Source organism: Rhinolophus sinicus, chromosome 13 (genome assembly GCF_057876585.1).
Source record: "Rhinolophus sinicus isolate RSI-liver-muscle chromosome 13, RSI-T2T, whole genome shotgun sequence".
Classification (NCBI taxonomy): Eukaryota; Metazoa; Chordata; class Mammalia; order Chiroptera; family Rhinolophidae; genus Rhinolophus; species Rhinolophus sinicus.
Window position 1 is genome coordinate 23,081,932 of NC_142513.1, and position 60,948 is coordinate 23,142,879.

The 60,948-nt window shown below is 42.8% G+C and overlaps 2 protein-coding genes and 1 long non-coding RNA gene across 7 annotated transcripts; 2 read left to right on the top strand and 1 right to left on the bottom strand.

The window, feature by feature from the left end:
- Nucleotides 1–14,636: 14,636 nt before the first annotated feature.
- Nucleotides 14,637–31,924, bottom strand: C13H20orf96 (chromosome 13 C20orf96 homolog). 5 transcript variants are annotated; one of them, XM_074318247.2, is made up of 11 exons: nt 31,117–31,924; nt 30,794–30,842; nt 30,103–30,220; nt 23,578–23,687; nt 19,543–19,701; nt 17,815–17,914; nt 16,700–16,857; nt 16,518–16,619; nt 16,272–16,358; nt 15,514–15,632; nt 14,637–14,912 (listed from the first exon to the last, which is right to left on the bottom strand). In XM_074318247.2, exons 1-11 carry the CDS (start codon nt 31,134–31,136, stop codon nt 14,852–14,854), a joined length of 1,083 nt encoding a protein of 360 aa, XP_074174348.2. In that variant the 5' UTR covers nt 31,137–31,924; the 3' UTR covers nt 14,637–14,851. The 5 variants fall into 5 exon arrangements, with proteins under 5 accessions (XP_074174348.2, XP_074174349.2, XP_074174347.2 ...); XM_074318248.2 differs by lacking the exon at nt 30,794–30,842; XM_074318246.2 differs by lacking the exon at nt 31,117–31,924 and having other exon boundaries at nt 30,794–31,023.
- On the top strand, nt 31,760–37,431 carry ZCCHC3 (zinc finger CCHC-type containing 3). Its single transcript, XM_019718699.3, has one exon. The coding sequence runs from the start codon at nt 34,784–34,786 to the stop codon at nt 35,996–35,998; it is 1,215 nt and encodes a 404-aa protein (XP_019574258.1). The 5' UTR covers nt 31,760–34,783; the 3' UTR covers nt 35,999–37,431.
- A 12,840-nt stretch (nt 37,432–50,271) lies between these two features.
- LOC148756034 (uncharacterized) lies at nt 50,272–58,243 on the top strand. Its single transcript, XR_016018199.1, has 2 exons — nt 50,272–53,371; nt 57,097–58,243. It is a non-coding gene; the product is annotated as an uncharacterized LOC148756034 (long non-coding RNA).
- Nucleotides 58,244–60,948: the final 2,705 nt, after the last annotated feature.

The following is a 60,948-nucleotide window of genomic DNA, read 5'->3' on the forward strand; positions in this document are numbered from 1 at the left end:
GCTGTGCCCATGACTGAACCCCATTAAGGCCTCGGCTGCAGAGATCTCCTCGTCTTGTGGCCCCTCAAGACAAGCCTTATCTGTAAGTTCCCTTGCTTATTAAACTGCCTCCTACAAATCTGGAGAGGTCTGCGTCTTTCTTCCATCTCTCCTTGCCCGCCATGTTCAGAGGACCAGTTTCAGATTTCACCCAAGAACTCCTCTAAGTTCTCAAACCAACATGTATGAATTTGGGGGTGGCGGGGACAGAAACATTCAGTCCATAACACTCAGTTTGGGGCATTTCAATACTTAATTTCACCAATTAGCAAAAAGAAACACACTTATTGATGATACATAGTTATAAATGTAATTGTTTTGAGACAATGAATGTAGATGTGCTTCAATTCTTTTATAATGGTGCACCGCTTACATAAAATAGAAATTTTTGAAAATACGGACATAGCATACTTTATTCTGGGTTTTTTATTTGCTTTTTACACTAAAACAAAACTCTTTATAAACATTTTAATTTCCTGTACCTTTCCAGTAGATCTTCCATTATCTAAACCGACACTTGAGGACATGTAAATGTAATGTAAATGTGGGGTTTGTAGTAGACAAAATTCTAGTGCTACCCACCCACCCCCCAAAGATTCCTATGCGTTGGTTATTCAAACACTGACCAAAGTACTGCTATGAAGGGATTGTGCAGATATAAAGTCTCAAGTCAGCCGGTCTTAATATACAGAGATTATCATAAGGGCCTGACCCAATCAGGTGAATCCTTTAGGAGAGTTTTCTCTGGCTGGTAGCAAGAGTCAGAGAGATTTTAATTAAAGCATGACAAGGGTCTGATGCATCCTTGATGGAGGAGACTCATGACAAACAATGTGGGTGGCCTCTAGAAGCTAAAAGCAGTCTTCAGGTAGCAGACAGATGAGAACCAGAGGCTTAAGTTTTATGTAAGGAAATGAATTCTGTCCATAACCTGAATGAGCTGGAAGCTGACTCTTCCCCAAAGCCCCCAGATAAGAGGCCAGCCCAGCTAACACTTCGATTTCAGACTTATGACACCCTAAGCATAGAACTCAGCTGATCCCGCATGAACTTCTGACCCACAGAACTGTTGAGTTAATAAATATGTGGTGTTTTAAGTTGCTAAGTTTGGGGTCATTTATTATGCAACAATGGCAAATTAATACAGATTTCCAACTAAAATGTGTTCTGATTTAATGAACTAAAAACTAAAAATTGCTTCACATACAAAAATACCCAGATTACACTATAAAAATATATGAACACTAAAATTTTCTGAGTGCATTTAACAGGATAAAATTTCTCTAATAATTCTTAACATTAATATTGTTTGTATTGATATGTTTTCTTTCCTATTTTAAAATGCCTTTTGAGACTCCAATACAATGCAAAGTACCCATTATATCTAAATGCTTTTTTAAATTGGAATTTAATTCTAAAGCTATCAAATTATAAAAAGGTAAAAGAAAAGGATATACTGTCACTCCACAGTTTCTGTGTAAGCTTTATCAATACTTATAGTCTAAATGTAAACACCTTGACTTTTCTAAAGTCCAAAATGAAATAGTGCATTGTAGATATTATCTTAATAATATGCTTAAATTAGATTTAATTGTGTTTTTAAGATTATTTGCAAATTTTAAATAATGTTACAAATTAAACATATCTTTGATATAACAAAATAGATAAGATTAAGATGGTAATAAGACAGTAACTAAGATTCAAGATCATCATAGTAGTTATGAGAAGAAGAATGAGAAAAATCAGAAAAGAGAAAAAAGTCATTGAAAAGCTTTATACTGGGATAATTTTTTTTTATTGTAACTAGTAGTTTGGGTACACATTTTTTTTCAAGGAAAAAATGACAAGCCTTTTACATGGGACAACTACAGCCACTTGCAGCTTCTAACCACATGAAATGCCATCATCTCCATATCTCAGTTTCTCCAGTTACACCCTTGGTTACAAGGCAGCTGAATATGAGATTGTAGCTCCTAGGGCAGAAAGAGCACACTGCCCCCTTTTCCTGCTAAAGAAATGCAATGAACAGACTACCTGTTCATCAACACTAACTTCTTTCCCTCATGGGTATACCTCTAGACTACGTCTCATGGACTTCTTTGCCATTAAGGGGTCATGTGACTGAATTCTGGCCAACAGAGTGTAGGTGGAAGTGCTTGTGTCACTTCTTGGGGACCTGTAAAACTCGTCTGTATAATATCCCACTCTCTTTCATCAAATACCCTTCAGGAGCATGATGATACCCCAGGTGACCCTGGTAGTCACCTGTTGAAGGTAACAGGGCCTCCATCAGCTTGGATCCCTGACTGACTACACAGAGGAGCAAACCACGCCTCACACTATGGATTGGAGTATATGTGAAAAGTAAGCTATTAGGTAAAACTGCTGAATTGGGTTTGTTTTTTGTTTGTTTGTTTTTTATATGAGCTAATGTTATCACAACTAATAACAAAAAATAAGACAAGAAATAAAGACAAAATATTTTATGGTACTAACCTCTCTTCTGTTGAAGAAGAGAGTCTTCAAATAACAGGCACTAAGATAATCTAGAGATAAAAGAAAAGAGTTACCCTGATAATCATCAATGGCCACATTCATCTCCTAGGTTACGACCTAGGTAGATTCTAGGAGTCTAAATTTTAAAGTAAAACAGCATTTGACACAAAATTAAAAAAAAAAAAATGTTTTGATCACTATAAGAGTAAGATATTTTTATTTCATTATGTACTTATGTGTAAGAATTTTAAAGATTTAAGTCAGAACCCCTTACTCTGCTCTTTTTCCTTGGCATTTATCACCTTTTTAAAATCACTCTAGTGAGGTATAGTTGACATACAAAAAGCTGTAGATATTTAATGTACATAAATTGATGAGCTTGGAGATGGGTATACACACATGAAAGCATCACCATAGTCAAGGCCATAAATTTCTCCATCATATTACCTTCTAATATAGCATATAATTTATTTATTTATTTATTTATGATGTTTATTGTTTATTTTCTACCTCCCCTTACTTAATAACCGAGCTTCCCAAGGGCAGAAATCTTCGTGTGTTTATAGATATCTCACAATAGCCTAGAACAGGGCCTTGCAAATAGTAAATATTTGTTGCATGAATGAATAAATGAAGGAATGAACACCTTCTTCCAGTTGTAATATATGTATACATACTTCAATATTTCTAAATGTTGGAGCTGCTCTCATTTGCCTCAAAAAAACTAAGGGATCATTCCTCCTAAGAACAGTCCCTGCTGTCTGAGGTAATAGGAGTAATAATTAAATAGCCAGAGATAAACATTATAGGTCACATTCTGAAGATGATACCAACCAAAAGTCTCCAGTGAAACTTACATCCACCTAATTACACCGAGAAAAAAATTAGGATACATACCTAGGACCAGTAGATTATTAAGAAGACAAGGGAAAATTACATAAAGTGTATTATTAATACTGGTAATTAACTATGCTATAATGCTGATTGCCGTCCACCAATCCAGCTGCCCTGGTCTCCTGGATAGTTCTTGAACGTACCTCAGACACACCCCTACACAGGGCCTCTGTATAGTAACAGTTGCTTGTTACTGAAGTGATCTTTCCTAGAGCATCCACGTGGCTCCCTTCCTGGCTTTGTTTAGGTCTTTGATCAAATGTCACCCTGGTGAGGGCTTCCCTGACGGCCCTATTTAAAATTGAACACCTTTACCCTAGGCATTCCTTATTCCCTTCTCCTGTTATATTATTCTTCAGAGATGTAACGCCATCTAACATGTTAGATATGCTAGATGTTTATTTTGATTATTTTCCCCCCGGCACACTAGAATGTACACTCCATAAAGGTGAACAGTCGTGTGTCTTTAATTCACTGCTGGAATCCCAGGGCCTAGAATAATTGGCATGTAGTAATGCTCAATGAATGTTTGTTGAATGACTATATTAATAACCAAATAAAACCACGCCAAAGAAAGTTCTTGTACTCTGTTATGTTAAAATGCAGTGGTTGTTTTGTTCTTTAAATGGATCTTGATTTGGACCATGAATATTTAAACAATATAACTAAAAATTGTAATTGTATCAGTCAGGATAAGTTAGAGCAGCAAGTCTCAAATATTTTTGGTCTCTGGACCCCTTTATACTCTTAAAAATTATTGAGGACCTAAAAGAGCTTTTCTTTATGTGGGTTTTCACTGTTAATAATTACTACTTTTGAAGTTAAAACTAAGAAATTTTTAATATTTGTTAATTGATTTTAAAATAGTAATAATAAACTCATTACATGCTAACAAATATATTTTTTACAAAAAGGAAGCATATGTTGAAAAAAATTGAGAAAAATGGCTTTATTTTAATTTCTACAAATCTCTTTCATACTTGTAGATTTAATGGAAGACAGCTGTGTTCTCATACTTGTTTCTGTATTATTCTACTGCCATGTGTTGTTCTTGTTGAAATATGTACAGTTGGAAGAGGAAGGAGTATTTTTAATAGCCTTTTCATGTATTTGTGGATAGTCTTCGTTGATATTACACCAAATCCCAAAGAAGTGGTAATTTCTTAAAGGTTAGTTGCAGCACGGAATCTGAAACCACGTCAAAGAAATTTCTTGTACTCTGTTACATTAAAATGCAGTGGTTGTTTTGTTCTTCAAATGGATCTTGATTTGGACCATGATTTGATCACTTCTTGCACTGGTCCCTTAGAAAGTATTGGTTCACAGAGTTTTACAGATTTTCTGCATTTGACATATTTCATTACACAATATCAAAGTATCATATTCATTAATATCACCACTTGTCATAAAAGTCTTTAAGACCTGCGAAGTTTCAAACTCATAGTGGTGGATACACATTGAATTTTATCATTGCCAAAAATAGCATTCGTTGTTTTCCTTGAAGGGACCGGCACACTTGGATCACTTGTAATAAATTGTCTAGCAAACACCAAAGTCTGGATAGTCATAGTTTGTCTGTAAGTCATTCATTCAGGTAAAAATGGTGTTTCATGAAAGGAGTGGCTTGTCCAGCTCACAACTCTGGTACAAGTTGTTTTTCCTTGAGACGACCAAAATTGCTTTTGATGTACTTCCCATTTCATCATACAGAATATTTAAAAGATGTGTACTCAAGGGATGAAATTTAATTTAAAAAATCGTAATTTTCATCAAAGACATTCTTAAATAAAATGAGTTTTGGGGTCTGTGTGGGTGTTTTGCTTGCTTGTTTGTTTTTACTGTGAGAGGAAGGTGATGAATCTACAAGTTGCTGTCACTACCTTGATTCCTGCTACAGTGCCAGCAGTTATATTCACTATTGCTTTTGCACTATGAGTGCGAACGTCAACACAACAAACGAGGCAAATAATGTCTTTGTGTCATTTTGACCCCTCTGAGGACCACCTTAAGGGTTTTGGGGGGACCCGTCAGAAGTCCTCTGACCACACTTTGAGGACAGCTAGGCTAGGGTATGCTGCAGGAACAACCTCAAAATCTCAATGGTCTTTAAAAAAAAAGGTTTTTTTCTCACTCGTGCTACCTGTGCATCGCATGTCAATGGGATGCTCTGCTTCTCATTGTCCCCAGGACCCAGGCTGGTTGTTACTATTGCCAGCTGCTATTCCAGAGTAAAAGCAACTCTGCGGGGCCTCACACTGACAATTTAATGCTCCTGTGCTCAAGTGACAGCATGCACTTCTCACAATTCATTGGTCAGAACTAGTCACATGGTTCCATCCAATCACAAGGGGACAGAAAAGTAAAAACCTACCATGTACCCAGAAGCAACAATTACTACCACAAGGTTTATACACCAAAATCTTGGACATTTTAGAAAAAATTAAAATGACGTTTTAAACCTTAGATTTTTTTAAATACGGAATTTGTTACAGATTTGTGTTTGAAAAAAAATAGAGGCTGTCAAAAAGATAAATATAGACAAAATGTGGGAAATCTCCTTTGTTAGTCTTAAATCCAGCTTCATGTAATAGAAAAATCCAAAATCAAAAGGGTTTAAGTAATATAGAAGTTTATTTCTCTCTTATGCAAAAGACTTCTGTAGAAAGCAGTCAAGGGAATGATTTGCCAAGCCCACCATGTCATCAACAACCCAGGTTGCTATTTTGCTGCTGCACCATCCCTAGTGAATAGCCTCCAAATTCAAGGTCACCTCATGGCACAAAATGGGTGCTCGCTCTCCAGCAACCATACTTTTGTTCCAGAGAACAGAAGGAATGACAGAAGACAAAATGGCCCTCAGTCCCACCCTCTTTAAGAGGCCTTCTCAAAATTCCCACACAACAATTCTGCTTACACACCACTGGCCAGAACATAGTCACATAGCCACACCAGCTTCAAGGGAAGCTAGAAAATATTCTCTTTATTCCTAGAGTCAAGTGTCCAGCTAAAATTTTGGGTTCTGTTGCTAAGGAAAGAGAGCCTGTCTTTGCCATGGTCCTTCTAGATAGAGTGATGGATATATGAAGGAAATAGAAACAGTACTTTAATATACTTTTAATATATACAATTATATTTGTCAATTATTCTTCAATAAAGTTGGGGGAAAGAAATGAGCAGGATCTTGAAAAGATATCCACACACTGATTTTCATAGTAGCACTATTCACAAGCAACCCGCATGTCCATCAGTGGATGGATAGATAACCAAAATGTGGTAGATACATACAATGGAATGTCACTCCTCTTTTAAAAGGAAGGACATTCTGGCACATGCTACGACATGGATGAACTTTGAGGACATTATGCTAAGTAAAAAAAAAAGTCAGTTGTAGAAAAGACAACTACTGTGTGATTCCACTTAACTGGGATACCTAGAGTAGTCAAATTCATAGAAACAGTAAATAGAATAATGGTTGCCAGGGGCTGGAGGAAGGGGGAAATGGAAAGTTTTGACTTAATGGGCATAAAGTTTCAGTTTTACAAGTTTGAAAAAGTTTTGGATATTAGTTGCATAGTAATATGTATATACTTAAAACTACTAAACTATCCACCTGGAAATGATTAAGATGGTAAAATTTATGTCATGTGTTTTTACCACAATTTAAGAAAATAAAATTCATAATTCATAAAAGGAAATACATCGTGAAAATAAGATGGATGGATGGGATGATGGACAGATGGACAGATACTTGATAAAGCAAGTATAGTAAATTGTTAAGAGTAGAATGCAGGTGGTGGTGAAAACGTGTTCACTGTAAAATTCTTTCAACTTTTGCTGTATGTTTGATATTTTCATAAGAAAATGTTGGGGGAAAACAAGTCTGGTATTAAATAAAGGCTTTGAATGGGCTGATCACTCAGGTTTTTTTCTCACTCAAGAGTATCTTTTCCTTTCAAATCAAAGAGGATTTGAAAGTCTCATAAGGCACTTCCAGTGCTTTCCTTCTGCCTCCTGGGCAGATGCCTTTGATCGCATTGCTCCCTATAAAACCTTGTTTAAGCTGAAGCTATCATGGCTGCCAAAAACAACTCCGTAAAGAGGAGTTGCTTGGGGAGTCCCTCCCATGTACCTTACAGACAGGAAGACCCTTTCTCCCATGTGGCATTCAACCTCTCCCAGGTCTCATTCTTGGTGCGATTCCTACTCAGACAAAGAGTCCCTCTAAGACGCGTCCAGCTTGTGACCTGTGAACAAAGTATGCCCTTCTTGATATTTTTAGAAAAAACTTTATGCCTCCTTTTAGCACCCATAACTCTTTGGGCTTGCCAGTAAATGATTTTTAAATTTGGCATGAACATGAAAAAGCCGAGTTCACTAGAGCAATGCAAACCAGCAGAGAATGTTCCAGCAGTTATTCAAGCTCTTCTCCCATAGCACCATTTATCAGTCAAACATGATGAAAGACATAAAAGATGTGACATTTCTCCATGCTTGTGCCTTTAATCATCATCCACTGTGTTCTGAGGTTATGACACACCACATAGAAATTCATTCATTCTCATAGAATCAGACAGTAGAAATGCAAGCTGGTGTCATAAATCTGATGAAGAATGCATGAAGCCACTTCTGCAAATCAAAAAATTGGGGGACTTAAGGGATATGAGATTCAACTTGTTATATTCCAGTCAGTATGAAATACATAATTTGCAGGGCCCAGTACAAATTTAAAACAGGTCCCTTGTTCTAAAATTATTTAGAATTTCAAGATGGCTACAGTAGAATATTAAACCCAACAGAATATGAAACCCAACTCTTTTGAGTATGGGGACTTGTGTGACTTCACAGGTCACACATCCATGAAGCCAGCCCTGGCTCCCATAGTTAACAAGGTAGTTATTTTTACCTCTGGGACAAAACTTTAGGATAATCTGAACTCAAAGCTGTTGAAGTGGTGAGAATTGCTCATCTCTTCATGGGAGTGTTGACATTTGATGGAGTTAGGTAGGCATGCCAACTGACCAAATGGAAATATTTAGGGACTGCATTTATTTCCCTGCTGCCTGACCTTGCTAGAACACCTAGCACTGTCACAGAGTAGGCATGCCACATTGAATTAATCACAGAATTAAATCGCCATGAAGCTACATTTCCTGAATTCATTCATGCATTTTGATAAGAACGATGCTTTAAACTTATGCATCTTCCTTTCTTAAGAATGCAGCCCTTAGGGCCGGCCCGGTGGCTCAGGCGGTTAGAGCTCCGTGCTCCTAACTCCAAAGGCTGCCGGTTTGATTCCCACATGGGCCAGTGGGCTCTCAACCACAAGGTTGCCAGTTCAATTCCTCGAGTCCCACAAGGGATGGTGGGTTCTGCCCCCTGCAACTAAGATTGAACATGGCACCTTGAGCTGAGCTGCCTCCCGGATGGCTCAGTTGTTGGTTGGAGCGTGGGCTCTCAAACACAAGGTTGCCAGGCAGTTCAATTCCTCGACTCCCGCAAGGGATGGTGGGCAGCGCCCCCTGCAACTAAGATTGAACACGGCACCTTGAGCTGAGCTGCCGCTGAGCTCCCGGATGGCTCAGTTGGTTGGAGCGCATCCTCTCAACCACAAGGTTGCCGGTTTGACTCCCGCAAGGGATGGTGGGCTGTGCCCCCTGCAACTAGCAACGGCAACTGGACCTGGAGCTGAGCTGCGCCCTCCACAACTAAGACTGAAAGAACAACAACTTGAAGCCGAACAGAACCCTCCACAACTAAGATTGAAAGAATGCAGCCCTTAGAAAGTCCTATGTTATAAAGCCACTTTATTTTCTTGACGTATTTCTGAGTATGAATACATTGCAGGCTTAGTTACAAAAGGAAGTGATTTACACACCAGTAAAGGCTCTTCAGGTAATTTATTGGCTCCACAACTGAAAGGCCAGGGACAGTGTTCAAAGGCTACTGGTCTGGGCTCATGTATCATTAGAACCCATCTTCATTTCTCCTCCAATGGTAATATGCTACCTCCTGCTGTATTGGGCTCATTGTCAGGCTCTACATGATGCTTTAAGCAACTATAAGAACACATTAACTCCAACAGCAAATCCAGTGGGAGGGAGAGCTCACTTCCCCCGCGCCACAAACAGAGGGCTAAGACCTGAGCCTCCCCACTAGCCCTGATTGGCTGGATTTAGGTCATATGCCCATCTTTGAACTAATCAGTGACCGGAATGCTGAGATTGCCTTAATCTTGGTCATAAACCCCACCCTTAAGTCCAGGAACAGATCAGCTCTTTATGGACTGAGAATGGGGCTGGGATGGATTCCCCAAATGGAAATTTGGGATGTTATCAAAGGAGTGGAGTAGCTGCTATATAACAAAAGCAACACATGTCCATCACAAACAGAGAGCAAGCTACCCCTATCAAGGACATACTATGTCCCAAGAAACTTAGAGATGAGATATGAAGTCAAGAACCATCCTGAAATTTCTGGCTGTGTTCAACTGACTGTCTGAAAGCACTTTTTTAAAAATTTCTTTCACGAAACAATTGAAATCAAAGCCGAGAGCCAGCCTTAGGGACATGAGTCGAGTTAAACTGAGATGCACCATGATGGAATACGCCCCATAGTTCCCAAGAACGATTCAGGCCCATGAGCGCTATTTGTTCAGATTTGTTTTTAATTTAGAATTGTTTTTACAGTAAACATTTAAAAAGAAAAAATTGTTTAGTTGATGTTTTACCTGTGTTCTCATTGACTTGTTCAATATGACTGCCCGTAACTATGCAAACCTACATAAAACATTTTTATAGTTACTCAAGCTTTTTAAACTTATTTTTAATCTATATTTTAATATGATGGGTTAAGCACAGCCCCAAGATGTTGACTAATAATAACCAAACCACAATCTTAAGCAGCGAGAGCTTGTATCTTTTGACCTTCCATCTTGCATTATCTCTCCTATTTTATCTCCCCTGTGCAAATCCTAATTTATCTAAGGCAGAATTCCTTTGCCTAAATTCCATGAGGGCCAACTAATAGCTAATAACAATGATGAACTTTCGCTGGAAGTGGAGGTAACTGGACCCTGCTCAGGTGGGCAGTGGGGGAGGAGATGGGGCACTAGTTTCTTCTGCATCCTCAGAAGACAATTTGCAAGTTCCATCCAAGCAAGAAAAAAGCTGAACAAAAAGATGCTGCAATGTTTAACACAGGGGCACGCCTCTGTGAAGATGAGGGACAACTTAGGGTCACAAGTGTTCTGTTTATTGCCTCAGCAGGATGGGGAGGCATGGCCCAGCACCCACGGCCTGTCATCACAGGCTCACAGGCAGGCACGAGTCTTACAATGCGGTATGTTAGCCATATGCTTCATTTTGCCCCATTATTGGATCATTTTCTTTATGTGGGGCTCCATTTCCATGGCGATGCAAGTGTCACTGCTGAAACCTAGCTTTACAGTAGATAGAACCAATTCATCCATTCAATAATTTAATAAATATTTACTGAGCACCAACTATGTGCCAGAAGCTACTGCCCACACTAGGGACTAACAGTAAACAATGACAAATTGCTTACTCTCAAGCAACTTACATTATGGTTGGGGAAATCAGGTAACAAACATAAGTGGCCAAAGTAAATGTGTAATATCAGATAGTTATCGCTGCTATAAACAAAATAAAACAGAGTGATGCGGTGGGAAATGATGGGGAAGGAAAACTACCCTAGAAATGGTGGTCAGGCAAGACCTCTCTGAGGAAAAATAATAATAATAATAACTTTAACTAAGGAGTGCATGAAGACCTGGAGAACAGTATTCAGAGCAGCGGACCAGCCAGTGCAAAGGCTGAGCAGGAAATGAGCTTGTTTGGCAAGAGGAAGGAAGGAAGGCTAGTGGGACTAGAAACAGGGACAAGAGAATGGTGAGAGATGAGGCTGGAGGCCAGCTCAGGAAGGCAGGGAGCATGGCATAGCAATCACAACAAAGGCCTTCCACTCGCACACTAACAGCCAAAATGATCGCCTCCACTTGTAGAATTCCACAACAAAACACGCCATTGGCGATTTACAAGCTGGGAATCCATTCCGTGGGAGTCAGATCTTATTGACAGGTTATTTTTATTGGCCCTTTACCGCCATCTGCTGTCGATACTCGGTATGCCCACGCTGGCTTGAGGCAGCCTATACCCGACACTGTGTGACTCCACTGTTCAGGGCCTTACCAATGTCCTCTGAATTGTTACCGGTGTCCTAAATTAGATTTAGATCAAGGCTCATGATGCACTTCACAAGATACACAGAGATGGGCCTTAGAACAGAAAACTTCCATTTATTCAATTAGCTGGACTGAATGCCAGTATGGACTTTTCAAACAGCCTCTATTAAAATTTGCAAATAATGCCTGGTCATCGAATAGTGCCTGGGTCATGCCTGCCCACAGTCCTTAGCAAAATGCTCTGGAGACACCTGTTCTTGCCATTACAGGTGCTACCACGTGCTGATTTTCCCCTCCTCCTCTGCATCTCCATATGTCTGTTCTTTGTCACTCCTGCCACCTTCCAAAGCTCCACTAAATGATAGCGGATGGACTAATGACAGATAATAGGATGGGATCCTTTCATTATCAAGTGCCCCCGTGGCCCCAAATACGAGGTGTAATCAAAAAATATAGTGAATGCTGCTGCTGCGTGCCATCCAACGGAAAGGCAGGGATCTTTAATACAGGAAGTGGAGCATCGAACCTTGGTAACAGGGTGTGACAAGTCTCAACTTTTCTGTGCCGTCAGATGTGAGCTATGATTGAGACCTATGTTTTAAAGTGTGCCATAAATCATCCTCCATCATGACAACACTCCGTGTCACACATCGCTTCTGATACGGCAATTTCTGTCAAAAAGAAACCTTTACGGTGTGTCCTCATCCACCTTATTCTCCGGATCTGGTACCATGTGACTTCTGGCTTTTCCCCAGAGTCAAAATGATTCAGGACATGGAGGCAGCCACGACAGAGCAATTAAAGACACTCACAAAAGACTTCCAAAACTGCTTCCAAAAGTGGCAAGAATGATGGAATAAATGTTCAAAGGGAGGGGGAGTATTTTGAGAGGGATTAATGGCAATGTGTCTTTTCTGTAATAAATTTTTTTTTAATTTAAATATTCACCATTTGTTTTGATCACACCTTGTATGCCAATTTGGAATCTTGATAACCCAAATTTGCCTAAGGCAGAAACTTTGTCTAAATTCCACGGACACAAGGGCCAACTCATAGCTAATAATAATGATGAATTTTCACAGGAGGTGTCCACTCGGCTCAGTGGATAATATGGTGTGGATAGTGACCAGTGGGCGGAGTAAGTTAAAACTGACATACATGAGAAATATCCTTCAATAACATGGCCTGGGCCTTAACCACAAAGAGATGTCACCCTGGAGTTACACTCCTGCTGACCCCTGGGCAACTCCCTTCATCCCCTGGCCCCGTCTCACACACCTACAATGGTGGGATTCAGCCACAATGGCCAAGACCACGAAAATGTCATTGTATGGCCTTTTTGCTACGTTTAGCTTTACTGGGGGTAATTTGGCTCCCACGGTGGATATAGGACACTCCCAACCCAACCTTCAAGGCCACTGGAACATCTTTTATCCCCATTGCCATCAGGTATTATTGGGCCAGCCACCCTCTGGAACCAAATCTACCAGGTAGATGGACGCCTCCTACCCACACTAGGATGGTTCTGTGTCTGTCCCTGAGAGGACGTATGGGAGTGACACTTCTGGAAAACAAGTTCCATCTGACAAGTCTTTCTGAATAGGGTTTCTTTGAGGTGAATTCTATGTATACCGTGTTGGGAACTTGGGTTGCTGCAGAGGAGGAAAGGAAGGAAGGGTGCCCCAGACATGGCCCAAGGTCTCGGGCACAAGCAAGCCTGGGCCCTGAGGGCCCTCAGAGGTTGCCTGAGTGCTGGGAGGGCCTTGGAAACATGAGTCCCCTGGTGTGGAGAAGAGGGTACTTCTTCACAGAAGGTATGGTGTGGAAGGGAGTGTAATGGGCAGAATGCCCTCAAAGATGCCCACATCCTAATCCCTGAAACCTGTGAATAGTTTATTTTCTATGGCAAAGGGGGACTGAGGTTGTAGATGAAATTCAGGTTATTAATCATCTGACTTTAAGACAAGGAAATTGTCCTGGACTATCTAGGTGAGCTCAATGTTACCAAAAAATGTCCTTAAATTAGAAGAGGGAGGAAGCAAAGAAAACGTAATCACCTTAGAGAAGACTCCATTTTCGTTTAAAGACCATTAGTAGAAATGCGGATATTAACAGTGCTGCTGGTGAGGAGTCAGAAGCAAATGAGAAACATGCTAGTGAAACTGGAGGAAAGGGGCCCTTGTAACCTCGTGGCTTAGGGGAACTGTGTCCTGCTAGGTGGAAAGTAGAGCTCACAAGCGATGAACTTGAGTATTCAGCTGAGCAGATTTCCAAGAAAAGTGTTGAAGGCGCAGCCTGGTTTCTTCCTGCTGCGTATAGTAAAATGTGAGAAGAGAGATAAACTGAGGGAAGAACTGTGAACCCAAAAGCAACCAGGACTTGACAGTTTTGGAAACACTCAAGCTACCAAAGGGTAAAGGATGCTAATTAAGGAAAACATGCTCTAGAGAAAATGCGAAGAGTGTGGCTGTACAAACATTTGCTGATAAATATCTCCGAAAGATCAGAAGTTCAGAGTACTCAATCACACAAAAGGCTTTGAAATAAGCCCATGAAAAGACGCTCAATATCATTAGCCATTAGGGAAATGCAACTGAAAACCCCTCCGTGATACCACTTCATACGTATTAGGATTGCTATTATTAAAAAATAAAAAATAAATAACAAGTGTAAGTGAGGATATGGAAAAATAGGACCCCTTGTGCATTGCGTGTGGGAACATAAAATGGTGGCTCTACAGCCACGCAAGCCCTGAAGGGTCTGGCGGCTGAAAGCCACCTGCCTGCAGCACCCCCGGGGAACCAGAACCACTGCTGCAGGGAGGGGGTGGCCGAGAGCCACAGAGTCAGGGAGACTCAGGTAGGGGGTTACTCTGGCATTTCTCGAGAAGATCTGAGCCCCGGAGGCAGTCAGCACAGCTGCCCCTGCATGAAGACAAAGTCCAGGGGCTCACCTACCCCATCTACAAGGCCTTGCTGGGAACGCCCAGGAACCGGCAAAGAGCAAATGCAAATCCAGCTTTATTGGTAGAAAGAAATGGTGGACTTGACTGGAATTTCCCACCTGGCCCAACCCACAGCACCACCTGGGAGGAAGGGAGGGAAGGAGGGAAGGAACTGCAGACCAGGGTCTGGCTGGGGATGTGGTCTTGAAAGGAGATGACTCAAGGCTCCAGGTGTGGGGAAGAGGGCAGGGAGGGAAGGACGGCCATAGCCCTGTCATCTAGAAGGGCAGCACGTCTTCCACAGGAATGTTGAGGATGACGTCCATGTCTGGGGTGCACCTGGTAGGGAAGAGCAGAGGGGTGTGAGAGGCCAAGCAGGGGCGCCAGAGTTACCGAGTGGGGGAGCACGTCCTCAGGGGAGCCCTGCCTTCTAGAACACCGGTACTGACTTGGGTAGCCCCATCCCAAAATACATCTGTACCCTCGCAGCCTAACTGTGTAAGCACGTGCACACACACGCACACATCAAAAAAGGAACGGTTTGCGGGACCCCTACAGAGGTCTGAGGTTGAGAGGGAGCAGGAACTCAGTTCTAAAATGCTGGGACCCCTCAGGACAAGCGCTCTTTTTGGAGCCCGGATGACTGGTTTGGACACCTGGCTCTGTGTCACCTTGAGCATCCTACTTCGCTCACAGCCTCACTCCCCCAGTTGGCACCTATGCAACAAGCACTCACTATGTGACAGAGCCCAGGCAAGCCTGTTTTCTCATCTGTCAAAGGGGGGTAATAATTCCAACCTCAGTCATTGGTAGGATTAAATGAGATCATGCTGGCATGTAATAGTGCTCAGTACATGACAGGCATTGTTCTTTCCATACAAGTAGCAAGAGCAATGGGTTCCCATCTAGTTTAAGAGGCAGGTACAAAAAGGTTACATACTTGGGTCTCCGAAGAAGAACGTCCGCAAACACAATCTCTCGGGGTTCCCGGATCTGGTTTTGGAGCTTTTTAATCTCGGCCCTTAATATGGATATTTCCTCCTCAAACTGGTTGATAAACTGAAAGAGGCACAATAGGGGCAACTAAGAAGCCAAATGTCACCCAACCAAAGGGAGAAAAGGGCAAAATGAATGAGGAGCAAAGCCATCTAGGTAAACGGCCTGGGCTTTGTCACTAGGACTTCCTGGACTCCAGAGAGGAGCCTCTCCAGGCAGGGCAGGGCTGGCTAGAAAGTCAGTGACAATGTTTGATGGTCCTGAAAAAGGTGAGGGGATCACGGAGAATAGAGACAAGTTGCAAAGTGGGGGGCAGTAGTAGATAATGAGGATTAATGAGGGCTGGTGGGGAATAACTGATAAAGGTGCAAGATAATGAAAATTAATGAGAGGGTGGTGATGCTGAAGTCATTGGCACTCACAATGAGTGACGGTCAGTGACAAGAATTAACGGGCAAAGATACGGGAAGATCCAGCAAAATGATGGTTGAGCGGCCATTCTTGATGATGTTGCTAATAGGTCATGACCAGTGACGCTGGTTTACGAGGCAAAGCCTAGGCCACCACCAATCCCCTTCTCAGATGAGTGACGAGTGACCGAACCTGGGCACCAGATCAGGACAAGCCTGACTCCCAAAGGTCCGGGACTGCCCACACTTCTGCTCCCTCACAGAGAGACCATCACCATCCTTGCCCACTCACTTCTTTGAACTTGTCCCTGTATTTCTTCATGTCCTGGCTTTCCTGGGTCTTCTTCAGAAGAGCCTCCCGATGGGGTTGCAGGGTTTTCTGTGAAGGAAGGAGAGTCTGGCCCCCACATGCCTCTTCCTGGGCGGCAGGGCACGGTAGAAGCTGGTGGGGCCACAAGGGGCCTGGAGGCAGAGGATGGGGAAGAAAGCAGGGCTAGAGGCAGGACCTGGATACCCACCGCAGCAGATGGCTACTCACCATCACCAGAGCGCTCAGAAACTTTTCCTTCTTCATCTGAATCTGATTAGACAAAGACTCCAGGACCATTTTGTGCATCTCACGGAGGTCATCCAATTCATCCTGGGGGCCAGCAGGAGGGTGTTGGCCGCCAGCCCTGCCTCCCCACTGGTCCAACAGGGCAAAGCCAGGGGCTCACCTACCTGCTGGCTGTCCTTCTCCTGCTGCAGCTGACGCACGAGGTTGGCAATCTGGACCAACTTGACAGGATATTCATGGTCCATGTAAGTGCTCAGGAAGCTCACTTCCTCATGGGTCTTCTTGATCTTGGCATTCAGCTGCTCCAACTGCTGCTCCAGGTCTGGAGGGGTCAGGAGGGACAGGAGGCAGGATCCCCCCTTAAGGACCTCTCCCAGGAGATCCAGGAGGCAAACCTCTCCTTGGCCAATGGCGTGGGGTCTGGGCTGAAGCAAGGTCACACAAGGCTGGGAGATGGTGAAAACTTAAGCCCCCAGAGAGCCCTTTACCCCCCAAAGGAGTAGAGGCAACACTGGGCACAAAAGAGAAACGAAACTGGTGCAAGATCCCAAGACTACTCCCAACTCCACTGACTTGCTGTGTGACCCTCACTAGGACAGTCCCTCTCTGGACCTCAATCTCCTCATACACACACACACACACACACACACACACACACACACACACGGCAGCCAAGCCATGGAGATGGGGTGACACTGGCTCCCAAGATACAAACACAGCAGGATTAAGACAAAGTCTATCCTGCTGTCCTCCTTGGAGGGGATCCCCAGTACCTGAGGCTGCCTGACGCACCGCCCCTCTGCTCAGAAAGCTTCTAGTCTGCTCAGGGGAAAGAAGCCACAGGCTCAGCAAGATCAATGCCAGGCGACCTGGGATCTGGCCCAGTGCTGACTCCCAGAGGGACCTTGGCAGGAAACAGAGGCAAGCTGGGGTTGGATTCTGGCTCCTAGCTATATATGCATAACCTTCGGCTGGCTACCTCACTTCCCTTAGCCTCAGTTTTCCTCATCGGTAAAATGGGAGAATAGCCCCTGCCTCACATGTGGTTGTAATGACTGAGAGTATACCCATAAAAGTGAAGACACATGGGGCATGGAGGTACTAAATGCTCCACAAGCAAGCTATTAGCTCTGGATCTTAGCAATTCCATCTGCCTAAGAAGGGAGACGATGGGCCTGATGGGTTCCAGGATAGCAGGTACAAGGTGAGTGCCCTACAGCTGACCGACCTCCCCAGACAGCCCAGTGAGGATCAAGGAGTTTGCCCCAGGGATTCTTACAGCTCATCTTGGATTCCTGCTTCTCCTCCAGTTCCTGCAGCTCACACTTCATCTGCTGCGTCTCCTTCCTGTTTGAGAACTCCAAAATGTTGACCGTGTTCTGTGGAAGTCGTGGCGTGAGCTCACCCCACCGAGAGCATGGCCTCTCAGGGGACTCGGCACTTCCTCAGAGTCCCCACTCCAACCCCATTCCCAAGCCCAGGAACCTGACCAGAGGCTGGAAAGCAGTCACCTGCCGCCCTGCCCCCTCCCAATGTTATTTAACTGCCTGTGACCACACTAGAAGGAGAGCTTCATGTGGACAAGGTGTCCCACTGATCACTATTTCCCAAAGGCCCACAAGAAGCATTCAGGATAATCAAAAAATGTATTAATGGATCAATGACAGAAAATCAAGACAATGATTTTGTCTATGTGTGGAGAATATTCTATTAAGTTTCCTTGACTGAATAACTCTGTATGTCCTTGGTCTCTGTTATAGATTCAACTGTGCCCCCGCCCCAAAAAAGAATTCCTATATTGAAGCCCTAACTCCTAATGTGATTGTATTTGGAGATAAGGCCTTTAGGAAGGTAATTAATGATAAATGAGGTCAAAAGGGTGGGGCCTTAATCCAATAGCACTAGTGTCCTTATAAGAGGAAGAGACACCAGAGATCTGTCTCACTCTGGGTGAGCACAGAGGAAAGGCCATGTGAGAACACAGCAAGAAGACAGCTGTCTGCACCCCAAGGAGAGAGGTCTCATCAGACATCATCCCTCCTGGCACCTTGATCTTGGACATCCAGCCTCCAGAACTATGACAAAATAAATTTCAGTTGTTTAAGTCACACCTGGTCTGTTGTTACGGCAGCCCAAGCAGACCAATTCAGTCCCTAAAGACTTAATTTTCTCATCTCAGACTCCGGAGAGCTCAGTCTCTCTTCTCCCTGGGCAGACTGCAGTCACAGGGCACTTCTCCATTAAGCGATTTTCTCTGACTCTTCTCAAGCCCAGACTCCTGGGTCCCCTGTGAACTTTCAACCTCTCACCACAGCTTCACCTAGCCTCTCCTAACCAAAGATATTCCCTGGGCTCTCTGCAAAGGCACTCTTCACCCACAGGCCAGAAGTGCCACCACTGAATGCGTGAGGGTGGTAATCACAGAGTAGTGTAAGAAACACAGATCCTGGCACCAGACAGCCTGGGCTCAAATCCCAACTCTGACCCTTGCTAGCTGGGTGATTTGGGGAGTGATCTTCAGCAAGTCACCTAGCCTCTCAGTGTTTCCATTTCTTCATATGTAAAATAAAGATAATAATAATGCCCACCCGACAGGGTTGTTGAAAAGATTATATGAGTATATACAAAGCACTTAGTAGTACACCATGTATTTGCTGCTGATGGTGTTGAGAGCAGCCACTTTCGCTTACACACCTACTGTGTGCCAAGTACAACTCCCCTTAGGGCGGAGTGCTATTGAGCCCTATTTTACAGAGCTCAGAGCTTAACTCAAAGTCTTTCAGCTAATAAGTGCGAGCATTGGGATAAGTCCCCCATCCAAGTCTGATTCCAAAGCCCAGGTAGGTGGCGGGAAGCGTGTAAGCGGTGTTATCTTCCACAGAAGAAGCGGCTGTGCAACCGGCCGGGAGAGGCCAGGAGAGGGCGCCAGAGAGCTCAGGAAGGCGGCGCAGTGGGCAGCACCGAGGCACAGAGAGCAGAGGCGGGGCTGAGGGACACGGGGCCTCACCCTAAGGATGTTCTGCGGCTGCAGCATCTCGCGCACTTTCAGGGCAGAGTTGTCCTCCATGTCCTGGATGGTCTTGATCAGCTCCTGATTGAGCTTGGTGATAAAATCCTCCTGGTTGCGGAGCTCCTGGAGTGAGGTCTGCCGGTTCCTGAGCATCGTCTGCCAGCAGAGGGAAGGGGATGGGAGGCGGTGCTGCGCCAGGAGGGTGGAGCCTCGGGAAGCCTGAGGACCACTTCCTTCACGACGAACACTCGCCCCCTTGTGGCCTCGACTGGTAAATGCGACCTATGCTGGGAGGCGGTTCCCCATTGTCTGTGGGTCAGAGCATCCATTCTAAAATGCCTATTTTCCTATCATTTTACATCTCTGAGGTGGGGAGGTATCTTACAATTGGTGCATGTCGCAATCTAATTGACAAATATTTTATTAGCGAGCAAATAAAATAAAGGTGTGTCTCATTATCAATGGCTTCTTAGAACCAATGAAATATAGTAGTAATAATCATTATAATAGAAAATGACCCAGGTAGGTAAGAAGGTGGCAGAGGTGATGAGCCATGTCTGGGGAGGCAGAGTGTCTAATAATCGCTACCATTTCTCAACAGGCAGCTGAATTGAATGAGTACTCTCTCATTTCATACAACGCCCCTGTGGAAAGAATGAGGGTCTGACTGATTAAGTGACTTGCCTAAAGTCATCCCCAGCAATTACACAAAATCTACAACAATAATTGGTGAGGGCCCACTATGTGCTGGGCACGGTCCCTTACTCAGCACATGATAAACGGTATCAGTTCACCCTCCAACAGCCCTAGGCTTTACTGACTCTATTTTACTGCTAGGTGGAAGCTCAGACAGGCTAAGCGACTTGCCCAAAGCCACACAGCCAGGAAGTGGTGGCACTGGAACTGGAAAGGCTGACTTCTGACCCCCAGTGTCTGTCTTTCCACTACACTAAGACAAGGAACTGAGAGCTTCAAGCTGCAAGGCATGGCTGAACTTCAAAGTCATTAAGACGTGGATGTTAGGCTAAGACACACCTTGGTTCAAATCCCAGCTCTGCCACTTACTACCGAAGGGAAACAGGGCAAGTTAGGCCCCCAGAGTCCCACTATACTCATTGTAAAGGTGAGGAAACTATTCTACTTCAGAAAGCTGCTGTAAAAATAAATGAGATCATATTCACAATCAAGCCACCTAGTGGCAATGCCTCGCACACTCAGTGTGCACTCAGTGAACAGGAGCTGATAGCCCTCTCACCGGCTCTAACCCTCCACCTCCGCCATCCCTATGCGCTCCCTTCTTTATTCCTTCTTTTTCCTCATTTCTGTCCTTTGCTAGAACCCCCCTCCCAGCCCTAAAAACCCATTTTCCTCACATTAATCATAAGAATAATAGGGCACACCTATGGAGTGCTTATTATGTGCCTGAAACTACTAAGCACATCACCTGCACTACCTCACTTGACACTTTTATTAGCCCCACTTTAAAGAAGCAGAAACCGAGGGTCAGAAAGATTCAGTAACTTACCTAAGGTCACACATAGCAGAGCTGTTGTCCTTGGAAGTCTGAGCTCCTAGCCACTCCACTACCTTGCCTCCACATCTCCAGACCAAAATATCTCCAAAAATGGCCCACGGGGACCAGAAGGACCTTGTGAAAAATGCCGGTCTCCAAGTCTCAGACCCACTGAGCCAGCACCGCTGGAGCTGGCGCCAGGAATCTGTACTCTTACCACACCCCACTCCCGGTGCTTCTGACAAACTATAGGATTAATGACCACTGCTCTAGAAATGGATCTTCCCTAACCACGAGATCTAGTATAGAAACCCTTCTTTGCTTCCTTCCTGACCCTTACCCCAATTTGCAATTACATAATTCCACTCTGTAATTATGTCTCTCCCTTTCCCAATTTATTTTTCTCCTAGGGCTTATCACCACCCAACATAACAGGTATTTTTCTTATTATCCTGTTTCCTATCTGTCTCCCCCACTAGAAGGTCACAGCCAACATGGCGGGGCATTGGTCTGTCACAGCTCCATCTCCAGCACAGAGGACAGTACCTAAAGCTTCTAAGTATGGGTTGAAGAAGCTGATGCCTACCTATTCTTTGGGTTTTAAAAATTCATTTATTGTGTGTCTTCCCGCTAATGTATAAGCTCCATAATAGCACAAATTCTGACACATGTTCATGGCTGTGTCCCCAACACCCAGCATGGTGCCTGGCACATAGTAGGCACTCTCTCAACAGTTATAGATTGAATAAATAATCATACTGAGGCTGAGAGGCAGCGTCGAGATCCTACTCCATCTCCAAAAATGAACCAACTGGGTAGTTTCTGCTCCCTTCCTGTGCTTCCCCCGTGCCTCCACAAGCCCATTCTCCACACAGTAGCAGCCCAAGGACTGCTGAAAAAACCTGAGTCAAATCACATCCCTTCTCTAGTCAGAATCCTCCAGGGTCTTTCTGTCTTACTCATCATAACAACACAAAGCTTAATCACGGACTGCAAGGCCATATACAAACTATTCCCCTTAACCTTACACCCCACCATCTTTCCTCCTCATCACCTGCTCCAGCCACACCAACTTCGCACCAACCTCAGGGACTTTGCACTTGTGATTCCTCTGCCTGGAACATTTCTCCCTCAGATGCCACCACCGTCGCAGCCTTCCCTGATCACCCCGTCTAAAACAGTCACAGCCACTCCTTCCTCTGTGCCTCTCTAGTCCCCTAACCTTAGCTTCATGCTTCTTTATAGCTCTTAACATCACACGTATTTGTCTTGTATATTGTCTGCCTCCACCAGTAGAATGTGAGCTACTTAATGTCAGAGTCCACACCACTGGTGAATCCCCACATTTAGAACAGGGCCTGGTACATAGCAGCTGCTCAATAAATATTTGTTGACTAAACGAATGAATGATTACAAGATTGTACACCTGAAGCTGAAGCTGAATAATACTGAATGTCAACTATAATTTAATATATATATAGTCACAGGATGTGGAGTACAGCATAAGGAATAGTCAATAGAATTATAACAGCGATATACGATGTCAGAGGGGTAGTAGATTGGGGAGGAAGGTTATCACTTTGTGAGAGGTATAAATGTCTAAATATTACATTGTTTTATACACCTGAAACTAATTAAAAAAAAAAACAAAACAAGAGACAGTATTAGGAACTGGTTAGGAGCACAGGTTTCAGAGCCAAATTGTCCAAGTTCATGTTTTGTATCGAATGAAACCACAGGAACCCTTCTAAAGTCAGGATAAAAATCACATCAGAAATATGAGTTCCTCCTTTAAGAATGCTACACTGCCTCCAAGCCATTTTGCAAAACTGAAGGTTAAAGGCAAAAAAAGGTTTCAAAGCAAATACCTGTTTCCCTATTTCTTCATTCCTCGTTGAGCCATTAAACACTTTTTTGGAGAAGTTGGAATTATTCTATAGTATTTTGTAGTACTTACAGTGTTTAGTATTTTACTTTCTGCTGTAGATATGAAAGCCCCCTCTTCTTTTAGTCATTTGAAATACTCTGTCACATTGTTCAGAAGCCATAAAAAACAATGGATGGTGAGAAAATTAATTATCCAAATTGTATCAGTTGATGTGAAAAATTTAACAGTAAACTTCTAAGCCTTGTTCCAAGGTACACTGTATTCCTTGAAAGGAATTTACTGGAAATTTTAAAATGAACAAACCACTAGATTGCATTCCTAATGCAGTGAAATAAAAGGGGATTCTGATTGTTTTCCTGAGTCTTAAACACAAGGGCACTTTGCTTAAGTGGCTTTGACCCCTGGTACTGCCATTTTCTAGCCGTATAACATGGTGCAAGTCATTTATCTCCCTGCACCTCAGTTTCCCCATATAGAATGGGGATGATGATAAGCATGCCCACAGGGTTGCTTTCAGGAGGAAATGAGTCAAGTCAGACACCCATAAAACACTCGGTGCATGTTTGCTACCACTACCCTCCTGCCCCCTGCCCCTGCCCTGGGCCCCGGTGCCTGTGGATGCTCTTCTTACCCTCATTAGCCGGACTCTGGCCTGTGTCTTCCCAGAATCCAAATTCCTTCTGCGCAGTTCTCGTGGATTCCTCAGCTGGCTTGTCATCAACATGGTGGGCTTGGAATACCCTAGGGCATGAGAAACGGCAAAGAGTAAGGGTACAGGCGGGCCTGGGGTCAGGTCCTAGGGAGTGCACCGTCCATGAGAGATGGCCCAGGCCCCAGCCCCACCCACTCAGAGCCTTCTAATGTGTGACAGTGAGACAGAGGATGAAACGCACATCCATCAATAAGCTCCTGGGCTCCACTCTGGGCCTTGATATAAGGGATGGAGAGGCCCAGGAGAATTTCACATATCACAGTGACTGTAGGTATGGACAGGAAATAGCCAGGCGCCCCCAATCTCTCCCACCAACCTGGCCAGTGGCAAGCTCAAATAGGGCAGGGGTTAAGAGCAAGAACTAATGAGCCAGACAGCCTGGGTTTGAATCCGGGCTCTGCCTTCTACCAGCTGTGTGACCTTGTGCAGGCCACATGACCTCTCTGTCCCTCAGATTCCCCATCTGTAAAATAAGAATAATGATCATGTCTACCTCATAGGGTTGTCTTGAAGATTAAGTAAGAAGTTACTATACTTTACAGTGTTTGGAATAGTACTTAACACATATTCAATGCTGAATATACACTACTAGTTGTCACTGTTATTACTAATGACCTGAGAATTGGGACCAGGACCACGCCACCAGACAAAGGCACAGGAGCTATGCAAAACTCCAATGGGCTGTCCAGGAAGTACCTATAAAAGCTGTGGTCCAGCCAGATAAGGAGGAGAGGAAAATAATTCAGATCAGAGTAAGGAATTTGGAGGGCATATTCTTAGAATCCCTGCTTCCTCTCAGGGTGTCCTGCACCAGCATGAAGCAAGTCATCACAAATGCTACAGCTGTACTCTCAGCCCCCACCAAAATCCCTGCTCCACGTGCAAGCCAGTTCACTTCAGAGAAATATTATTTCTTTAATGGATCAATATCCTTAACCCTGGAAAATTTTAGTATTAAGTATTGAAGTAATTGAGTAAATTAAGATAATTTTGTGTGAAAGTTATGAATTATTTCTACAGTAGTCCCCCCTGAACCGCAGTTTCTCTTTCTGCGGTTTCAGTTACCCACGGTCAACTGCGGTCTGAAAATATATAATGGAAAATTCCAAAAATAAACAATTCTAAGTTTTAAATTGTACACTGTTCTGAGTGGTATAATAAAATCTCACACCATGCCGTTCCACTCTGTCCCGGGAGGGACGTGAATCATCCCTTTGTTCAGCATCTCTATGCTGTATATGCTCCCCGCCTGTTAGTCACTTAGTCGCTCTCTGGGTTATCAGATCCACTGTGGCAGTATAGCAGTGCTTGTGTTCAAGTAACCCTTGTTTTACTTAACAATGGCCTCAAAGCACAAGAGTAGTGATGCTGGCAATTCGGACATGCCAACAAGAAACTGTAAAGTGCTTCCTTTAAGTGAAAAGGTGGAACGTCTCAACAAGAAAAAAAGAATCATATGCTGAGGTTGCTAAGACCTATAATAAGAACAAATCTTCTATCCATGAAATTGTGAAAGAGGAAAAAGAAATACGTGCTAGTGTTGCTGTCGCACCTCAGACAGCAAAAGTTACAGCTGCATAAGTGCTTAGTTAAGATGGAAAAAGCATTAAATTTGGGGGTGAAGACACGACATTGTCATGGCTCAATGATCCTCCTTCTGACATATCATCAGAAGATCAATGTAGTCTAATGCTATGTCACAGTGCCTATGTCATTCACCTCACTTCATCTCATCACATAGGTGCTGTATCATCTCCCATCATCACAAGAAGGGTGAGGACGGTACAAGACATTTTGAGAGCAAGAGACCACATTTACATAACTTTTATAACAGCATATTGTTATAATTGTTCTCGCTTATTATTAATTATTGTTGTTCATCCCTTACTGTGACTAATTTATAAACTTTATCATAGATGTATATGTATAGGAAAAAGCATAGTATATATGGGGTTTGGTAATATCCACAGTTTCAGGCATACACTGGGGGTCTTGAAACTTATCCCCCACAAATAAGGGAGGACTACTGTATATATCTGGTGTTTAATTGTATTGTTTAAGAGATGGAATGATTAATAGTTTAAACTTATGGTTCTAATTTAAAATGTGTAAATGCGATTTTGATTTAGATTTAAGTGGAAAGGTTTAAGACGCTCTTATTAAATTACCGAAACTTTTAAAAGAACATAAGATTACCCATATTTAGACATTTATTTATTACATGTACAAGAATTATTTCAATACCCAATGTTTTTGGTAATCAGGCAAGTAAACTATTTGGAAATGAAAATGAATATATAAAAACTTTAATTGTGGCTTGAAAGGTTTAGGGGAATTTAATTAACCAAGTTCCAAAATCCCCCTTACAAATATTCATAAAAATAATAAGATTTGTAAGTTGAACTTAAGTACTTAGTAAGATTTGTAGCTTTAATAATGGGTATATCTTCTCATTAGTGGTAGTAGCCGCAAAGCTCATCATACCAGCATAGGCCAGAGAGCTGTGTTCTACAGAACTAGACTGAGAAACAACAGCTTGAACAGGAATGGAGGGGGGAGGCAGAAGAAGAGAGAAAAATAATAATATACAGAAATTCTATGTACATTTCACTCGGCTTCTCCCAATGGTAGCATGTTGCAACACTAAGTACAATATCACAACCAAGATATTGACTTTAAGACGAACAGAACAGTTCCACGACCACAAGGATTGCTCACCTTGCCTTTTACAGCCACACCCACTTCCCTCACCTTACCATCCTCCCCCACCTCTGTCTCTAACTCCTGGCAATCACTATTCTGTTCCCCATTTCTACAGTTTTGTCATCCCCAGAGGGTCATACAAATGGAACCTTACAGTATGTAACTTCTGGGATTGACTTTTGTCACCCAGCAATTCTCTGGAGATTCATCCAAGTTATTGAGTCTATCAATAGTTCTTTCCTTTTTATTGCTGAATAGTGTCCCATGATATGGATGCACCACAGATTGTTTAACCATTCACCCTCTGAAGGACATCTGGATTGTTTCCAGTTTGCAGGTATTATGAATAAGACTATGAAACGTTCATGCACTGGTCTTTGTGTGACCGTTAAGTTTTCATTTCTATGGAATAAATGCCCAAGCGTGCACTCTGTGAGATCATTATGTTAACTGCATGTTTAGTTTCATTAGAAACCCATACTCTTTTCCAGAGAGGCTGCTCCATTTTACCTTCCCACTAGCAATGAATGCGTGATCCAGTTTCTCGTCTTTGCCGGCATTTGGTCTTACCACTATTTTTCATTCTGGCCATTCTGATAGATGTGCAGTGATATCTCATTATAGTTTAATTTGCACATCCCTAATGGACAATGATGTTGAACATCTTTCCATGTGCTTATTTACCATCTATATATCCTCTTTGGTAGAATGTCTCTTCATGTTTTTGGCCCATTTTCTGACTGAGTTGTTTTTCTGTTGAGTTTTGAGATTTCTTGATAAACTGCTATTCTACATAGCAGTCGTGTCAGATATGTGGTTTGCAAATATTTTCTCCAAGTCTGTAGCTTGTCTTTTCATCCTTTTAACAGTCTTTCACAGAAAAGCTTTTAATTTTGATGAGGTCCAACTTATCCATTTGTTTCATTTTTCTTTTATGGATCAAGTTGTCGGTGTAAAGCTTAAGAGCTCTTCACTTGGTCCCCAAAATTTTTCTCCCTTGTTTTTCTCTGAAAGTTTTACTTTTACATTTTGCACTTAACTTTTATTTCATTTTACATTCACATTTTGAGTTAATTTTTGTGTAAGTTCTGAGACTTAAACCAAGGTTCATTTTTTTGCCTATGGATGTCCAATTGCTTCAGCACCATTTGTGGAAAAGGCTTTCTTTCCTCCCCTAAATTGCTTTTGCACTTTTCTCAAAAATCAAGACCAAAAAAAAAGTTAAAAAAATCAGTTGGGCATATTTGTGTGGCTCTATTTCTGGCTTCTCTATTCTGTTCCATTGATTTATGTATCTATCTCTCTGCCAATACTATGCTGTCTCGATGATTATAGCTATATATAGTAGGCCTTAACATCACGTAAAGTGATTCTTACCACGTTCTTCTTTTTGCAAAACTGTCTTATCTAGTCTAGGGTCTTGCTTTTCTATATAAATTTTAGAATAAACCTGTCTATATCTGCAAAACATCGCTGGTATTTTGACAGGAACTGCATTAAACATATAAATCAATTTGGGGATAACTGACATCTTTACCACGTTGAGTCTTCTGCTTCATGAACACAGTATGTCTCTACGTTAAATTAGGTCTTCTTTGATTTCTTTCATCAGCATTGTGTAATTTTCAGCATATAGGTCCTGTACATGTTTTGTCGAGTTTATACCTCAATATTCCATTTTCTTTGGAGTGCTTGTAAATGTACGATTTTTAACTTTGGTTTCCACATATTCATTGTTAGTACACAGAAATGTGATTGCTTTTTGTGTGATGTGCTTGTATGAACTCCCTTAGTAATTCTAGTTTCTTTTAGATTTAGTAGATTCCTTAAGATTTTCTATGTCGCCAGTCATGTCATCTGTATACGAGGATCGCCAAATAATTCTATCTGATTCATCTGTGTTGGTATCTGTCTTTTCTCATTCATATTGTGATTTCCCTTATTCTTGGTATGGCAAGTGAATATTCTTGTACCTGGATGTTGTAGATACTACTCTGGAAACTAATCTTTTTTTAGCAGACAGTTCCCTGTTGAGATGTAGCATGAAGGCCATATGATTGTGTATGCTCACCTTGGCAGCCCACCTTCTTCTTTCCAGTTCAGAGTCTTTCTGTTTGTTGTGTTAGTTACATCCAGGGTTTTTCAGTTGTAAAAGGAAGGACTACGAAGGTACGGGGCTACTCCATCTTGGTAGAATCAGCTGATTTATCTTTTTGAATACACAAAAGGTACCCTCAAGATATGCTCCCAACCTAAGTTTCAGTTTCCTCATCTGGAAAATGGTGGTGACACCATCTCCCAGGTCATTGGAAGGAGTGAATGAGATGGTGACCTCCTTCTGTCTCAAGTGTACGTAAAGTTTTGTGTAGTTACATGTTTGAGGATGGGACCGTGAACTCCATGTTGCTATGAACCCAATCTATCTCCTTCACTGTGAGCCAACAACAGCCCAATGCAAGGCACATGGGGGTTCGGAAAGGCTGTTATTGAATGAATACGGATAGGAAAGAATGAATGAAGCCTCTAACAAAGAAATATAAACACAAAGAATATCTTGCAGGTTTTTACTGTAATGCTGAATTTTCCAAGAAAGCAGCTATAATCAAGAGAAAGATTGTGCTTTGTTTGTTTAGAACTTGACCAAGAGATGGCACCACTTTGGAAATCATGGCTGTAAAAAATAAGTCCCCCTAGTATTTCAGTCCCAGTATGTTCCCAAGTGTCAGTCTGCATTTGCAACGGCTCCATTCACCAAGACTCACACCTGTGAGTAAGCTTCTGACTCCTTTATCACGTCTTCTGGTGGAGTCCATCCTGAGCATTTACATACTGAAATATGTTATTTAACTATAAATAACTTCCCTCTTACTTTTCCTTTATTTTACAATTAGGGTATTATATTAACTTTTATTACATATATAGATGTTTATTTCAGGATAGTGAAGGAATATTCCAAAATATTTGTTATTAAAAGGAGTTGGGTCTGATAAGGTTGAGTAAACAATGCATTAACAGAGATCTTCTCATTTAATTCTCACAACAATCCTATCAGATAAGTGTTAGTGTCTTCATTTTACAAACGAGAAAATTACAGCTAAGAGAGATGAATGACTTTCCCAAAAGAGTAAATGGCAGAGCCAAAATTTGAAGACATGTCTGCCTGAGCCAAGGCCTCAGAACTCCCCTGGAATCATGGCAATGAAGTGGCAGAGATTATCCTGAGTTCATCAGCCCCTATTTTCTTTTCCTTCTGGACATACAGCTGGGCTACATTTCCCATCTGCCCCTGTGGTTAAGGGTGGTCATATGACTGAGTTATGGCCACTGGAATATGCGTGGGAGTGATATGTGTCACTTCAAATCTGGGCCCTGAAAAAAACTGCCCACAATATCCTCCATATTCTTGCTCTCTGTCTGTTCCCTCTGCCAGCTGGATGCCTTACAAAACGTCTGCACCACAAGGTTAAAAGAGCCTGGATCCCTGAATGATGATGTAGAAAAGAAAACTCCTACTCCCCACCCCCCACCCCACATAAATACCTCACATAAATACATTACATAAATACATTTGACATAGATGAGACATAAGCTTCTGTATTAATACTTGAAGTCTGGGGATTGTTCATTATAGCAGTTAGCCTACCTTAATATAAATGATGTCACCAAGGTCACAAAGGTCCAAGAGCATCCATTCCATCCTGTCTCCAGCCCCCATACCAGCCCCCAGGTACCTCTACCTACCTGGCTGGACGCTAGTCAAAGTTTTCATTTTGTTTTTCTTATGGCCACTGGTTTGTAGGACTGGAGGCAGAGCAGATGGCTTGATTTTCTGCTTGGACCGCTGCCATGGAACGTAATCCTACCAAACATGACACAATCAGTCACACAGCCTGGTGGGTTCACATCCCAGCTTACCGATATTTGTGGCCTTCAGCAAGTGACTTCACCTCTCTGAGCCTCAATTTTCTCATCGGTAAAGTGGATCTAATTAGAAAACCTCCCTCGATAGGTTGGTGCAAGGATCCTGAGAGGTATTTGTAAAGCATGTAGCAAGCGTGCTCCACAAATGTCGGCTATCACCCTTTTTATCAGCCAGCCAGAACTTACTAAGCACACCCAGGCTGTGAGAGGTGCAAACAACTGTGAGAAACAGAAAGCGCAGAAAAGACCCAACAGGGAAGCAGAGTTGCAGTCAGAGATAAATAAGAGAGCAGCATAATATACCCTGACATTCTGATAAGGTGGTGAGAAAACTGAAGTTCAGAGGCATGCCCTGGGTCCCACAGCAAACGTGTGACACAGCAAGACCTGGAATTCAGGCCTCCAGACTCTCTCATCCCGGAGGGTCACCACTGCGGGGGTGGAGGGCACATGGACTGCAGGCCCATGGTCAGGAAGCCCCCGGTCCCCGCCCAAGCCCTCCCATACTCACCGCAATCTGGGACTTGTGGATTGTGGAGCGACTCCCAGAGTGGCTGGGTCTGGAAGAGTGAGGGCAGGAAAGAACTTCCTTCATTCCCAACCCCTGGCGCTGCAAGCAGCAAACATGAAACAGTCCTGGGGTCTAGACCCCAAAACCACTGTGCACTAGAAACACCATCCAAGCCAGTACCCAGAGAGCAGGAGGGCGAGGCGGGGCTAGGGAGATGTGGGTGGAGAGAGGGCGGGGTCAAGAGACTGCGGGAGGACCGGCCAGAGAGGTTTGGGGGGGCATGCATGTGCACCCCGCCACCCCGCGATGCTCCTTTTACCTACTTCGGAAAGACGCGTGCCATTGGGGTAAACGTAAGCAGAGTCGTGAGTCCGTGGGGCCCTGATCTCTTGGGATGCCTGTTTATTCCACTTCGCCAACTTCCTTGTCTCAGAGTGGATCGCGCGGTAACCTCGGCCACTCAAACTTAACGAGGCCAGACGCTTCCTCGTGTCTCCGTCTCCAAGGAAACGGACGCAGACTACCGAGCGCCTAGAGGGACTAATCTCACAGGGCAAAATGTAGCTTTCTCCACGTTCTTCTCAACTTGGTTTCAAATACCCCTCAGCTGGCCCCGCCCAACATCCTAAAGAATTATGTCATATTTCTCCTCTCATCAAACCCACATCACTTCCTTCCCCATCCTTACTCTTGGCTAATGACTGTGCTTTCTATTTCACTAAGAAAGCTGTGGGAATCAGTAAACTCACAAGGTCACATCACCTCATTTATTTACCTACCTACTTGCCTCCCTCCTGTAACTATGTATAAACTGCCTTCTAAGACTGATTCCTACAATTGTGCACTGAATCCTATCCTCTCATCTTCTCTAAGATATTGCCCCAGCAATTCTCCCCTTTTTTCCCATCGTCCTCTCCTCTGTATTATTCCCATCAGCATAACATGTTTTAATTTCTTCTATTTTTAAAAAAGTGACTACTTCCCACCCAGCTTCCCTCCCATTTCTGCTTCACTTCACAGCAACACTCCTAGAGAGGTTTCCCTAGTCTACTCATATTTCCCATTCCTTTCTGCCTCTTCAGTTAGGCTTTCACTCTCCACAGAAACTGCCCTTGTCAATGCCACCAGTGGCCTCCACTTAGCTAAAACTCATGGTCATTTCTCAGTCCTCATCTTACTTGGCCCATCTGCAGCATTTGACACAATGGACCACTCCATCCTTGACAGACTTCCTAAACGTGACATCCAGGAAGCCACATCCCTACCTCCTGGTTCATCCTCTTCTCCCCTTGTTATCAGATTGCCCCAGGACTCAGATCTGGCCCCCTCTTTTTCTCTATCTGCTTTCACTCCATGTGCTCCCTCCTAATCTTGTGACTTCAGATGCCATCTCTACCCAGACACCTCCCAGACTTACATCTTGAGCCTCTCCCCTGAATTCTAGACACCTAAATCCAATGCCTATTAGGCATCTCCACTTGGATACCTAATAGGCAACTAAGGTGCAATCTTTCCCCAGAAACATTATTCCCCAACTCAAAATGACAACTCTTCCTGGAGTCATCCTTGATTTATCTTGTGACTCATCTCTGATCCCACATCCAAATCTGTCAGCAATACCTTCGGAGTGTATCTGGTAGCAGACCACTTACTACCACCATCCACATATACATATACCCTGCTTTCCTCTCACGCCTGGATTACAGTCTTGGCTCCCACTCTTGGCCGACTCCAGGTCTCTCTCCACACCCCATGTTGCTAGATAGAGCATACATTTAAAAGTGCATTCCAGTTTAATATAATTTGAAGGGAGCAAATAATTTGAAATCACCTAAAGTTCAATAGGAGAATGTTACTAAAGAATACTAGGTCAGAGCTCCCAACCTTTTCCCCCTCTTAAAAATCATAGGAAAATGTTTTAAAATTGCACTACACATTAAGGTAAACAGATGAGACTATAATCAGCCTGGGTACTCTGGCCAGCCAGGAGCCTCTTCTTGGCTGCTCCTAGGGCTGAGGAAATCACTATGTTGGGCACCCCCATTTACAGAGCCCACTGTACCACAGCACTCCAGCGGGGGAGCTCTATACCAGGAAACAGTTAAAAAGTAGGAGGTAGCAATCACTATAGGGAAGACCCTGGTGGTTACCTACCCAACAGCCATTTCTCCCCTCCACCCAGCTAACACCCCTGATATTGTTCAGGTATGCACTGGCTTTAGAGGAGGCAGGCCCCAGCCCCAGTCCCAGTTCCAGCTTCAGTAGTCATGATTGGTCTGAGCTAGGCTTGGTGGGCCCATTTCCCTTGCCAGTTACAGGTTTAGTCATAAGGCATGTGATCAAAGTCTGGCCAAGGAGAGAGGGTGAGAAGTCAGTCTATTCAGAGACTTTTGGGTAAGATTTTTATCACACTTAAAAAGAAAAAAAAGAGATTGAAGAAAAACATTCCCTCATCTGCAGCTAGGTACTGTCATATCTGTGTGACATTCCCGGAATTGTGGAACTGTGAGGGGAGTTAACTGGAGTAGAGGGGAAAGTGGAGGGAACCTGTTCCTTGATGGCATTGTTGAACCATTAAATTAACCAATTCTGTAACCTATCTAGAAAACCCGCCGTGGACCAAGCTCTTTAACACAGGTTATCTCTTTGAACCCCACATTAGTCCTCTGAGAGTAGATATTAATATCCCTTTGTTATAGATGAGCAAATTGAGGCTATGAAAACTGAATTCATTGGCCCCATGTGACAAGGCTGAGATTTGAAGCAGTCAGATTCAAACCAAGGTTGCCCTGACTCCACAATCCACCTTTTCTTTCACTAAAGTCAAAAAGGTCACTGAAGCACCCTGAAATGCACAGATATGCTGAAAGAAAACAAAGCTGACAAAAGGTGGTAGTAAACCCACCCAAATTTTATCACTGCTTCCAAAGCTTCAGTTAAGACAGATGAGGGAGGAATAGAGATTCTGTCCAGTACTAACTTTAGCCAGGAATCTGTGTATTAAGGAGGTTTCCTGGAGAGTCTGAGGCAACTAGTCCTTTATCCACAATGGCAGAAGCAAAGCGGTTTAATAAATATAAGCCACTTAGATGTGGGGCTGTCTATTAACTCTGCCACTTGGCCAAATGATTTAAACCCATCTCCAAACCCATGCGTCCTGTAAAATGTGTAATTACAGCATTGTTTTGGAAGATTCCACGTGACAAAACTTGCAGACCGCTTAGAACAGTACTGCGCACTTAAGCCCTCAATATATTATAATCGTCATCGTAAGTACGATGGAGATCTAAGAAAGAATGCAATGACCTTAGAAATGTATCAAAAAATAACAATAAGGACTGATGGATATAGATGTGGTGAGATAAGGTATAGTAAAATGTTAATGATAAAAAGTTGAAATAGTAAAAAATTAAAGGGAAAATGTTCACTGTAAAATTCTTTCAACTTTCTGTAGGTTTGAAAATGTTCATAATCCAACGTTGGGGAACAAATGCATTGTGGTGCACTTTAGGAGGAAGGAGAGCTAAGTTTTGTTCTTGTTTTTAACAAAAACGGTATGAAAAAGAAAAACGGGCGAGCTCTTCCCAACTCTGTCCCGCCTTTGGGCCTTTAGTAACCCTGCTTAAATGAAATCATCGAGAACCGCTTGCGAAATACCAAATCCTCGAGAGCAAGGCCCAAGGCTGCCAAACCCTCGCAAGGGACAGGGACGCGCTCCAAACTCCCCCATCCCGCGTCGGTGCCGAGGAGGTGGGGCTGGAGCGAGCCCTGGCGGAAACACGGCTCGGCCGTTACCAGGGGGTTCTCGGCCGACTCTGGCCGCCTTGCGCTGCGTGTAAATATTTTTTGGCAGGGCGGGGGAGAGAAGCATCAAATTTCTGGCGGGGTGGGGGGAAACCCACCCAAACCCCACCGCCCTGGCGGGCGGGCGCGCGCGATGGGCGCACTTTGGCTGCGGGAGTGAGTGGAGGATGCTGGGAAGGAGGTAAAATGGCCACCGGCGGCGGCGCCGAGGAGGAAAGGAAGAGGGGGCGGCCGCAGCTCCTGCCAGCCACGCGCCCAGCAGCCCGGGCCGAGGAGGCCGAGGTCGGCCGCGAGAAGATGGGCTGGGCCCAGGTGGTGAAGAACTTGGCCGAGAAGAAGGGCGAGTTCCGCGAGTCACGACCGCCGCGGCGGGAGGAGGAAAGCGGCAGCGGCGCGGGCGGCGCACTAGGCGCCCCCGCGAGCCTGGCGGCGCCGGGCCTCAATGACTTCCCCCCTGCGGGCCGCGGGGACGCGAAGGGCCGCCGGAGAGACCCGGCTGGCGAGGCGGCGGACCCCCGCAAGAAGAAGGGCGCAGCGGAGGCGGGCAAAAGAAAGAAGGCCGAGACGGCGGCCATGGCGTCCCCAGCCAGGTCCGGCGCAGCCGAGGACGAGGCAGAGCTGCCCCCCCAGGATGAACCGGTGGCGTCGGTGGGCCCAGCGGCCGGCCCGGGCAAGGGCCGCTTCCTCGTGCGCATCTGTTTCCAGGGAGACGAGGGCGCTTGCCCGACCCGGGACTTCGTGGTGGGCGCGCTCATCCTGCGCTCCATCGGCATGGACCCGAGCGACATCTACGCGGTCATCCAGATTCCCGGCAGCCGCGAGTTCGACGTGAGCTTCCGCTCGGCGGAGAAACTGGCCCTGTTCCTACGCGTCTACGAGGAGAAGCGCGAGCAGGAAGACTGCTGGGAGAACTTTGTGGTGCTGGGGCGGAGCAAGTCCAGCTTGAAGACGCTCTTCATCCTCTTCCGGAACGAGACCGTGGATGTGGAGGACATCGTGACCTGGCTCAAGCGCCACTGCGACGTGCTGGCCGTACCCGTGAAAGTGACCGACAGGTTTGGGATCTGGACCGGGGAGTACAAGTGCGAAATCGAGCTGCGCCAGGGGGAGGGCGGGGTCAGGCACCTGCCCGGAGCCTTCTTTCTGGGGGCCGAGCGGGGCTACAGCTGGTACAAGGGGCAGCCCAAGACGTGCTTTAAATGTGGTTCCCGGACCCACATGAGCGGCAGCTGCACGCAGGACAGGTGCTTCAGGTGCGGTGAGGAGGGGCACCTGAGTCCTTACTGCCGGAAAGGCATCGTGTGCAACCTCTGTGGAAAGCGAGGACACGCCTTTGCCCAGTGTCCCAAAGCCGTTCACAATTCCGTGGCAGCTCAGCTAACCGGCGTGGCCGGGCACTGAACGCCCGCCCGCCTGCCAGCGTGAACACAGAGCCAGCTTACCCCTCTTAAGTGCCAAAACTTTTTTTTAAACCTTTTTTAAAATCGCGTCTGAAGGAGATCTTTCTAAACCTACAAGAGAACTCTCTCTCTGCCTTCTTAAACCGAGTTTACTCCATTTCAGCCTTTTCTGAGTTGGTGACTCATCAGTAACGACCTCCGAGACAGTGGTGTGCAGATGTGTCACCCTTCCCTTGTTTTTTGTTTGTTTGTTTTCTGTATTGGGGGACTTTTGTGTGTGTGTTTGTTACCCCCCACGCCTTGTTTTCTCGAGTTTTCACCCTTTTAAGCTGCCTCGGGCTGCCTTGCTCGCCTTTCTGCCCCAGTACTAGGTACCGGGGCCCAACACATGATAAGCACTCCATCAGTGTTTTGTTGACTTAAGAACATTGTTGACTGTGGCTTTTTTAATTTGCTGCTTCTAATTTGTGTGGTCTGAGAATTTGTAAAACCAGTGTTGTTAGAAGTGTATGTAATCTGAATCAATAAGCTCTGAATGGTGGCCAAGGGCCTGTCTTAGGCGTTAAAACACATGGACATTGTGATGGCTCTTTCAGTGGCTCAGAAGCCATTTTTCATAGAGTCTAGAATTTTCCTATTGGAAAGGACGCAGAAATTGGTTTCGACCAGTCCCCTGGTTTTCCAAGAGTGAAACAGGCCCGGAGAGGTTAAATGACTGGGTTAAAATGACATAGCCGTCTGGTGCCAGAGCTAGCCTAAGGTAGAATTCCCTGACCCCAAGCCTGGTGCTCACTCCACTACCTCTCACACTTCACAACAATTTCCTCAATACTTGAGGGCCCAAGAAGTCTGATCTCTCCAGAATAATGAGCCCAGAGGAATGCTAAGAGATCATCTGGGGGAGGAAGCAGAAAGAGAAGATTTAGCAGGGGCTTCTGAATTCTTGGGAGATAGGGAAGGGACAAAGAAACATAATCCAGGGTGCACTCCTTGCTCCCTGGGGTACTATATCTGGATTAAGGCGTGCCTGGTCCTTTGGGGCCTTACCCTTCCTCATTCATTGCCACCAGTGAGAAATGGCAGTGCTCCTGTGTAAGGAAACCTATCAAAAGGTTTACATGTGCACCTGAGCCTCAATAGCTGAAAACCCCAGAGAAGCAGCTAATGAAGCTCATCTGCAAACCTCCTAACTCTCAGAAGACGATTTTAACCCAGAATTATAAGTGAGTTGTTAACTCTAAAATGTACTTGTCAAATAGTCCAAGCGAGAGGACATTGGGTCAACTGTTAACAAGTTAAAGTAGAAAAGAATACACTACTTTTAGTTTTTGTCTTCCCTTTGCATTATGTTTTGCTATTTCCTTGTGGCTTAGAATGTAAAATCCATTGTTAAAAATTTTGTTCTAAATAAATATTTATCTTTTGTATTGCTAACACTGCTGCACTATTTCCTTTCAAACTGTTAGGTGCATGGGTACAGAAACCTTCCTTCAATCCATACTTCCTGGACGCCATTTGTTTACCCTGCAAATCCAGTTCCAGCTCCTGCAGGCAACATTTAGCACTACTCTGTTGTGCCAGGCCCTTTGGAGTTGTTCCCTATACCCAGTGCCATTACTTAGCATACTGTTAAAACTCAAGTTTTAAGCCTTTAACTCTGATCCAAGGAATCAGAATCCCTGGAGCGCGTGAAAACACTTTTAGTAAGCATCCCCAAGCAATAATGATGGGCAGCCGGGCCTGAGTGGCACTAAGATGAGTGAGAAGGACTCTGTCCTCAGGAGATGACTAACCAGTGGGCAAGACAGAAGATGTCAGCGTCATCATCTTACACTTACTGTAAATGCCTGGAACTGGATGCAAAGTATTCATGGGCTTTTTAAAAAATGCCATCTCTCCCCACTGTGAGGAGGAGAGAAAGAGTCCAGGAAACTTCCTGGAGAGCTAAGGCTCCTTCAAGCTAGCCCTGGAGAACCACTTCTCCCACCCCACCCCCCACACACAGCCCTCTGAAGGATTTTCCAGTTCTGAGTTGTTAAGATGATCTGATCCTAAGAAAGTTACCAGCATATTGATTCTCTGAGTCAGTGATTTGAAGATATTTCCAGAGCTGATCTGGTATAGTTAGGGCCTGGTTTGCTCTTGGGAACCCTGCCTTTCAGAGCCAGCTCAGCTTCTCTCCTTCCTGTCTCCCAAAGCAAACAGACCCTTCCCTCCTCCATCCCTCCTGTCCTCTCCCTCCCCCTCATCTCTTTCCCTTCTGTGCCTTGGGTTTCCTCCCTTGCCTGGCTGGAGGCCAAGGGCGGGGAGAAAGCCTGCATTCATCATACTCCCCACCCCCTTCCTCCTAGCAGGCACTGTGCCAAGGAGCCTCCAAGGAAGGAATCTTCCTTCTCTCTACCCCTCCCCCACAACTCTCCTGGAGAGCGCTGAGGAGGAAACTGTTTCCCTACCCATCCCCCACAGAATCTGCTCCAGGGCCTCCTGCCTGGCAGTCTGGGGATAGAGCCACTGGTTGGAGCTTAACAGACCTCCCCCAGCTTCCTCTCCTGATCTTAGCAGCCCCGGAATTACAATTCCTCACTGTTCATGGGCTTCTGGGGAGTGTGCTGAGATCCCCAGACTGAGGCTGGCGGACTAGCTGACATTCATTCATTCAACTTTCAACTAATAGCAAGGGTCGTTACAGCCAGGCCCTGTGCTAGGCGCCCAGTGCACTTGCAGATGGATAAGTAACAAGTTCTAAAATAATATTAAGTATTTTAAATACTCTCAAAAAAAGACAGTACAGAATTGTCTAAAGTACAGGTCTGGAAGAGATGATGATGTCTTGACTCAACTTGCCAGATGAATAAGAGCCAGGTGAAGAGGAAAGAGATTTCCAAGCAGTAGAAACAGACTGTGCAGAGACCTGGGACACAGCATGTTCAGGCTAGCTGGAAAGTCAAAGGAAGATGTAGTTGGACAAAGGCCAACAGGAGGTGACACAGGGCTTGTCAGTGTTAAGAGGCTTGATTTTGTCCTAACACCCTCCAGTCTGACCACCTCCATTCCATTTATTCATTCACATGTGTGTTAAGCACCAACTCTTTCTAGGCAATGGAATGCAGCAAAATAGTCAAGTCCCTGGGGCTCAGTTCTAGGATCACACAAGTATGCACATAATTACACAGTGTAATCATGCATTAGAAGAAACATACAATGTTGGGGTGGCCGGTTAGCTCAGTTGGTTAGAGCGTAGCGCTGATAACACCAAGGTTGCTGGTTCAATCCCTGCATGGGCCACTGTGAGCTGCGCCCTCCTTAAAAAAAAAAAAAGAAAGAAAAACGTGCAATGATATCTTGTTTAACAAAGGAAACTGATCTGGTCTTAGGCATCAGGGATAGCATCCCAGAGAACATGTTGGAACTGAGTTAGAAAGGATATATAAGGAGTTAATTGAGCAATGGGTTTGGGGATGAGGGAGCGGCAGGGTGTTACAAGTATAACAACCCTATAGTGGGAGGCTTTCTGGCCAATTCTAGAAATCAAACGAAGTCCAGTGTATCATTCCAGGATTAAAGACTGGAAAGACTCGAGGTATTGAAAAAAGTGGTGATACTAGGAATGACTCCTGGAACACCACAGAACTGACCTGCTAGGGAAGCTTCTACATCTCTAAAAGTCAGAAAGGAGCCAGGTCATCACTGGAAAGGATGAGTTTGAGGACACATTGCTAAAGCTGCCACCCAAGGACTGGAGGCTGAGATCAGAAAGCCACCGCCAGTACTACTGCCAAGACAGTGAAATGTCATGTCCTTGAAGCAGGAGACCATATGCTAGTGACTCCACAATCTTAACAGCAAATATTGCCAAAACCATTCGATCTCTGCCTTACTTCCACCTTCCAAATCTCATTCAAGTGCATCTATTACTGGAGCCCTAACTGCAAGGGGGTCAGGAAATGTTTTAGATTTCCAGCACAGGAAGATACATACACAGAGTGGGAATGGATGCTATTTGCCAATGTGGCTACAATATCCAGTCCAGCCAGTGTGGCGACAATAGAAAGGGGGAGGGCGATGATGGTAGGAAATAAGGCTGGAGATCTGGGCATCTGGTCAGCCATGTTTAGAAATTCAATCTAAGAATGATGAGCCATTCATTGAAAGATTATTAAGCAAGGAATTGACATTTTTTTCTTATTTTTTAAAATTTTCATTAGAGTTGACATTCAATATTATATTAGTTTCAGGTGTACAGCATTTATGTAACTTACAAAGTGATCCCCCGAATTAGTATAGTACCCACCTGGTACTATACATAATTATTACAGTATTATTGACTATATTCCCTACACTATACTTTACATACCCTTGACTATTTCATAACTACCAATTTGTACTTCTTAATCCCTTCCCCTTTTTCACCCATCCCCCCAAGCCCCCTCCCATCCAGTAACCATCAGTTTGTTCTCTGTATCTATGAGTCTGTTTTGTTTGTCTGTTTATTTTGTTCTTTAGATTATACACATAAGTGAGATCATATGGTATTTGTCTTTCTGTGTTTCACCTATGTCATTTAGCATACCTTCCACATGCATCCACATTGTCACAAATAGTAAGATTTCATTCTTTTTATGGCTGAGTAATGTTCCTGTGTGTGTGTGTGTGTGTGTGTGTGTGTGTGTGTGTGTGTGTGTGTGTGTGTACCACTTCTTCTTTATTCAGTTGTCTATTGATGGGCATTTAGGTTGCTTCCATTTCTTGGCTGTTGTAAATAATTCTGCAATGAACATAGGGGTGCATATATCTTTTTGAATTAGTGTTTTGGATTTCTTCAGATAAATACCAAGAAGTGGAATTGCTAGATCATAAGATAGTTCTACTTTTAATTTGTTGAGGAATCCACTTACTGTTTTCCATAGTAGCTGCACCAATTGCAATCCCACCAACAATGCACAAGGGTTCCCTTTTCTCCACATCCTCACCAACACTTGTTTGTTGATTTATTGATGATGGCCATTCAGACAGGTGTGAAGTGATACCTCATTGTGGTTTTAATTTGCATTTCTCTGATGATTAATGACATTGAGCATCTTTTCATGTGTCTATTGGCCATCTGTATGTCCTCTTTGGAGAAATGTCTGTTCAGGGACTCTGCCCATTTTTTAATTGGATTGTTAGAGGTTTTGTTTGTTTGTTTGTTTGTTTGTTTGGTGTTGAGTTGTGTAAGTTTTAGATATTAACCCCTTATTGGATATATGATTGGTGAATATCTTCTCCCATTCAGTAGATTGTCTTTTTTTTTTTTTATGGTTTCCTTGCTGTGTAAAAACTTTTTAGTTTGATGTAGTTCCATTTATTTTTTTCTTTTTTACCCCTTGCCTGAGGAGATCTATCAGAAAAAAATATTACTAAGGGTAATGTCATAGAGTTTAGTGCCTATGTTTTCTTCTAGGAAATTTATGGTTTTAGGTCTTACATTTAAATCTTTAATCCATTTTTAGTTTATTCTTGCATATGGTGTAAGAAGGTGGTCTGGTTCCTTCCTTCCTTCCTTCCTTCCTTCCTTCCTTCCTTCCTTCCTTCCTTCCTTCTTTCCTTCCTTCCTTCCTTCCTTCCTCTCTCTTTCTTTACCATTTATTGAGTAGACTGTCTTTACCCCATCGTATATTCTTGCCTATTTCTGGACTTTCAATTTCTGTTCCATTGATTTTTGTGTCTGTTTTTATGCCTACTATAGCCTTGTAGTATAGTTTGATATCAGGTATTGTGATACCTCCAACTTTGTTCTTTTTTCTCAAGATTGCTGTGGCTACTCAGGATCTTTTGTGGTTCCATATAAATTTTAGGATTATTTGTACTAATTTTGTGTAAAGTGCCATTGGTATTTTGATTGGGATTGCAGTAAATCTATAGATTGCTTTGGGTAGTATGGACAATTTAACGATGTTAATTCTTCCTATCCATGAACGTGGTATATGCTTCCATTTATTTGTATCTTCTTCAATTTCTTCAATGTCTTATAATTTTCTGAGTACAGGTCTTTTACCTCCTTGGTTAAATTTATTCCTAGGTATTTTATTTTTTTGATACAATTGTAAATCAGATTGTTTTCTTAATTTTGCTTTCTGATATTTCATTATTGGTGTATAAAAATGCAATTAATTTCTGAATATTAATTTTGTATCCTGCTACTTTACTGAATTCATTTATCAGTTCTAATAGTTTTTTGGTGGAATCTTTTGGGTTCTCTCTATATACTAGGTTGGTGCAAAAGTAATTGTGGTTTAAAAAGTTAAAAATAATTGCAAAAACCGCAATTAATTTTGCACCAACCTAATAAAATCATATCATCTGCAAATAATAACAGTTTTACTTCTTCCTTTCCAATTTGGATGCCTTTTATTTCTTTTTCTTGTCTGATTGCTGTGGCCAGGACTTCCAATACTATGTTGAACAAAAGTGGTGAAAGTGAATGTGCCTGTCTTGTTCCTGATCTTAAGGAAAACACTGTTAGCTTTTCATCATTGAGTATAATGTCACTTGTGGGTTTGTCATATATGGCCTCTATTATGGTGAGGTATGTTCCCTCTATTCCCAGTTTGCTGAGAGTTTTTATTATAAATGGATGCTGGATTTTGTCAAATGCTTTTTCTGCATCTTATCATATGATCATATGATTTTTATTTTTCATTTTGTTTATGCGGTGTATCACGTTAATTGATTTGCAGGTATTGAACCAACCTTGCATCCCCAAAATAAATCCCACTTAACTGTGATGAATGATCTTTTTAATGTATTGCTGAATTCAGTTTGCTAATATTTTATTGAGGATTTTTGCGTCTATGTTCATCAGGGCTATCAGTCTATAATTTTCTTTTTTTGTAATGTCTTTGGCTTTGGAATCAGGATAATGGTGGCCTTGTAAAATAAAGTTGGGAGCTTTCCATCCTCTTGAATTTTTTGGAATAGCATGAGAAGGATAGGTGTTAATTCTTTGAATGTTTGGTTAAATTCACCTATGAAGCCACCTGGTCAAAGACTTTTGCTTGTTGGGAGTTTTTGATTATTGATTCAATTTCATTAGTAGTAATTGGTTTGTTCAGATTTTCTGTTTCTTCTTGATTCAGCCTTGGAAGATTGTATGTTTCTAGGAATTTATCTGTTTCTTCCAGATTGTAATTTTTTTGGCATATAATTGTTCATAATATTGTCTTATAATCCTTAGTATTGTCACTTTACCTCTTTCATTTCTGATTTTATTTATTTGAGTCTGCTCTCTTTTTTTTCTTTATGAGTCTGGTTAAAGGTTTAAGAATTTTGTTTATCTTTTCAAAGAACCAGCCCTTCGTTTCATTTTTTTTTTTTTTTTTTTTTTTTTCTGAGACTGTCTCCCTTTTGGAGAATCACAAAGCTCATTAGCATGTTAAAGACTGATTATTCTGAATTAAAAAAGCTAGAGTATTTTTGTGTGTGTATACACTTCTTAAGGCTAAAACTTTTCTTGGAACACACAATGAGAAAATATGACTAAGAAGTTTTAGAACCTTAAAGAATTTGTTGCTATATATTGGTTTAGAAGCATTTTTCAAATAAGCCATTTTAGTGAAGTATAATATATTAATATAAATTTTCACAAAAGAAAAAGAATAAAGGTTCCCCCTCCTCCAATGGGTAGTTGACTTGAGAGAATTGCCCAGTAGAAAGTTATATTGGGCAATTAATACTATGATACATATGTAAAAATTGTCCTTGCCCCCCTAACCCCAAACCTATAGACATAGGGCAGGGCTGGCTATGTAAATTGGAGGGTCCACTGAAATATGAAGAAAGCAGGGCCCTCATTCAAAAAGCGGGTGGAAAAAGTGTTATTAAAAGTACTAAAGTATAAAACTTTTTAATTTCTCCATAGTTTCTCTCTCTTGTCTTATCATGGTGGTTTTTATTTACTATTTAATATCCTTTCCTTCTGAACTGGATACTCTCCTGGAGAGTACAGACCCTCATACATGTCCCTGATCTCCAACTCCTGATCCCATGTGTGCATGTTCACACACCAAGGGAAGCAGTTTCCTCTTCCCATGGTCAGCCACCCCAATCCACAGAGGTTGGATAACCTCCACAGGACTGCCATCGCCAACCCAGGAAGCCTAGATACTATCCACAGATGGTTGGTCGTTGGTGCCAATTCAATGCCAACAGGAATCCCCAATTTGCAGTGAAGTGAAGAAGGAAACTTTAAAGCAAACAGCTCAATTGTGATACAGTATGGCTGTGAGAACAGCTCAATAGTGTTATAGCTCAATTAACAGACAGCACAGCACAGCAAGGCTTTGAGGCGGCCCCGGGGCGAGGCCCTTCTCCAACTAAAACAGCTCTGCTTTGCTCTCCTTTGCCTACTCTGCTCCACTCTAGTCTGCTCCACTCGGCCCTGCCCTGCTCTGCCTACTTTGCTCTGCTCTGTTCTAGTGAAATTTCTTCAGCATTTCCCCTCCAGCCAGAGAAAGGCAGTCCTCAGTCTTCCATGGAAATGGAAAATGCCTGGGGTTTTTTTTTTTTCTTGTTTTTTTTAGACTCTATTTCATTTATTTCTATACTGATTGTTATTATTTCCTTCCTTCTACTCACTATGGATTTTGTTTACTGTTCTTTTTCTAGTTCCTTTAGGTGTAAGGTTAGATTGTTTATTTGAAGTTTTTCTTGTTTCTTGAGGTAGACCTGTATTGCAATGAATTTCCCTCTTAGGACTGCTTTCTCGGTGTCCCATAGATTTTGGGTCATTGTGTTCTCATTTTCATTTATCTCAAGGTATCTTTTGATTTCTTCCTTGATCCCATTGTTAACCCATTCATTGTTTAGTAGTATGTTATCTAGCCTCCATGTGTGTTTTTCAGTTTTTCTCTTGTAATTGATTTCTAGTTTCATGCCATTGTGGTCGAAGAAGATGCTTGATATGATTTCCATCTTAAATTTATTGAGACTTTTTTTGTGGCCTAACACGTGGTCTATGTTGAAAAATGTTCTATGTGCACCTGAAAAGAATGTACATTCTGCTGCTTTGAGGCGAAATGCTCTTAAAATATCAATTAAATCCATCTGCTCTAATGTGTCATTTAACGATGCTGTTTCCTTGTTGATTTTGTCTGGAAGATCTATCCCTTAATGTCAATGGGGTGTTAAAGTCCCTTACTATGACTGTATTACTGTCAATCTCTCCCTTTATGTTGGTTAATATTTGCTTCATGTATTTAGGTGCTCCTATGTTGGGTGCATAAATATTTACTGGGGTTATAGTCTCTTGTTGGATTGATCCTTTTATCAATATGAAGTGTCCTTCTTTGTCTCTTATAGCCTTTGTTTTAAAGTCTATTTTGTCTGATATGAGTATTGCTATCCTAGCTTTTTTTCATTTCCATTTGCATGAAACATCTTTTTCCAACCCTTTACTTTCAGTCTGTGTATGTCTTTTGATCTGAAGTGGGTCTCTTGTAGACAGCATATGAGTGGGTCTTGTTTTCTTATTCATTCAGGTATCCTGTCTTTTGATTGGGGCAGTTAATCCATTTATATTTAAAGTGATTATTGATCGGTACATAGTTATTGTATTGCCATTTTTATTATTCCTATTTATATTTTTTCTTCCCCTCTTCTTCTTAAAGAAATCCCTTTAACATTTCTTGTATTGCTGGTATCGTGGTGATGAATTCCTTTTGCTTTTGCTTGTCTGGGAACTCTTTATCTCTCCTTCAATTTTAAATGATAGCCTTGCTGGGTGGAGTAGTCTTGGTTGTAGGCCCTCGCTTTTCATCACTTTGAATGTTTTGTGCCAGTCCCTTCTGGCCTGCAAAGTTCTTGTTGCAAAATCAGCTGTCAGTCTTATAGGAGCTCCCTTGTAAGTAACTAACTGCCTTTCTCTTGCTGCTTTTAAGATTCTCTCTTTCTCTTTAAACGTTGGCATTTTATTATGGTGTGTCTTGTGTTGGCCTGTTTGGGTTCATCTTATTTAGGACTCTCTGCACTTCCTGGACTTGTATATCTATTAATATTTCCCTCACCAGGTTAGGGAAGTTTTCAGTCATTATTTCTTCAAATAGGTTTTCAATCCCTTGCTCTCTCTTCTCCTTCTGGTACCCCTATGATGCGTATATTTGTATGCTTGCTGTTGTCCCAGAGGTCCCTTAATCTCTCCTCATTTTTTCAATTATTTTTTCTTTTTGTTGTTTTGACTGGTTGTTTTCTTCTACCTTGGCTTCTAAATTGCTGATTCAGTCATCTGTTTCATCTAATCTGCTGTTGATTCCTTCTGGTGTATTCTTTATTTCAGTTATTGTGTTCTTCATTTCTGACTGGTTCTTTATGGTTTCTATCTCCACTTTTATGCTTACTATGTCTTTGTTGAGGTTCTCACAAAGTTTCTTAAGCATCCTTATAACCATTGTTTTGAACTCTGTCTCTGGTAGGCTGCTTGCCTCCATTTCACTTAATTCTTTTTCTGGAGTTTTCTCCTGTTCTTTCATTTGGGACATGTTTCTTTGTTTCCTCATTTTAGCTGCTCTCTGTGTTTGTTTCCATGTAAAGAGGTAGATCTGCTATGTCTCCCAGTCTTGGCTGGGTGGCCTTATGTGGTAGGTGTGCTGTGGGACCCAAGAGGCGCAGTCTCCCTGGTCACCTGAGCCGTATGATCCCAGAATGTCCCTTGTCTGGGTTGTGTGTATGTGCTCTTCTGTTGTAGCTGAACCTTGCTTGCTCTTGGCATATTAGTGGGTGGGATTGACCCTCAGGCTTACTGGCTGTGAGGATTGGCCATAAGCACAGCATACGAACTACTGTGCAGGGGCTGATCCCACGGAGCGGGATTTGCCCCAGTGGGCTCTGGCGTCTGCTGAGACCACCCTTTGGGTGTACTGCTTGTGGGGCTAATTGGGTGGTGCTCTGTTGTAGTCTGAAGCAGGCCACCAGATGTGTTAGTTTGGGGGCCTCTTGGGAAGGGATCCCATGAAGGCCAACATCAGCCACTGCCTGTGGTTGGCCCTGGACTACATGGTAGGAGCTACAATGTGATCCAAGTTTGGTTGCTTCCTGTGCTAGACCTGGAAGCGCATGGGAAAGGCCATGCTACAAACCAAGGCTGGCTGCCATTAGTACCGGGCTTGGGACCACTCAGCAAAAGGCTCAGGGCACTCTGAGGCATGCCACCGCCTGTTGGCTGCCCATATGGCTGTCTCTGAAAGAACCTCAAGCGGTAAGCGAGTTGGTTGAGGTGGGGTCTCTGGGAGTCACCAGAGTGGGGTGAGTGCTGTTCACCAGATTAGTCCAGATTCAGATTTGGTGTCAGTGCCGGTCCTGGGGCCACTCAAAAGGCTCAGAGCACATTGAGGCCAGCCACTGCCTGCCTGGGGCCTGTGGATCACAAGAGTTTTTCAAGAAAGTCTGTAGCACAGGCTAACCCCCGCTGCCTGCCTGCCTCCAACCACCAAAAATGCCTCCAGCGGAGCACAAGTTGTGTGGGGCCGAGTCCCAGGGAGTCACCAGGGTGGAGCCAGCAGATTTCACCAGACCAATGCAGGTTCAGATTTGGTCATGTAGGGGGAGAGATCAACACAAGAAAGATGGCACCTGCCCACTGGCTAGATGGGAGGAGGGCTCAACACAAAGATAATGGCAGCTGTCCCTCCAGCCCTCGTACTGAAGCCACTCAACTCAATCTGTCCCTATATGTCTCTGGTACCTCCCAAGCCGTTGTCTCTCTTCCAGAGCCCAGGGTGAGTACCTGGGAGTGAGAGAGTCTGTATGGGGGCCCTTTATGAGGAATCTTTGGGTTTCCTGCAGCCTTCCAGTCTCACCCTGATGGGTGGAATACCCACTGATTTTCACAGTTAGATGTTATGGGGGCTCCTCCTCCCAGCTCTGGTACTCCAGTGGGGAGCCTGGTGTAGGGCTGGGAACTCTCACTCTTTAGGGGGGACCTCTGCACCTGATTCTCACTTGGTGTGGGACCAGCCCATTTCACGACTCTGCCCCTCCCACCAGTCTTGATGTGGTTTCTTGTTTATATTTCTTAGTCTTAGTTATAGGTCTTCTGTTTAGCTAGTTTTCAGATGGCTTTCCAGGTTGATTGTTCTGTAATTTGGTTGTAATTTAATGTGGTCAGGGGAGGAGGCAAGCACAGCGTTTCCTACTTTGTCATCTTGACCAGAAATCAGGGTTGTATTTTTAAAAGACCATTCAGGAGAGTTTGTAAAGAATGGGTCAAAGGGGAACCCAAGTGGGAAGAAGTCCACTTTACCCAGGTGAGGGATAAGTGTACCTTGGACCTGAATGATGGAGATAGACAGAGAAAAGCAGGCAGAGTAAAGATATATTTAGACATTTAAGTCAGCAAGACTTAGACGTGGTCTGGGGAGGGGTAAGTACCAATGATGACTCCCAGGTTTTCAACTTCTACAGTTGGACAGACAGTGGTGCCATCCCGGCGATGTTGAACAGTGGAGAAAATCCAAGTTTGGGGGAAGGTCTTGAGTTTGATTTTGGATGTGTTGAGTTTGCGGATGTCTAAGAGAAGGTATGGAAGAGGTGATTCAATATACCTAGGTCTTAAATTCTAAAGAGAGTTCTGGGCTTGAAAAATAAATATAGGAGCCCTATACCAATGTCTTTCACACTCTTTATCCACACTCCACAGTTGCAGTCATCAGACATGTATGCATGTGTTTATATATTTAAAAGAAAAAAGAAGTTTATATACATAAAGAAACAATGTTAACCCTGTGGGTAGTATACCTTGATACTTTTTATTATTTTGCTTCATTCTTTTATAAATGCTTATATGATGCATTAAATTGATTTTATAATCACCTAATAGGTAATGAAAGAAAGCAGAGGGGAGAAAGTTTATATTAGGTTCGTGCACAAATAATTGCAGTTTAAAAGGTTAAAAATAATTGCAAAAACCACAATTACTTTTGCACCAACCTAATAGCAACTTGGATCATATCTTAAGCACCTCTGACAGGAAAGTTTCCCCTGATTGAAAAAGATATCATGACACACTAATAAGGGACAGCCAGAAAGAGAGAAGGAAAACAAGAGGAAAAAGACATATAAATCAGGGGAGGATAGTTACAAGCAGCAGGAATTAACAACTGTATTGAGTGCTGCAAGAGGACAAGTAAAATTGACTTTGAGAAATGTCAAGTCAAGTCAGGATTGAAGAGTACCCAGTGGGGATAGAGTAATGTGGAGGTCAATGGTAAGGGCCTTTTAGATGGGGGCAGGGGTCAGACTAAGGAATAGATAATCTTCCTGAAATGCCAGTCTAGCACTCTGACCCTTTTACACCCTCTGGGTCTCCCTTGGAAGTCAGCCTAGCATCCCACTCCTTTCACAAGAAGTTCCTGGGCTCATTAGGGAACTCATGCCCAGCCAGAGTGCTCATTACATCTCTTCATGTCAACTCAGGTATGGCCAACAAAGAGCAGCCAGAGGAGTTTGGGATGGTGGAGTGTGGGGGTGGTACAAGGGGAAGCTAAGGATGAACAGGAGTCAGATCGTACCAAGTTGAAAGTGGAGTTCCATGAGCATGTACCAGACATGTGCAAAGCCAATGGATCCATATAGCACCACTAACTGGCTTGTCAATGTGACAAAGAATATATGGGGGAGGACAGGTTTCATGAAAATACACACAGATATAAAAGAAAAAGGAAACTTTGCAGAGTTTTAAAATAAAATAATGGACTAACATCTTTGGAAAGCAGTTTGGCACTGCCTATCAAAATTTAAAATCCACGTAATCTTTAACACTGAAGTCATGTATAGGCAATGAACCTATAGCTAAACTTGAAGATGTATGTACCCAGATGTTCACTGAAGCATTACTTAGGGTACCAAGGACTGAAAACAATCTGATTGTCTATCAATAGAGAACTAGTTAGATAGACTATGGCACATCCAAATAGCAGAACACCATGCAGCTGTTAAAAAGAATGGTTCTATATGTGTTAATATGGAACAATCTCTAAGACACATTTTAAAGTGAACAAAGGAAGATATAGTATGCCACTGTTTACATTTTTTTCCCAGCATTATTGAGGTACAATTGACAAATAAAATTGTAAAATATTTAAAGTGTTCAATGTGACGTATACATATTACATTTTTAAATGATGGTATACATATATATTTATATACATATATATGTACATATATATGCATATATATAAAAGCACATATATGTACAGTTATTCTGTACATAAATAAGCATATACATATATGCTTCTGTACATAAATAAGCATATATGTATATGCTTATTTATGTACAGAATAACTCTGGAAGGATATTAATGAAATTGGTAACTGTTGTAGCTTCTGTGAAGAACTAGACAGTTGAGTTTTGGGATGGAAGGAAAAGTTATTTTCCATAGTATATCCCGGGGTGGGGGGTGTATTTTCTTTTTGCTTTAACTATTTCATGTATTATCTCTGGCAAAAAAAAAAAAATTAATAACAAAAATCAGTGCACAACACAAGACTTCAAAGAAATTCCTATAGACTCTGCAGAGACAGGAGTCCATTTCCTTTATCTTTAAAAACAAGGAAACTTAATGGGAAAGTTAATACTATAGCAACCAACTCACTGGTCTTCCTGCTTCTAAGCTTGGTCTCCTTCAATCCAAAAGAATCATCCTCAAAATGAAATCTGATCACATTACTCCCCAGCTTAAAGACCTTCAAAGACTTTGTGTGCTCCTGGGGCCCACCAGGCCCTGCCTCCTCTGGGCCTCACCCCCTAACCCTGGCTGGGTTCCTGCTTGTCATTCCAGAAATTCACCCTCCCAACAACACATGGTTAACCCTTCCCTTCCCTGGCGCTCAGCTCTAATGCCACTTCCTAACTGCAGCCTTCCCTAATCTGCTAGACCAAACCCTCTATATTCTCCCCTCCCAGCAGTTTTACTGCAGGTATAATGATATGTTTATTTATGTTATGGTTTGATTAATAACTGCCTCTGTCTCTCAATTTTGAGCTCCAAGACAGCAGGGACCATGACTTTTATCTTGCTCAATTGTAGCTCCAGCATTTAGCACTCTGTGCTTGGCACATAGTAAAAGCCCAATAAAAATTTATGGCATGAATGATCTAGAAATTACTTGGCTGAGGTTACAGATCAGGACATGTGCCTACTTTTGTATTGATACCCTTAGCACAGCCATCCTTGACTCTCTACTGAAGAAGGACTGATCCATTCACCTTTTAAAAGCTAATTCACTCCTTCTCACCTTGGGTAAAGCTTTCCTGCAGCCTGGGAGGTCAGGCCCATCCTCCCCTATGTCTCTGAGGGCGCATCACACTGAAACTTTGCCTGCATTGCCCCTGGCCCTGTGAGGCACAGGGGGAGAGCACCAGGTTCCAGGATTCCAAATGCCTGGCCTCACCACGCCCTTACCCCTAGCAAGAGTAGCCCCTGCCCTGGGCCCCACCACCCCTCCTCAGGTGGCAGCGAGAGGATTCTATAGGCACAAGAGGAACTGCCTATCCAGAGTCTGTGCCCTCCCTTTCTAGAGCATTCTCTGAGACCCCAGAATTCCCTTCTAAAATATCCCGCAGCTTGTTTACAGAGTCTTTGTAGATCTCATTCATAGGCCCATCTCAGCTGAGGGCAAACTGCACTGCCTAATGCACACCTTATAGACCTGAGGTTTGGGTCTCAAAGTAGCTGTTTGCAAGACAGGTTGGATGTGGGGTCTGGGACGTCCACTCGTGCATGCCGGGTCCCTCACTGATGGGCTGGAAGGTAGCTGGACAAGTGCTGGATCCAGTACGTAGCTCTCTTTGGGCCAACATATTCTGGCCTAGAACTCGAAGGGTCCTAGGATTCTAATTCAAACCTGGTCTTCCAGATAGTTATGACAGTATGTCCATCAAGGAGGAGAATAGGACATATTTAATGCCTTACTGTAGATTGATGTATAATTTCTAGCTATTTACAGACATGGTATATGGACCTCCAGTTGTACTCTTGTCCTGGGCCCCACAAGTGCCTCTGTTTGGTTGTGTCATTTCTTGCTTAGCTCAGACAAGCTACATCACCTCTTCAGGCCTATTTCTTTACCAGAAAAATGGGTTTAACGGCAAGTGCCTCATCAGAGCTGGTGAAGAAATGAAGTCAATTCATGTAAAGGGCTTGGCAGAGGGCCAGGCACTCAGTAAACAGGAATTATCATCGTTGTGTTTTCTCCTTTGGCCATCATCTTGCTATCATCTTCCCAAGCTTTTCCATATGACTTCCAAACTGGTCCCTTTTGTAGGATTTCCGCACTGCTCTTCCCTTCTTATCCTCACCAAGAAAGAACCTCCCTATTCTTTCCGCCTAATCAAATCGTACCCCTTCTTCAATGATGGTAGTAGCTACTGGTGATTGCACGTTTACTGTTTCAGGCATTGTATTAAGAACTTGACATGTGTTATCTCAACTCAGTTCTGACACCAACTCAAGGAAGTAAGTGCGGATTTTCACTCCCCAAACACAAAGACAGGGCGATATGGAGAGCTGAAGCACTAGCAGCTGGTAAGTGGTACAGCCCGCAGGAGTGCGAACCCAGGAAGTCTTACAGCAGAGTCAGGTCTCCCAAATACCTAGATCCCATTTGCTGCCTCCGGCCTCCTTCGGTGCACCAGGCGACCCCGCTCTCCTTCAAGCCCCCATAGCCAAGGCTGTCATACTGGGCCAGCTGTAGGGTTCTCTCGGTGGACTTTCCGCCCAACAGGGCGGGCACTTTGTCTCACGCCACGTTGCCCACATCCTGGATCCTCCTCCCTCTCCGACTCTTCCTTCCTCCCTTCCTTTCTTTCTCCCTCCCATTAGGTATTCGGTTCCTACTCTGTGCCAGGCTTTGTGTTCGTTCACATGCGATGTTACCAGTGGGGAGGTCAGGGGAGGATGGAATTATATATCGTTTTTCTCTTTCTTCTTTATTCCTTTCTGTTTGGCTGATTTTTTCCAGTGAGCACGCAGGTCAGGTTCCTGCAACCCAGTTCAAACATTGCTTTGCTAGGTTGGTTGGTTGGTAGGAAGAAGGACCTGTCCCCTTAACTCCCAGCCCCCACGCCTCCTGCACCGGCCCTCAAATCCAGGCCACCCTGCCCCCTCCGGAAGGGGGAGTTGGGGGCGAACACCGAAATCTGAGTGGCTCTTTCAAGCCTCCGTTGCCGTAGAAACCGGCTGCACAGGCCTTGGCGGTCCATTACACCATCCTTCAGCGACGCAACCAATGGGCTCCGAGCTCCATCCCAGGCGCCTTACCCCCACAGCTGCCAGGAAGCCCACCAATGAATGGTGAGGTCCCTTGGCTTAGAGCCTGCCCTCGGCCGTAGGACACCACCAATGAGGTACGACCCTGCTCTCCCTTTAGCTTCAGTGTAGCAACAGACTTGATTTTTCAAAAAAAGGAATTCTCCAAATTAGAAGGAAGTAGCAGTAACGCCTCTGTCAGTTGGAGCTTGAATAATCTTTGGCTGGTATTTTATTTAAGGAGAACAAAACTGTCCCAATTACACAGTATGTGTCATTCTTTACTGAAACAATTTCAGGCAATAAAAATTTAGGCAATGGGGTTGATATCTGCTCTACGTGGATTTCTTTTATCAAGGATCTAGTCATCTTTCCTTGTTTGTATTTCAAATACATGCAAATTAAAGACGCTGAGTTTTTTATGCTGAGTTCATGAGACATTGACCTAAGTAATTGGTAGCCAACTTTTATTAGACAATTTAATTCCTGGATTCAAAACATAACAAAACTGTAAGATAAATTAATATTCCTCTTAATCCATTGAAGACATTTTTAAGGCAGGTTGTGTAATGGCTTTGATTGTCTAAAGACTAAATAAACTAAATGTGTTTTTTTAAAAAAAACAACAACCTTGTGCCATTTTTTTTAAAAACAACTTTATTTTTTAAAACATTTTTGGATTTACAGAAACATTGCAAAGATAATACAAATTTATCTCCCATCCAGCCTTGTTTCCTTTGTTATTAACATATTACATTTATATGGCACATATGTTACAATTAGTAAACCAATATTGATACATTGTTCATAGTTTATTCAGATTTCCTTAGTTTTTACCCAATGTCCTTTTTCTATCCTGGGATCCCACCCAGATGCCACACCGCACTTATCTCATGTCTCGTTAGATTCCTCCTTGCTGTGGCAGTTTCTCAAATATCAACATGACATCCCTGTTGGTGCTGACCTTGATCAACTGGCTGAGGTCGTGTTTGTCAGCTTTCTCTTCTGTAGAGTTACCCTTCATTTACCCCTTTTCATGCTGTCCTCTTTGGATTATGTTTAGACCACACTTAAGGTGTGGGGAGTTATGTTCCACCCCTTTGAGGGTAAAGTATCTAAATAAGTTATTTGGAATTTTTCTGCACTGAAGATTTGTCTCTTTTCCTCTATTTATTTAGTCTTTTATTTATATCACTATGGACTCACAGATATTTATTTCCTACTTTAGGTTATAATCCAATGCTACTTAATTGTTCCAGCTTTGGCCTTTGCGAGTTCTCTTACTTGGCTCCTTTGGGTCCCTTTGACATGCCGCCATTTTTGTGTGTCTTTTCTTTTTGTTGTTGTTCTTAAGCACTTCTTACTTTCTGGCACTATAGGATGCCCCGGGCTCATCTTGTATATTTCCTTTCCCAGTCCTAAAATCAGCCATTTCTCAATGGCATTCAACCTTGATTCCTCCAATTGGAGAATGATATTAGAAAACAAGATCTGGGCACTTAGTGTGCTCATTGTTGGGGTGTTGTTTTTTTTGAAGCCTTCTCAACTAACAGAACAAAGAAATATATGTGTATATACTAACCTGTGTTTATCGTATACCTATACATATTTCTGTATGTAACCATCTGTATTTATATTAAGCTAAACATGAGTTCATATTTATATTTCCAACTCTCATCCATTACTACATGAATCCTTCTAGCCTCCTTCTCTTAGGTGTAAATTCTCACTCTGACAGTGAGTGAGCGGGTGGTGGTGCATCCCACTACCCACTATCTGTCTGCTGAATTGTTCAATTCCGTTATACATATATGGCACTATCAGAATTGCTAACCCATACCCCCATGGGAAACTTTATCAACTAGACTGCAGTACTTCTGTACACTGTCTTATGCTTTTAGTTTTACAGACTCCAGTCATTTCTAAAGTTACTTAAGTCAGCACCCTTTCCCCCACCACCTTCCGTGACATTGTTTCACACATCTGTAATACAGTTGATTGTTTTGTCACATGCTGCAGTCCATCTTGGGATTCTTCACATGTCCTAAATGACTTGTAAAAATGTTTCATGCATTAAGCTTCACTCTTCGTGTTGTACAGTTCTGTGGTTTTTGACAAATGCATAAAGTCCTGTACCCACCATTACACTATCATACAGAAGAGTTTCACTGTCCTATGCTTCACCTATTCAATCCTTTCCCCAACGAACCCCGACAACCATAGCTCTTTTTATCTCTATAATTTTGCCTTTTTGTGCTTTTTTTAAAAAAATAGAAGACACACAATAGAGTATTTTTGTTGTTGCTCTTGGTATAGTTACCACTCACTGAACTTTTACCATGTCCCATGTCCTGAACTATTCTGCTCTTCCAATTTTGCAGATGAGGAAACTGAAGCAAATGAGTTAAAGTAATTCCCTAAAAACTTATAACATTGAACAAAGTTTGACTTAATATCCTGGATGCTTTGAATGTTTAAAGCCCCAGCACTTCTATGCTTGACTTCTGAGCATTATGGGAATCCACTATAATTAAGCCAATAAGATGAGGATGATTTACTTCTCTGTTTAGCCAGGCAGTCTCCGTTTATTTCTGTTGTTAACAGCATAATTATTAATAGTGCACCTTTTCATGATAAATTATATAGTCACCCCGAAAGGGAAAAGTCTAATGAATTTCAGAGTCAGATTTGGGGAGGGAAAGGATTATAATCCAGGAGATGTAAAGATGGACCAATGGGTGTGATTTCAGAGTCACCAGATGGGACCCACTATCCAGATAAAATCCTCTCTCCCATCTAGTCACCTTCCCCTTCGTTTTCCCAATCTGGTTATTCCTCAATTCCATCAGTCGTGCGGATGCTGCTAACATGACTTTGATGCTGTCCTCTTCTCACTGTGAACACGCCCCCACTTCTGGTCTCTCCTCTCTACCTTGTGCTTCTTTGAGTCTCAACCTACATCTCATGGATTGGCAACCCAGCATTCCATGTGGGATTTTAAGACTTTGGGATTTCACAGAGATGTTAAAAAAAGAATCCTCTCCACCCCAAAGAGAACACGTTTTAAAACTTAGGAACGAGTAAAAAGATTGCCAAGTTTTTATTTTGCCAAATAAAGACAAGAAAAACCTCCATCTTCTACGAGTAGTACTATCTATTACAAATATAATGCAAGCCATAAATGCAATTTAAAAATTTCCAGAAGCCACATTTAAAAAGGTAAAAAAGAAAAGAAACAAATGAAATTAAAAATTTTTTTTGAGACTGTGAAGAAACAGGCATTCTTTTTTTTTGGGGGAGGGACAGTGTGTTTTTCCAGGGCCCATCAGCTCCAAGTCAAGTTGTTGTTTCAATCTAGTTGTGGAGGGTGCAGCTTACAGTGGCCCATGTGGGGATGGAACTGGCAACCTTGTTGTGAAGAGCACCGCACTCTAACCAACTGAGCTAACCAGCCGCCCCCAAATGAAATTAATTTTAACACATTTTAGTTAATCCAATATATCCAAAATATTATAATCTCAACATATAATCAATAGAAAAATATTAATGTGATATTTTACATTTTTTATGCTGTCTTTGAAAGTGGTGAGAATTTAGCACTACAGCACATTTCAATTTGTACTAACCATATTTAAGTGCTCAAGAGCTGCATGGGCAGTTCTAGGCTTATTCAGTAAAAAAGCCCTGTAGCACACACACAAATGCATGCACGTGTGCGTACACACGATCATAATCTGTATTTTTTTAAAGAAGACATTTAAATACATCAAAAAACGAATTACCAAAAAAACAAAAACGAATTACCTTATTCTTATTGTTCTAGCTCTTCATTGTGGATGTCTTTGAGGACTATGCCAGTCTGCAGACTGTTGTTTTGGAACTAGACACAGTTGGGGTGGGTAGAGCTGCATGCTGGTGCCTGGGACAGCTACGTCCACACCTGAGTTGGATCCATCCTCCCTTCATTGAACAGATATTCTGAGTCTACGTTGTGCCAAGCTCTGCTGGGTGCTGGGATACAATGATGAGAGTGGCAATCGGGTGGATCCTCTGATCTCATGGAGCTTCTATTCTGCTGTGATATAGCAATTGGAGCTGTGCTGGCGGTGAGAGGGTGTATTGTCTGCAGAGAATTTAAAAACAATAATAAAACTGATTGACAGTCAGTCTGCATTTTATTATCACCATGTGCCCACAATTCTCAACCATGTCACTGATAAAATCCCCTCCCCAAAGATCAAGTTGTTGGTTTAATTTGAGTCTTAATATTTGTAAGCTTCAAGTCAGCATGTTTTAAATACGTATACACTAATAAACATTATATTCTACAAGGAAGTTAATTCAGAGCACTCCCAGTTGTGCAGTCAGCCCCTAACACATGCCAACTCAGACGCAGCTACACGCATTGATTTTGAGAATAAGTCCGTAACAGTCTGGAAATGTTCAAGCTCATTTCCTGAGCACTTGTGTCTCCAGTCGCTTTGGTACAACATATGTCTGTGCTGAAACAATAGATTCAAAATAAACAACGATAGCACAGTGATTATGAAGCCAAAGAACCAGAACTTGAGTTGCTTCAATTGTGTCATTCCTTGGGACGACTTAAAACTTTTGTATTTAAAATTTAGAACAGTGAAACAAAGAGCAAACTACAGTGTGGCAACTTCAAATTTTATTATTTAGTAAAATTGTTTTACTGAATTTAAATAATATATTTAATATTGAAATTGATTCTTATTTTTAAAGTGTTTTCTTGTTTGTTTTTAAACTATAATTAATGTAATCTAAAGTAATTATTTTTGCAACAGACCACTATATAGGTATGTTTTTATTTTCTTTTTTTCAAAGAAATATATAAATGTAATTGAAAATGATTAAGCTAATACTCTTTTCCTTTCTTGTATTTTAATATTTACTTTTACTGACATGATTGCATATATAAAGTTAAATAAAAGAATATTTTCACCATCTCCATTTCTTTTCTGGCCATTATTATTAGAATTATTCATTGTATTTCATGACCGTTATTGAAAATAATGTCATTTAGAGGAGGTGGGTGTTAAAAAATGATCTGTTCCAAGTGTCGAATGAACTAGGTAGGCTGCTGGTGCACTGAAGAAAAGAAACATGGAGGCAGGAGACCTATAAGGAGGCAGATAGCGGTGGGAGTCCTTAAAAGGGTGAGGCAATGTGTGGGGACGCAGCAGTGCTCACTCCACAAACTGAAAAGAGGCCCGTGTCACTGGAAGCTGGCTCAAGACAGAGGAAGTGGGAGAGGAGGTCAGATGGGTGAGCAGGTGCCAGACCAAGCTTGGCCTGTTAGGCCAGGGGAGAGTCTGCTATTTATCTTGAGAATAATGGAGAAACCATTGAAGGGTTTGTTTTTTTGTTTGTTTTGGTGGGGTTCTTTTTCCACTGAAGGGTTTTAAGAAAGTAAGAGACCCACACAGTCAGATCTGTGTCTGGAAAATCCCATCACACTGGCTTCAGGGAGGAAAATGGAATGGAAAGAGACCTGGTGGGTGCAGAGAACAGACAGGAGGCTGGGCAATTGCCCAGATGAGAGATGATGGTGGCCTGGACTGGTGGGGTAGTGATGGTCAGCATCTCTCCCAGAACCTCACTGCCTGCCTGCTGCAGTGTGGATTGAACAGCTCAGTGGCAAGCCCAGCCTTGAACTCCTGTGGTCTGAAAGGTTTAGACTCTTGGGCACCAATTTGAAAGGACCCAGGGTCGTCTGTGTGCACTTATAACCACCACATCTCATTGGCAGACTGGAGTTTTGGGTTTTGTTTTCCAAAATTTTACTTCTTTCTCTGGGCTTCCATAGGAATGTGAGTGCACTCATCATAGAGCACTGACTATGATTCATTCAGTATACTTATTGAGCACCTACTGTGTGCCAGGCACTTTCGTAGGGATTAAGCAGTAAACAAAACAGACAAAAATCTCTGCCCTCTTGGAGATGACATTCTAATGTAAAGGAAATGGGAGAAAAACAAGTGAACAAATAAAATAATTGCAGCTGTGGAAGGTGCTATGAATAGAAAGGGTGAGGAAAGAGAATAATGCAACCAAACTTGAGATATCTTACAGTACCAAACTTTGGACAGGATGTGGATGAAAAGGATCTTTTCTATGTTGCTGGTGGGAAAGTAAATAGGTACAACTTGAAAGTTTGGCCTTACCTCATAAAAGTCAGCAGTCACATGTCCTCAGAGGTGCCATCACACTTTGCACGAGATACTGGGGAGACTTTCCTACACTTGAGCCCCAGAAACACCTCTAGGATTGTTAATAGTTAACACGCTTCGTAAGAGCCAAAACCTGGCAATAATCCAAATGTTTGTGGACAGGCGAATGGGTAGGAAAGTTGTGGTAACCACAGTGGAAAATTAACATACCTCACACGGGTGCAATAATTTAGATGAATCTTAGCACTGTAATATTGAGTGAGAAAGTAAATACCAGAATATTATCTACAGCATGATACCCTTTTGATAAAGCTAAAGGCAAGAGAATACATTTTTAAGAAAATACATTTTAAAAAGGAAAAGGAAAAAATGGAACCTTCACACACTGCTGGTAGGAATGTAAAATGATGCAGCAAATCCATCAAGACAGAAATGTCTTGATTATGAAAAGTCTCGATTAATGATTGCGTCGAGCTGGGGGTTAGAGCAGAGGTAGAGGAGATAGAGAAGTGACTGTTAATGAGCACAGTTTCTTTTGGGGATGATGAAAATATTCTAAACTTGATTACGGTGATTGTTGCCTAACTCTGAATATACCATTGAATTGTACATTTTAAATAAGTGAGTAGTATGGTATGTGAATTATAAAGCTGTTGTTTTTTTTAATGTAAGGGAAGATTCAGGATAGACATTACTTCAGGTGAGGGAAGGCAGGGGATGGGATGGAAAAGAAGTTCACAGGGGAAGGTAGGTTATTATCAATGTTCCAGTTCTTGTGCTGGGTTGCTGATTTCACTGGTTTTTATTATATTACTTATAAATAAATTCAAACATAAAATGAGCCAGTCATGGACAATGACAAAAATGTGTTGCAAGCAAGCAATTCTGTGCACCTCAAATGTAGGGTGACAGGCGAGGGTGAGCAACAGCAAAGTGGTCAGGGCAAGCCCCTCTGGACAGTCTGAGCTGAGGCTAGAATGAGATGGGCCAGCCATGTGGGGATGGGAGTGAAGAGCTTTCCAGGCAGAGGAGACAGCATGTACAAAGGTCTTGAGGTAGGACCAAGCCTTCTGTGTTTCAGGAACATCCAGGAGGCCAGTGTGTAAATCATCATAATAATAACAACAGCAGCAGCAGCAGCAGTTAGCTGGCCAGAATTAAGACCTTTGAGAGGCCCCAGCACTGAAAAGATGGCGGTGCTCATGTCATTTAAAATAAAACGAATATTAAATGGAAAAAGTGGAATAGTGTTAGCAAATAACTCAAAAAAGCATTTATTTTTCTCATGATCACTACTTGGATACGTTTTTGAAATATTAAATCCATTCCCGCCAATGTTATGTTAGTGTCTATGTTGTTGGTGCCCTAAGTACCAGATAACTAACATTTATTATTTACTAGACGTCTGGGATGTTTACATCCAAATCCCATTGAATTTGTAAAATAACCATATGAGGGAGGAACTGTTCTTTCCGCATTTT

Coding starts and splice junctions, on each gene's coding strand:
- C13H20orf96 (XM_074318245.2), bottom strand. CDS start 31,079: ATGCATGCCCCCCCAAACCTCTCTGGCCGGTCCTCCCGCAGTCTCTTG. Junction 16,359..16,517: donor TTCTGAGCGCTCTGGTGATG/GTGAGTAGCCAT, acceptor CTTCCTTCACAG/AAAACCCTGCAACCCCATCG. Junction 15,633..16,271: donor ACAGGGACAAGTTCAAAGAA/GTGAGTGGGCAA, acceptor TGCCTCTTTCAG/TTTATCAACCAGTTTGAGGA.
- ZCCHC3 (XM_019718699.3), top strand. CDS start 34,784: ATGGCCACCGGCGGCGGCGCCGAGGAGGAAAGGAAGAGGGGGCGGCCG.